General features: G+C 37.6%; 1 protein-coding gene across 1 annotated transcript; it reads right to left on the reverse strand.

The window, feature by feature from the left end:
* Nucleotides 1–14,704: 14,704 nt before the first annotated feature.
* Nucleotides 14,705–38,949, reverse strand: stk17al (serine/threonine kinase 17a like). Its single transcript, XM_007256277.3, has 7 exons — nucleotides 38,568–38,949; nucleotides 30,012–30,224; nucleotides 22,873–23,017; nucleotides 20,772–20,898; nucleotides 19,625–19,673; nucleotides 18,864–19,043; nucleotides 14,705–16,424 (listed from the first exon to the last, which is right to left on the reverse strand). The coding sequence occupies exons 1-7, from the start codon at nucleotides 38,678–38,680 to the stop codon at nucleotides 16,184–16,186; spliced, it is 1,068 nt and encodes a 355-aa protein (XP_007256339.2). The 5' UTR covers nucleotides 38,681–38,949; the 3' UTR covers nucleotides 14,705–16,183.
* Between the last annotated feature and the right edge of the window lie 33,140 nt (nucleotides 38,950–72,089).

The raw sequence follows: 72,089 nt of genomic DNA on the forward strand, positions 1-72,089 counted from the left end.
AGCTGTTTATTAACTATGTAAATATACATTATGTTATAAAATGCAATTTTATATACACGACCTTCCACTTATTTTCCGTTCTAGTGTAATTCATTCATTTCCTAAGTAGAAAACATCTTAAATAGAGAATTAGCCTCCTACCTTAAGGGAAAACCTGGCATTAGCCTGGCCAGAGCTAACTGTTAACTGTAAAATATTTATTTTAATTACTGAATATTAAATTAATAAATTTTATATATAATTTAAAAAATACAATAATATTTTAAAAGCCGTTGCGCTCAAAAAAAAAATCCAGTGTGATTTTAAGAATTTTTTCATCTTGGGCCAGACCAAATACTGATACTGATAAATGATATGAAATTCTAGTCTCCTATTTTAAGGAAAACCTAGAATTAGCCTGGCCCGAGCTGATGTTATACTGTAAAATGAATTAGCAACATAGCATACACAGCCATAATGCAGCAAAAATTTAATATAAGCTGATGGTCCAGTACGATTTTGAAGGATATTTAATCTTGGGCCATGCCAAATACACATGATATAATGAGTTTTAGTCTTCTACTTTAAGAAGAACCTGAAATACTTTATACTTTAAAACGAACTGGCAACATGGCATACAAGCTATAATGCACAAAAAATAATGAATATAAAGCCAGTGATTCCAGTGCGATTTTGTGAATACTAGAACTCTTCATCTCATGTTTATTTGTTCTGGTCCAAAATGAAAAAGTCCTTCAAAATCATACTGGAACGTCAGCTTAATATTCAATTTTTGGTGCATTATGGCTCGTATGTCATGTTGCTAATTCATTTTACAGTATAAAATCAGCTCGGGCCAGGCTAATTCTAGGTTTTCCTTAACATAGGAGACTTCAATTTCATATCATGTGTATTTGGTCAGGCCCAAGATGAAAAAATTATTTGAAATCACATTGGAACATTAGCTTTTTATTCATTTTTTGTGCAGTATGGCTCACAAAGGTTTTTAAAATATAATTTTATTAAATATTTTTTTCATTATATATTAAATTGTTAATTATATATTCAATAATTAAAATAAATATTATACAGTATACAATTAGCTCTGGCCAGGCTAATGCCAGGTTTTCTCTTAAAGTATGAGGCTAATTCTCTAGTTAAGATATTTTCTACTTAGTAAATGAATGAATTACACTAGAACAGCACGTTAAAGTAAAACTGGAGAAAGTAAGTGATGGAAGGTAGTGTACATACAACCAAACGAATCAGGAGCTGCGAATATCAAACCAACTTCAGCCTTGTATGAATAATACTGTAATATTTATACTAAATAAAACATTTATATGTACTGTGTTGCAGTTTTACGCTCTGGAAATAAATAAGAAATTGTGTTATAACTTCACAACATACCCACTCAGTTACATCTTTCATTAGGGTAGGCCAGAAGTATCCAGCAATCACCCTGTCTCTCGTGCCTCGTACACCGTTGTGGTTGCCGGTGCCGGAGTTATGGCACTCCATCAAAACAGACCTTTTTTCCTCCTCAGTACAAACAACTAGTCTCATATACGTTTTATTTGGTCCAGTGTAAAACAATCGGTTGTCTGCCGAAAAAAAAACACGTTTCATATTTAATTACTTATTGATATAATAAAATACTCCGAGCTAAATTAGCTAGCATAGTTAACCTAGCTATACTAACTAGTTCACATAACGGGACACTTCGCTTCCTCAGCTAACGCAAACCTTTCTAAAATATGATATGATTTTAACTTACCTTTTGCTATGAAGTTTTCAGACACACGCCGCATTTCCTTGCGCATTTTTTTGTTGCATGGTGGAGTAAATGTTCCACTTAAAATGTACTCTTTCAGAGCTCTGTAAAAACGTAAGTCCTTCATTTTGAAACCGCGTTTTACAAGCTGTTTGCGACAGTGTGAGCGAAACCACAACTTGGCATTGCCTACCTGATCTGTGCCCCTGCTCAGTTTGCAATGCGCATGCGTGCGCATGCGCGGAACAAATCGGGCAGGGGGTACAGATCGGGTAGTGACAAGCAGTAGAACCAAAACTTTTGCAGCTCAAAAACCAATCCTGCTTTAGAGCGAGGATAGGACCGCCTACCTAACTATCATACAAATGCAGAAATACAGAAATAAATAAATTAATAAATGTGGCAATAAATCAATAAATAAATGTAGAAATGTTGAAATAAATGAATGAATAAATAAATGAAAAAATAAATAAATGCACATATAAATGAATAAATAAAAATAAATATAAAAAATTAGAAATGTATTTATTTATTTATTTATTTACCTATACAATTATTCATGCGTGTATTTATTTTTTATATATTTATTTATTTATTCATTTCTATGTGTATTTATATATGTATTTATTTATTTCAACATTTATTTATTTATTCATTTATTTATTTCAACATTTATTTATTTCTACATTTATATGTGCATTTATTTATTTATTTATACGTATGTCATTTTTGGTCCTCCATACTGTAATACTTAAATATATAAATACATCTACATTAATTATAAGGAAAATGTGTTGATTATTAAGATTAAAATAATATAAAGACAATTAAAATAAAGATAATTTAATAATTCATTGATGTCTCCTCCTCAGTAAATTTATATCTTACTCCCTGAGAGCATTACACACCCACCAGTATAGTTTTTCTTATTTATATTTTCTGAGTAGGCTCTAAAAGCAAGTTATACCTTCTCTACACATATTTAATTGTACGCTTGTTTCTATAGATACAACTATCAACTAATAGAATCAAAGTACAGTAATAGTTTAATGTTAAATATGTTTATTGCAGTCATATTTACAAATATAATGCTGTTATGTTTTTTCTTTTGTATGACATGACCATTTTAAATTCAGCATCACATTCTTGAAATAAGTACTTGGAAAATTGGGCACCAGCAGAAGCGAAAGTAGGGGCAGCGACATTAAAACATATTAATTTACTGACAATAATAAAATGTATCTATGATTTTCCTATTTCCTTTTTTTGCCAATATAAAACATGAATAATTTAATTGCTCTGAAAAGCTCCACTATTTTACTTAATGTTGTTAAATTCTCCTGTTGTGTCTAACAGGATAACTGTGTGTGTGTAATTTAATTTTAAACTTTTTCAAGTAAAACATTTTTGTCTCTAGTATACTAATATACTGCATACACAAACAGCTTCTAGTGTGATTTTACAAATTAGAGAAATGTTGACTAAAGCTTATTTGGTAGTAGTGAGTGTGTTTATATAAAAATGTGCTAGCTAAGTTAATAACATACACTTTTAACGAAGTAGCAGAGTGTGCAGGAACGTATTACTGAACTCTGGAATAAACAATACAAATAAAGATTTTTTTATATTAACTCACAGACACAGCACCATTTTATTTAACTAAAAAGCTAGCTAAAACAAACATTACACAGTGACTTGTAGAGACACACAACCACTAAGTTAACCTAGCTGACTAGCTAGCTAATGTACAACATCTAAACAAAAGTTCTGTGGAAGCATTTAGGTTAGCTAGTAAAGACCAATTCGCTAGCTAACTACCAAATTGGTTAACTAGCAAGCCTAAATGCTTTTACAGTATGTATGTTTGTAAAAGCATTTAAGCTAACGCTAGCAAACTGGCTGGTTTCTATCCTAGCTAGCTAACTGTTTATAGCTTAGCTAACGTAAATACCGAAACAGTACTTCTGTTCTGGCCTTGTACACTAGTTAACAATTTGAATTTCAAGTAAAAACATACTTTTTGGTTGTCTGTTAGTGACTGTTATAGCTGCATTATCATTTACATTAACATGAAATGTGTTTAATGCTACATTCTGAGATAATTTAGCTTCAGATAATATCACCTTGATATGCTGCTAAGTTAGCTAGCTTAGCTAACTGAAGAGGCAACACAGATAGGGTTATAAATCATATTTGACGGCCAAAATTTATTAAGTCAAAATAAATTATATTTCAAAAAAGGTACGTAATACTTAGTTAGGTTTGCTACCTACCTACAAACTTCAAAGGTTTCAGGATAGCTGACAGTTGAGGAACGTTGTAATGTTTGAGGAATCCGCGCGCCAAGTGCTACGAGAAACCGCACGGGTTGAACTGGGCTGATGCGCAGGGGCACCAAGGTAAATATCATCTAGATTCATTTACACTCTAAACGTGATCACACGTTTGGGGTGTGCGCGACGGTTGGTTTTGGGGTCTAGGGATGCTGATCGTGTGTGTGCGTGTAGCAGTACTATAACAGGCTCTGTGTGTGTGTGTGTGTGTGTGTGTGTGTGTGTACTATAACAGGCTCTGTGTGTGTGTGGGTGTGTGTGTGTGTGTGTGTGTACTATAACAGGCTGTGTGTGTGTGTGTGTGTGTGTGTGCGCGTGTAGCAGTACTATAACAGGCTCTGTGTGTGTGTGTGTGTGTGTGTGTGTACTATAACAGGCTCTGTGTGTGTGTGTTTGTGTGTGTGTACTATAACAGGCAGTGTGTGTGGGTGTGTGTGTGTGTACTATAACAGGCTCTGTGTGTGTGTGTGTACTATAACAGGCTGTGTGTGTGTGTGTGTTTGTGTGTGTGTGTGTGTGTGTGTGTGCGTGTAGCAGTACTATAACAGGCTCTGTGTGTGTGTGTGTGTGTGTGTGTGTGTACTATAACAGGCTCTGTGTGTGTGTGTGTGTGTGTACTATAACAGGCTCTGTGTGTGTGTGTGTTTGTGTGTGTGTGTGTACTATAACAGGCTCTGTGTGTGTGTGTGTGTTTGTGTGTGTGTGTGTACTATAACAGGCTCTGTGTGTGTGTGTGTGTACTATAACAAGCTGTGTGTGTGTGTGTGTGTGTGTGTGTGTGTGTGTGTGTGTGTGTGTGTGTGTTTGTGTGCGTGCATGTGTGCGTGCGTGTGTGTGTGTGTGAGGAGCAGCATAACCGCGGGAGTAAGTATTCTTACTGACAGGAGTTATCTATAACTGTAAATAAAAAGAAAATATACAAGTCAGCTTTGGTAGAAAAGTGCTAACAGTAGGGAACAGTCAGTTTTCCACTTTGTTAGTGCAGTGCTGGTACAGGGTCGTCTGCCGTATTTGAGCCAGGACACACCTGTGTTCAGAGAATCAACAGGTTAGGTGCGACAGTCGTTCACCAGCACCAAAACGACTGCTCAGTGACACTGATGTAGAACACTCAGAAAGTGACACTGGGCCAGCTGTGGGCCAGAAGTATTTTTCTGCTTGCGACTCTAAACCAGCAGTGCCGACTTAGAAACGACTCCGGGCCAAAGTCGCTGGCTATCTGGGGCGCTCGGCACAACAACTCCCGCTGTACAACAGCGCTTATAAATAAATTAAACACAAAAATGAGGGTATTCTATCAGTAATTTCAGTTCGTTTTAGTTAGTTTTATAAACACAAAATACAGTTCGAGATAGTTATGTTTTTCCTTTTAATTACCGTTTTTATTAGATTCAGTTAACACAAATGTTTTTCACTTTCAATTTTCGCTATTTCGTTCGCTTTAGTGAACAATAATAATTGGTTACTTAGCAACATTGTGATTATCACACCAGAGCTTTATATAAAATAAAAATAGGAGCCTGATTTCGGGTCGGTCCTCAGGTCAGGTGGGATTCGGGCAGAGAATCTAAGCTCTAAAATAGAAAGCAGCAGCACCACAAAAACCGGAGCAGCTAAAAAGAGCTTAACGTCCTTAATTCGGAACTTGGGTTGTCCACGGCAATCACTGAATTGATTAGAGCACGCAAATCGTCACAATTGTGCCTCACTTCACCACGCCAAACCACAGGCACAGCGGCCAGAAGCTCAAGTTCACCGGACAGAGGAGGGGTTAACCAGGGCAAAGCGAAATAAAAAAAATGGAAATGGTAAGGGCGTTATAGTTACAGTCATAGTAATTAGTTAGATTACTCGTTACTGAAAAAAAGTAACGGCGTTAGTAACGCCGTTAGTTTTAACGCCGTTACTCCCAACACTGGTTATATGTGTGTTAGCAAGTTAAATGTGTGTGTGTTAGTTAGCTAGGTTAAATGTGTGTTAATTAGCAAGCTAAGTTAGCTAGGGGAAATGTGTGTGTGTTAGCTAGGTTAATTGTGTTAGCTAGTTTAAATGTGTGTGTTAGTTAACTAGGTTAAATGTGTGTGTGTGTGTTAGTAAGCTAGGTTAAATGTGTGTGTTAGTTAACTAGGTTAAATGTGTGTGTGTTAGTTAGCTAGGTTAAATGTGTGTTATTATTATTATTATTATTATTATTATTATTATTATTATTATTATTATTAATAATAATGTATTTCCCTTTATAATACTGTGACATGATCTGCAGTAACTCCTAAAGAAGAACACAGTAACTCCTCAGTAATTAGTAATTAGTTAACATGTTTCTCACTTTATAATACTGTGACATGATCTGCAGTAACTTCTCAGTAATTAGTAATTAGTTACCATGTTTCTCACTTTATAATACTGTGACATGATCTACAGTAACTCCTAAAGAAGAACACAGTAACTCCTCAGTCATTAGTAATTAGCATGTTTCTCACTTTATAATACTGTGGTATGATTTGCAGTAACTCCTAAAGAAGAACACAGTAACTCCTCAGTCGTTAGTAATGGGTTACCATATGCTGCTGTTAACTCCCGAAAAAAGAAGACAGGGACCCCTTATTAATTATCTATGAAGAACACAGGGATGCCTAGTCCGTTATCTAACACAAATATTTATTCATTTAAACATGATTTCCCCCAGAATAAGGATGTAGGACACAGCCTAGAGTAAAGCTGTATGTGAGCCATCACTTCTACTGAGCACATCTCCAGGAGGACTGAAGAAGAGCACAGGTTTAGAATAAACACCTGTAACACACTGACAGAACATTACAAAAAATGGGGGTTAAGCAGACTACTGCACATTTCAGTGTGTCTGAAATGTGTGTCTGAAACATTTGGAAGATATTGAGCATACTAAGGTAAGTAAGGTTAATATATGATAAGTGGTGTCACTGACTTTAATATCACCACTGATAGAATAACCTGCAGCAGCAGGTCCGGCGCTGTGGAATTACCGTAATTACCCTAATAATGGGCACTAAAACTCTGTTAGACTGCAAGGTTAAAGATGAACGTTTATAAGGTTGGTGCTGAAAATTAAAGCAGTGACCATTAAAACAAAATTGAGTACAGTCAGTCTTAGAGTCTTCTGGAGAACATAAATAATGTCTACTATGTAATAATATTACGTTATTAAGTTTTTGTTTTCTTTCAAAAATGGGGTTTAAGCAGATTACGACACACTGTAGTATTTTACTATATGTTGCTAATATTTGGAAGATAATGATGATAATAAGGTAATTAAGGTTACTACTACTACAAATGGTGTCACTCAAATATGCCTTTAATATCACCACTGATAGAATAATTGTTTGTGTAGACTGATTTAGATCTATAGTTCCCCAGGTGGCATGTAATGGTTTTCAGTAGTTAATGTTGACTTGAGCAGTAATTAATGAATAGTTATTATAAAGGAGACATAATTAGTAAGTAGTTCTCTGGGAGATATGTAAGTCTCAGTATATTGTGGCGTTAATAGTGAACTACTATAATCATTAGTTCAGTACTATCTACTGAGTAATTATTTAGTACTCCCTGGTAGTTAATAGAAAATATTTAGGTGTTAATGCAGCACTATTAATTAGTTACTGCTTAGTTACTGCTTAGTTACCTATTAACTATGGAACAGTATTATAAAGTGTTACCAATAATCTTACTCTCAGCAGAGTAATGCTTCTTTCAGGAACAAAACAGTCTCATTTATGATTATTATTACAAACAAACATTCATATATCACTATATGTCCAAAAGTTCACCTCTTTACTAAGGTGCGTTATTGCATTATTGGTCTTCCTTTCTTGGGGAGGTCCTGATGAGGACCAGTTTCATCATAACATTTTTGATGATCTTTGCAACTGCACTTGAGGATACTTTAAAATTCCTTGAAATTTCTGGACTGATTGACCTTAATTTCTTGATTTCTTGAAAAAATGTTTCTTTACTTAGTTGAGTAGTTCTTGCCATAATATGGATTAGAACATTAATCAAATGGGTTATTCACTGTATAAACACATTAAGAGAACAAGAAATTCAATGAATTAACTAAATTAAATTAAATTAAACTAATTAAATTATTTAAAGTTCAGCACAGCTGTTAACTGAAAGCAATTTTAGGTAATTCTACCTCATAAAGCTGACTAAGAAAAAGCTGTCATCTAAGCAAGAGGTGCCTAATATAAATATAAACATAAATATAAAACATATTCTAGTTTGTTTAACATTTTTTGTGTACTACATATTTCCATACGTTATGTTCTTCATAGTTTGGATGACTTTAGTGCTCATCTACAATGCAAAACATTTTTAAATAATGATAAAAACACTTAATTAAAGGTGTGTCCAAATGTTGGACTGGTACTGTATATACAGTAAGTTTATATTTAATCAATTGCCAGGCCATGATTTTAAAGTTTAAAGCTATTTTACAGAGAAGTACACTGGAGTCATAACATGAAAGTAATCCCTTTCATAGGAATCACTGCTCAAACCGGTCCAAGAAGCAGCTCTTTGTGTAAATTATGCGTGACTTGAAACAAAGAAACACAACACACATTTTTCTGAAGCAGAGAAGCCTGTCTCTCAGCACTCAGTACTCATCATCTTAATCCGCGTGATTTGTCTTTCTCTCCTGTCTTAATGAGTCTGTAATAAGGAGCAGAGCCGTAAAGGAATGTCCCGGTTACGCAAGCTGTCGGATCTGAGCCCAAAGAAAAGTGACAGAACAGCTCAAAGGTCAGGAAGGAGACACTGGGAAAAGTGAGGAGTCAAGCTGAGAGAGTGAACCACAGCAAAGAGGATAAACACTCGAAAGTATGAGAGAGGGGGCGAGAGGGAGGATAGTGAGGCTTTCCATGGCTAATTGCTTGCTCTTATGTTGTGTAGATAGTCTCTGAAAACATTCAATCTGTATAGCAAATAATACTACAGAGAGACTGAGCCTTCTACATTAGCCATTAGCTAATTTGCTAATATTGAGCTATATGCTTTATTCACCTACGTCAACATTGTTTACTAAAACGAGGCTGTGGGGTAGCATTAGAAGTAGTATTGGACCGCTGGGTATTAGCAATGCCGCTTCACTGCTGCGTTCCCAAATACAAATACTTCTTTAAAAAGAAAGAAATTAATATATATAATATAAACAGCAAACCTTCCAAAGTTTCTACAAAGATCCTGTACTTCACCATGAATGGATTCACAAAATCAGCAGAGATCTTCATTTCAATTTAAGATTAAGTTATATGTGCTAGCTATGTTACTGTGCTAGCTATGTTACTGTGCTAGCTAGCTAGCGCTAGCCATATTAATATAACCCAGCCAGCAAATCTAACCAGATAAATGTTAGCAGAGAGACAGCAAGCTAGCTAAACCTGGTTCTCCGGCTTGATTAACTTGAATAACTGGTTACTTTTTCGGTTAAACGTCAAAACAGGTGGGGGGCAACATTATTCAAGCCATAGCTCTTTAGAGTAGCCTGTTTAGCTAGCTAGCTAGTTCATATCCAACCATGGGGAGCCTGGTCTTACAAGAGTGTACACTTGCATGCTTAGCTGGACTTTATTTGGCATTTAACTGTCGTGTTAACATTCATTTTATGAACAAAAGTAAGTAACTGGTTGGAATGTGAAAGTTGAAGAAGGATGCTGTGTCCATGTTATTTGATAGGACAGTTCAGTGTAGCCTGTAAGGAGGACTGTAGTTAGACGAAATACTTAAAATATTGTAGCGCCCGACTGGAAATGTTGGAAGAATAACCGAGAAAGACGTTGCTTTATTGCTGAACTTTGAATTGTTGCTGTTGGCCGCAACCACAGCAAAATAACAAAAAGCTAGTGCCAACAAGCTAACTTAGCACTCAGGCTGAACACACTCTCAGCGAGCTATCAGCTGCTGAGAGCAGTATATAACTATAGTATATATTACTATTTTAATACACTTGATTTTAGGAGAAACTATAGATCCCCTAAGGTGACAGCATGTAAAAACAAATAATAATAAGTGGGAACGAGATAGTTAAGTTGTAGCCACGACTTATTAAGGCATGGAAATGAGATCTTAAGATGGAGGTACAACTTATTAAGGTGTGGGAACAAGAGAAAAGCTTGCTTTTCTGTGAATTTATGTCCATGAAGAAATTGAATATTACATCGAAGCTTCTTTAATCCAAGGATAATCTTTATCTTTATTTTTATTTTGGAATGAATTGTGATGATATTTTGGTGAAGCTGTGAAGCTCACAGGCTCAGACGCATGATTACCTTCCATAGGCAGTCCTATTGTGCACAACCCCTGAGAGCTGCTTGCTTGTTAGCTATTAAGCAAAAGGACCCTGTGGCCATGCCGTAATAGCTATGATTTAATTTACTAATAATGTCTTAATAAGTCGTGCCTACGCCTTAATTATCTCGTTCCTTCGTCTTAATTATCTCGTTTTCACGCTTTAATAAGTCATGGCCACACTTTTTTTTTTACATGATGTCACCTTTGGGGTTCCGTAAGAAACAATGTATAAGCAGGACTTTATAAAACAATAAATGATGTTAGCATCATGCTAACTACAATTTACTAAATACCTCAAAGCTGGTAAATAACACTGTGGATGAGTTTTAGCTGAATTTAAGACTATGACTAGTCCATATAACAGGAAAATGTAGACTTATGGAAGCCATGATAGGGTCAAGATTAAGTCCAAATGAGAATCAGAATCAAGGGTGAGTTCAAATGAGTGAAAATAAAAGAGAATCTTTATTTTACCACTGAACACTGAACTGAGTTCTAAATACATGCAGAGCAAATTATGGGAAACTGGATACATTTGGTCACATATTTTGCACTTTCACTTCAAAATTAAAGCTCTTTTACTTAGCTTATTCCACCCTCTACAAAAGCCTCCATGCTGTTGTCTTTAGGTTATGTAACGCTAGGTATGAAGTTCAGGCCGCTGATCTCCAGGGATTCTTCTCTCTTTAGAGATGTTTTGAATCCCGAATCCTTTTTTCCTGGAATCTTCTATGTTATTGTGGTCGTTGGAGGTGGTGGGTGTGCTTTACTGTATCATATGAAACTGTCCGGGTCACAAAATCCAGTCTGTAAACACACACACACACATATATGTACAGAGGATGTGCAAAAAGAAGGATGTAAACAACATGAAACACTCGTTTGCTGTTTTATCAGGTAGACCCACCACAGTGGTGCACTTTGTAGGCTTAGTTGACTCCAGGCCATCTGTTCCTGCAAAAGACCCTTTCTTACCACATTTTGGGTGGTCGACCATGTTTAGCACATCAGTGACGTGAACATATGAGTGTGTCGGGCCAAAATGGCATGTTTACACACACTCACCAGCCACCTTATTAAGATATGTACTTTGTGGGGTTACAGTAAGTGGACGTAGCTTTACTTTTTCCATGCACAGTTTGTGTCATTAGTCATTTTTCAGCTCTTTATCAGTGGTCAGTTTCTGACCACAGGGCCACTGTTGTCTGGATGTTTTGGTCGGCAGATTTCTCTCAGATCAAGGGATGCCTTTAAGCTGTGTAAAATCTTAGCGTGGGTGGGTGCGTATCAGTACCGCACAATACATACAGGTCTAAAAAAAACGAGACCATCTAAAAATGATGAGTTTCTTTGATTTGACCAAATTGAAAACCTCTGGAATATAATCAAGAGGAAGATACATGATCACACGCCATCAAACCAAGCTGAACTGCTTGAATTTTTGCACCAGCAGTGGCATAAAGTTATCCAAAAGCAGTGTGCAAGGCTGGTGGAAGAGAACATGCCAATATGCATGAAAACTGGGATTAAAAACCAGGTTTATTCCACCAAATATTGATGTCTGAACTCTTAAAACTTTCTTTTAAAAAAATTCAAATTTTCTGCAAGTAAATGATTTAAATGACTATTTTTATTTGGAATTTGGGAGAAATGTTTATAGAATAAAAATGTTCTTATATACATTTTCGGCATTTAACTGACGCTCTTATCCAGAGTGACTTACAAGGTGGGCCAATGTTGCCCAAGCACTCTTATTGGTGTAGCACAACATAGTCACCCAGAGCAGGAATTGAACCCCAGTCTCCCACATGATGTGGTAGCTCACTGGCAGGTGGTGGTGTTATCCACTTAACCACACCAGCCACGTACATTTGTGTAAATTGTGAGGTGTAATCTTTTAGGCAAAACTGAATACTGGCTGGTGTTCTCTTGGTGTGGGGATTTTACATTCCTCCAACCGCATGTTACTGGAAAAACGTCATTGAAGGCCAATTCTAGCCAGAGGACACCGTTAACAATCATTACCACTCAAGGTGCTGTCCACTTTGGGTGGTAATGATTGTTACCAGGGGCATTTGGCTAGAATTGTCCGTGTAACAGACAAGTTGCAGAAGTCACATTCACATTCAGTAGTGGTTAAATTGGACATTCTTCTATGGTACTGTTTTAAGATCATATTGAAGCATCTTTAAGCAAGTTTATGATCAATATGGAGAGCAGAAATACTAAAAGAACATGACTGAGAACCAGTACATACACATGTAATATAGGAATGTTGGTACGCTATATCGTCGCTGTCCAATGAAAAACAAGTATCTGCATTTTTGTCAATTTTTAGTTTACTAAATAATTTGATCAGACAAATTGTCCCTTACACTGTGCCAACATTTCTTGATGAACAGACCAATAGAAATACTTTAAAATGAGCTGAAATAAACTCTTATTACATTGACTTCCATTGGAAGTTCAGAAGGTTTCTCTCTGTAAAGTTGTTGTTTTGGACATACTTGTTTTTCATTGGACAGCGATGATATTAACAAAAGTATTGGGACACCAGTTCAGTCATCCTTAAAACACATTTAATGACGCTGGTGCAGCAGAACCAACCAACATACTTTCTCTAGTATGGATGGAAAACCTTGCATTCTATATTAATAGGGGAGGAACGATAGACAACAGAAAGAAGAAACAGAGGAGGTGAATGGAAAGCAGAAGAGAGCGAGCGAGAGCGTCAGAATTTTAACATTCCAGGCTGAAAACAGCAGGACGTTCCTTTTATACCCCAGGGAATCGGAAACTCCTGAGACCTGCGTGTTTGTGTGTGTGTCCGTGCTGGAAAAGGGCCAAACTTTGCAGGAAAGGCACATTAAAGCAAGAATTATTGGCCGGCTTTTCCATTGTTTTACTTCAGTTTATTTGTGCGTGTAAAAGTGAAGAGGCCTACTGAGAGAAAGCTAGAGAGCGAGAGTGTGTGTGTATGAGTTTGCTGTGAGTATTCATCCCTAATTTGAGTGGGAGTGAGTGTGTATATATATAGAAGTATGCAGAACATTGCTCTCAGGGGCTGGAATTTCCTGTGTTGTGCTTATTCTCAGTAATCAGATTGCAAAAAGCCACTTATAAACGTATACAAAGCCACTTTAAGTAGTTTATACCAACAATAAAACATGATAGAATGGGCTTTTGGGTAAATCCAGACCAAGTGTGGCTGTAATATAACTTAGCCTAAGAGAGAAGTTGTAAAAGGACAATAGAATTTGGTGTATGGGTGGCACGGCAGCTGCAGGGGCCTTGGGCCGTGGGTTCAATACCCACTCTGGAGTACAAAGGCTCCTCATACTGTGCCCAGTTTCCTCCCACATATTTAAAAGACATGTGGTAGGTGAATTGGCAATGCTACTGTAAACTGCCCCCTAGGTGTAAGTAACTGGTTGTGAGTGTGTGATGGACTGGCAACCCTGTCTAGGGCGTACTCCTGCCTTGTGGCCAATGATTGCGGTTCCTGGCTGATGATCCACCTGACCAAGAAGACTAATAGGAGAAGATTGGTGAATGGATGGAATTTGGTGCATGTTAACTAAAAAAATACTTAAATTACTTTTATTTTTTACATTTTTAAAAAGGGACACGTGTGTGGACACCCTTTACTAGCAATCAGTTACTTTGCATCAGGAAAGGGTGCAACTTACTACAAACATGCAAAATATACATTTATCACTTGTCTACAAAGTTTTAATAGTTCAGAAAAGTTTGGTGGAATAACCCTGGTTTTTATGCATCTAGGCATGTTCTCCTCCACCAGTCCTACACAATGCTTTTGGATAACTTAATGCCACTCCTGGTACAAAAAGTTCAAGCAGTTCAGCTTGTTTTGATGGCTTGTGAACATCCATCTTCCTCTTGATTTTTGGTAAAATCAAATAAAATAATTTTTAAGTGGTCTCATTTTTTTCCCAGAGCTGTATTTCAAGATTTTACAGTATTACCATAAAATAAAACATTTTTTTTTTATAAAAAGTACATTTATTATTATTATTCAATACTTTGCCAGCAATGCCAATAATATTCATACAAAATGGTCCAATGGGACACAAGTGCAAATTTGCCTTAAGCACAGAGAAAACAAGTATAAAATTCTAAATTATTATAATTATTATTATTATTACAACAATGTTTATATATTTTCTTCAAATACAATGGAAAATAGAAAAATACTTTTTACAACACATTTTTTTAAAACCCCCCAAAAATTTACACACATCTCTTTTTTTTTTATATACACTCTTTCACCAAAAGAAAAAAAATTGAATGTTCGCTCCCATAGATCCCAGCTCCCAGAGCACGGTCTGAACTTGCAGTTGTTGACAAGTGGACAAGTCGTTTCAAATGCAGTAAGAATCACATATTAAAATTTACAACAGCCCCACTGCATCATAATCAACCTCATCTATATGACCAGCTACAAAATACTTCTTCTAAGAAATATCCTGTGAGCTGGCCACTTTTATCTTCATACATTATGTACATCAATAACTCTGAGGAGCCCGAGATCGTTACATACAAAAGATAAAGGAGGAGTCCTATACATAAAAACTTGTGCAACTAAAGCAAAACATCTTGAGAAAAAGTCAAAAGAACTGGAACAGAAACCAAAGTGGTGTTTGTGGCAACTGGTGGAGAACAGTGATGGAAACTGATAACAGATAACAGTGGTGGATGGAATGTGTGTGCGTGTGTATACGGCTAAATATATATATGGTGATCGTTGCTAACTCTACTGAACTGTGCTTGTTTTTAACCATGTTGACAAGTCTTTGGCACATTGTCACTTTTGTAGCACTTGGTTAATTAGGGGTTAAACATTTTTCACGCTTATTTTTTTATTTATTAATTAATATAAAAGTGCTTGAACATTGTATTGCGATTCTGTCCTTCTCAACACTTCTGTACTATTCTCAACACTTTGAACAGTTTAAAGCATCCTAGAAGAAGATAAAGAAAAAGGAGAGGGATGAGGAATACACAGTCAACCAAGTCAGTTAGCCAATCAGAACAGAGTTCCTTAAAAAAAAAAAGATGTCCATTGTTCTTGTTCATTGAGTTCATTGACATTCCCCAATGTCCAACATGTTCAAAGTTCCTCAGAGCTAGGAGAGTTTAGAAGCCAGACTTCACAGAGCTTCTCCTGAGCTTCTGTCCAGCATACCAAAGGTCATTTCCAACAGAAGCTCTTCTTTAGACTTGCTGATGAACAGACAGATGGATGGATGGACTGATGGATGCAGACAGTGTAAGAGTAATGCATGTAGACTGAGGAGAAGAAGCCACAGAATGAAGCTCTGCTTGCTTAATTATTAATGAAATTGACTTAAGCCCATATGGAGCATGCTTTATATTTAAAAAAAAATATTAACTTAAACCCTTTATTAAGGTCTTAAGGGCTTATTAAGAGCTTGCTTATGGCACATGCACTCTTTTTCCACCGCACACCCACCACACAAGTGCATAGATCTCTAGGAAAAGTCGACACGCCTCCTCATACAGTACCCAAACACACACTCACAGCTTGCTAGCTTCACCAGCAACACGCACTCACTCGCGGACGCACACAAGCATACAGGCGGGGCGTTTTGTTTTTTTAAACACCTGAGTGGACCACTGTCAAACACAAGCCAACTCAAGCCAACAGTGTGTGACAGTAAAGAACCTCATTGGCTGAAGGACGAACCTTCTCAGCCCTCCGTCGATTTGTTAGTTATGTTTCTAGCTCTCAACAGATCAGTTCCTGCTGGATTTCAGGCCGCGTTGGAAACGGCTCGGAGAAGCTGAAAGCATCCCGGCCCGTCTTCAGTTCCCCTTGACCAGGGCATGTGGGATACACGGGAATGATGCACATGTCTGGGGAAGGGGCGGGACTTTCTGGCTCGGATTCAGATTGGCTGGCCTCCTGCTCGTCAGCCTGTTCGTTTAACCAGGGGTGTTGTAAGCACTGTTCGGCGGTCGCTCGATCTCTGTAGAAAGAGGAGAAAGAGAAGACTGGTAAGAAACTGGTAAGAAGCTGGTCAATTAAAACCAAAATGAAATTATTAACATTTCAATTTGATTCAGTATATATAAATTGAGATATACACAATCATATTGTCAACAGGTTAATAGAGCCGTTTCAGTGTCTGCAGTCTGGAACAGTTTCAACGTGAACATTTAAAATGTGGTATGTCAGCAATGACCACATCTTTAAACAAGGCCTCATAAGATCTATTTTCACATTCTGGTCCTTTTTTCTGCTGTTTACAGCAAGTGACAAGCCACCAAAGTCACTCAGAATTACTTTACTGCCACATTTTTCCACTCTCTAGTCACGATTGGTTGAAAACAAATGACAAAAGCATTATACAAATGTTCTGTTTTGTTCTTTTTTATATATATATATGTATATTACACTATGCATCTCTAAAAGGGAAACTTTTAACGGGGGAAAAACCTTTAGAAATACTCCAAAATTACTTTTTTTATTGTTTAATTCATTAATTCACTTGGAGCGATGCAAGGCATTTATGGGTTCAGCAATAATATTTGGCACAAAAGACTTATGTAGCTTATGGTGTTTGTGCCATCACCCCAGTTGCTGAGTATTAAACGGGACTCGAAACAAGTGCTTCATGTGCCAAAACCCCGGATGCTGAGTGTAATATTGAGGGGATATGGGTATTGAGCCGTGTTGCGTGTAAAAACCCCCTGGCTGGAAAGTCAAATATGGGAAATATGGGACTGACAAAACCCATCAACGGTGTGAGCAAATATTAAACAAAAATGAGAAGTTCAATCTATACCATTATCAAACAATCAATGCAGTAGTTTGATCAATGCAGTAACTGATTGGCAAATCATGAAGGCGATTGACCAAAATGGATCACAGTCAATTAATAATGTGCTATTTAATAAAAAGTAGGTCAAAACCAAGTTAGTGAAGGTTGTCAAATTATGCACATAAAATACTGGTTCAACCCCCAAAGTTGGCTGCATCATGCAATAGCTTTAGGTGATTCGTTTAGACAGTAGTTTTCATACTGCAGACTTCAGTGACATCAGTATGCATAAGTAAAGGCCAGTACTTCTTTAACGACAAGGAAATGATATACTGTCAATTTCCAATTACAATTATAAAACAGTAATCACTTCATAAATGTGGTTTAAAATATCAGGACATGGCCGCAGGGGCCACAGGGTGCTGGCTTTTTCCAGCGGTTCCACAAAAGCCTCAAATCTCTATGCTCCATCTCTCTTTCCGTTTCCCCAGGTTTTTCCTTCTTTCTAAGATTACTCGCACGCACCGGAATGTTTCCACATAGCTGTAACCTCTCTCGTTTTTCTCTCTCATCCCTCATACCGCTGATGATCTGTGGCCGTAAAGTTAGTGCTGGATCGGAGGCAAGCGCAGCAGCCGAAATGGTGACCGAGCTGGGCTGCCATCGGTCACACCGGCTGAGCCAAAAACGGTCACCGCTGTGCATCATCGGCGTCAGCAGGGAGCCAGAGTAATGTGGGAAAGCAGCGGGACGGAGGGGTCAGCTCACTGTACATTTGAAACCAAGAGGCCATTGCATTTTAATGAGATTAAGAGCCGAGATTAGAGCGCCGTGTTTATTTTTTCATTGAGAGAAGCAAAGCCAAGTCTTACAGCTTCATCAGTCAGGTTATGTAAGCTCACTTCAATGCAACTGGGCCGTAAAAAGACTTATTTTTTTCTTGGTTTAAATCTAGATAGATTTATAGTATGAGGATGAAGAAATTTATAAATCTGCCATTTCGCAGAAACCTTAGGCTTCTTTGGAAAGTAACCATTTGGCTGTATCAGAAGATGATCCTGCCATGGAGAAGGAAATGGAAAAACACCCAACGACTACTACACTCTCATGACAAATTAGATGGGAACATTTCTCCCAAATTCCAAATAAAAATATTTTCATTTAGAGCATTTATTTGCAGAAAACGAGAAATGGCTGATATGACAAAAAAGATGCAGAACTTTCAGACCTCAAATAATGCAAAGAAAATGTTTTAAGAGTTCAGAATTCAATATTTGGTGGAATAACCCTGGTTTTTAATCACAGTTTTCATGCAACTTGGTATGTTCTCCTCCACCAGTCTTACACACTGATTTTGGTTAACTTTATGCCACTTCTGGTGCAAAAATTCAAGCAGTTCATCCATCTTCCTCATGATTATATTCCATAAGTTTTCAATTTGGCAAAATCAAAGAAACTCTTTTTTTTTGTAATGAAATCTTCGATCCATCTGGCATTCACCATCAGGCCTCATACAAACTCCAACTCATATTCCTTGCCAAGAGTGAGTGTTACCCATAACACGTCATGATCCATTCACATAATGCTATCCCATGACTTTTGGCATGTTAGTCTGTTTGAATGTGCCACTATTTCTTGACTTACGCAGGGTTTTTGTGCAGCAGTGACTTGATGAAATCTACAGCGAGGGACGAGATTCCATGGAAGACGTCTTGGGAGTAGTCAACGTTGACCTGGGAGATGTTGAGATAGGTCTCTTGATTGTCATTGCCCAAAAAAGGAGACTCCCCAGTCAACATCACGTACATCAGCACTCCAATACTCCTGCACAGAGACAAAATAAGACATGAGTGTGTTAGATTTTATTTTAATACAATACAAAAAAAATACAATTATGCCTACACTGTTAGAAGTGAATTAAAAACATAAAAAAAAAAAACTTATTCTGTGAGAGTATCAAAATTCTATAGACAAACATGAATCTTCATAGAAAGAGGAACTTCTGAAGCACCTTTATTTTTAATAAAATCTTATTTATTTATATATATATATATATATATATATATATATATATATATATATATATATATATATATATATATATATATATATATATTAAAAATATGGCTGTATATAGAGGGGTTTTAGTGAAAGACAGTTTGTACATGGCATTTCACTTAGTCATACAGCTTGGCAGGCTGGACTGATCCACCCAGTGTTGTAATCATGTTACCCTACTGACAATAATTGAGGGTAATCATTTTATCTAGTAATGCTTATAGGAAGGCCGTGCCGTACTTTTAATGAATCTCATAAAACAGTAAACGAGCACAGGTTTCATGCAGTTCACTCATGCATACTCACGCATGCATGCACACACCCCTGCTTTCTGAACTCTTACTCACCACATATCTGTAGCCGTGCTGATTTTCTCATAGTCCAGAATCTCAGGTGCTGTGGGTAAAGGAGAGACTGTCAATCACAGTAACTCTAACAGTAGTAATACAGATAAGACAACAATGATAACGAAATACTAGCAGTAAACCAGGGCCACCCAATTTAGATCCTGGGGAGTTCAGATTTAATACACCTGGGTCTAATATTTAGATGCTACTGAATGCCTTGTTTAGAGTTTACAGAGTTAGAGTTTGAGGAGAATAATTGGATATTCCTGGAATAAACAGTGACAGAAGATGAGGAACAAACAAGAGTTTTGAATGTTAGATAATAACTTATCCATGTATATGCAATAGACAGTTCCACACAGAACATTTTTATTAAAATTAATAAGTACAATTAAACTAAATATAACTACAGCATAATCTTTTACATAATACTATACCTTAACCAGAACATAATTCCAACCTTATCCTAATCATTTATTTAGTGCTAGGCTTTGTTTCAACAGACAATGTACAAATAATGGCTTATCTTTTATCTTTTAAAATAATCTATAAAATGTTTAAATAGCCTAAATAAAGCCACTATTTTATAAGACACTTAATCCATTCACCAGGTTTACCATACAAAAAGTACATATTCAACTAAATCATAACATTATACATAATACTATTATTATACCTTAACCAGAACATAATTCCAACTTTAACCCAATCATTTCTTTAGTACTAAGCTTTGGTTTTAGTTTATCCAACTAACCAGCTTCACCAGACGGAGTACAAATAATAGTTATCTTAATAATAATATTAAAAAATAATATTATCTTTTAAAATAATCTATAAGAGCTGTTCTACAGTAAATACAGTCCTAGAGATAAGCTAGATACTACAATTTACAATTAATTACTTAATTTTATGACACTAGTTATATACACTTAACCCTTCTAATAAACTTTTGATTACTAAGAATTGTCATGTTAATGAGCTCAAATAAACACAGTGGTCAAGTTAAGGCCCAGCAAGCATCCCATATCTTGAACATGTTCAGACATGTACTGTGGTAAAGTAATTATCGTAACTGGTCTGGAGCCACCTAAATAAAAGTGAAACTAGATGGAAAGTTTTATACTTTTTACAGTGTACAGTGACTCACCCACATACTCTGGAGTGCCCACAATCTCTCGCACTTCTGACGTGCTGTTTACATGCCGCGACAGGCCGAAATCGACAATCCTGATATCCCCCAGCGGCTGGGTGCAGGTCAGCAGAATGTTCTGAGGCTGCATCACACAAAAAAAACAGAACAGTAATGGTTAAATAGACATATTTCCACATGAATTAGTTTAATAATTTTGCATTAGAATGTGAATCTGGAATGTGGTCTTTTTTCAATGAGTTAAAAATGTGATTTTGCTCTGAAAATCCGGAAGGGATTAGTTTCTCAGGGGGTCCTGGGGTAATTTTCTCTTTTAGGGGGTCCTCTGTGATTTTATTCCCGTCCGGAACGACCATGTATGAGTTTTTCTCAGACGTCCTCTGAGAAAATTACAGGCTGAATTACCTACTGTTTTTTTGCTGAACTCCGTGGTCCTCCAGTAATTTTAGTTTTGTCTCCTCGCCTTTTATAAAATAGCTATTTGTCCACTGCCACACACCGTAATTGCATTTTAGGGGCGCGTTTCCATGGAGATCCACAAAAAAAACCCAACAGTGAGTGGAAATGGAGGAGCTACTGAATGCGATGTTATGTGACCGAGAAAGACAAAAAAAAAATTAACTGGTCTTCCTGTTTTTTCAATTGCAGTCCTGATTCAAGAGTTTTATCACTGAGTAGAAGTATGAAATATTTTTCCACAGACGTCCCCCTGAGAAACTAATCCCGTCCTGGGCTAAGACATCAATAATATTAAAAGGTTACTTCAGCACAGTGACATCTGTATAAAGACAGATACTTAGTTTGTATAGATAGTTTGTGTGGGTTACATTCCTCATGTTGCAGCACGCCCAGTTCACTGCTCTGTGCATTTTTATTTGGATAACTAAAGCATTCATCTGCAAATTACGAAACATCAAGTACATGACAGACGGATTGGTATGGTTTCCAATTAGAGATGTTCTTTGGAAGAGCCATTCTTTGTGCTAAACCTCTAACCCAGTCATGCAGACTGATGGCCTTTAATTGTCTACCCAGAGAACCTGAGGGTAAGCAAATGTGTTTTATTAACATTACTGTAGATTTATCATTATCTGTCTCTCTGATGATAAATGATGGCGTGAGATTTATCAGGTATTGTTCATAGAAAGGCCACGACACTCCTCGAGGCGTTCTGCGCTAAATGAGCCACGAAATAAACGGCTATGTAGTTCATACACACTCTTTCCTTGACCTCACTTTCCTCTCATTCACAGACATGCAATGGCTTTTTAAATTAACCACATGCTGACAAGAACGTAGCTGGGGAAAGTCAATTAAAAGGGGTCTTTCCAGGAGTCTAGTGAATAAACATTCCTGGGTCGCTGTAATTTGTACTTAAATCTTATCTATTTACCAGTGATCTGCGGCCTGGCTGCTTGGGCCGTCCAACTACAGACAGCTGATGCATGACTTGGATATGGTACGACTTTTCCTTTGGTATTTTTTCATCATCCGAATAAATCTCTTTATCCTGCTCTTCTTTTTCAGACACTTTATCTCTAGTTTGGTATGCTGTCTGCAGGTCTGTCTTTCTTTCTTTCTCTCATCTGATACGGCTAATCTATAGACGGGAGGCTACAATCGCTACATTTATCAACTTTAAAATCCTCTCTGCATAAAGCTGTAATAAGTCAAGCTTTAAAATGAGCTTAAGCTTGAGACAGTACAGTTCCCAGTCTAGCCAAAACAACACTGTGTGGTCAGCTAATTGATCCATTGTTGATTTAGAAGAAGATTAGAAGATTTCAATTGAGTTTAACTGAGCAACCCTGACAGCAGTGACAGACGTGCACCATGATTCGTTATGCAACACAGTTCCTTACGCACACACACTAAATAACTGCCTGAAAGACAACACTGAAGGTTTATTGGACCAAGAAAACTAACAGCAGGTGCCCCATCTGGAGCCGCAGCAGCTTCTGTTGGTTACGTAACCCATTCTTTCAGGAACACACAAAAGCACCACACAGTGAGATCTTGTGCAGTAGAGGTCAGAAGGGCTTTTCTTGCCTTTTTTTTGTTTTAAACACACACACACGTGCAGTGCTAGAATGCCCACCTTCAAGTCCAAATGGACAACATTTTTCTTGTGAAGGAAGGCCACGCCCGTTAGAATCTGCCGAGCCAATCGGATCACGTCTTTCTCTGTGAAGGCCTCGTCGCTGTCGCCAACGCACTGGTCGAAGATCTCACCTCCGGCGGCACTGAAAAGAGATAAATAAATAAATAAATAAATTCATTCATTCATTAGAAACAAACACACTTTTTTAAACACTGCTATATCAAACACCTACCAATACTAAATTAACACTAAAAACCCTTAGGTCATAACTACATGACTATTAAATTTAATATCTGTTTTATAGGCCCTAAAATAGAACCCTGGGGGACTTCTAGTTGTCCAGTGGACTAAGGCACTGCCACTATGATGAGGAGATCGCTAATGGGAAGGAATTTACCAACTGTTCCATTAAAACAAACCAAAAGTACCAAACCTCCCAGACAAAGAGTGTGAAGAACATTACAGAACTGAGACTGCCTACAATCAAATCAAAAACAACACACTCCCACACACACACACAATCTCAAACTTACATAACATTTCCTCAGCCTGACCCAGCGTTAATGCAGGAAGACCAAAAGACACAACTGCGACCCCACGCCAAAAGCTACACAACTCCTACCCATAAATCAATACCCCCCCACCCAAAAAAACAGCCCAGGCTGTAATTACCCCAGATTTATGGGCTCTAATGTGAGGGCAGGACCTGCTGGTCACTGGCCTACAGTGATAACCACAGAAGGTTTCTAGAACTGTTACAGCCATAAAAATGAGACTTATCAGCCTTCTTAATCTCAATGAAGCCAAATGTAATAAAACTACTTCACTTGTCCAGGTTTTATTGTTCAATTTGCTGTGCTGATTACATCTTACAGCAAGTCGTGTCCTTAAGTTACTGCAGTGAGCTTGGAGACATCGAACATAATAATAATTCAACATTTACAATGAATGTAAATGCATGTAAGTACACTGTAAATAAAGTAGTAGGACCGGCAGTTGTTGTAATAATACAAAAAAAAAAAAAAAGACATTTATAAAGACTTGGGCACATGTACTAGTGCTCTATCAAAAAAGTGAATTGAGTAGAAGCTGAATTGTTGTTTTATTTAGGTTCCACACCATTTAATGCAACAAATCTAAAAATATATGGAATGGATAAGCAATTATCATGCAATTACATCCTTTGTACAGTGCTTAATTAGGCTATTTTAAAATTAGAATAACAAAAAAAAAATTAATATCATTAATATCAATAAATGAAACAAATAAAATAAAAGAACTGTTTTAAACAAAGCTCTTCTTACGAACAAAAAAATAATAATGGGCAAAAATAAAGTCAGAACAAATAGATGTCCAAATATTATATGATCAGTCGATAAATAATTATAGTGACAGGAATATTGATTATTCATAGCAAATGCTGTCTTCTCTACAATAAAGGACTTTATTATAAGGAATTTTTTTTTATAGGACTTGATAGGATTGATAGGATATCAATAGAATGAGAATAGTGGGAAAACTAACTAAAGAGTGGCCTCACCAAGCCAGCTCACTCCAGACACACCTCCAACCTTATCAACTGCACCTTCTTAACAAGATGCCCAATTAGCACATTAGAGGAGACTTCAGAAGGTGAGGAATGGGGGAGTTCAGGTCTGAGTCTTGCATAACCGTGGCGTGGGTTATCAGGCCTATGGGGATTTGCTGTTGGATGTGTTTTTGGGAGATGAAAGGAAGGGCAATGAGAGCCATGTGCAGGGGATTTCAGACCTGCGTGTATGTGAACGCATGTACATGTACAGTGAACCCGTTACATAATTCCGGCTCCAGCTGTGTAAATAATTGGGGTACTCAGGACGGCTTATCAGCGTGGCCATCACTTTTCATTTGAACCGGGAGCTTGTGTTCCTGTGTGGGGACTACAGGAGGGGGGTGTACTTTCTTTAAAGGCTTCATGAAATCCATTAGAAAGACCTGAAAGACCTGAAATCATTTACAAACAAGTCAAACTACACGTACCACCTTTTATTGATTATCAGAAGACAACTACTTTAAAGTATTTTTTAAACTGTTTTACTATAATAGATATATGTTGCAGAACAATTTACATTGTTGTTGTTCAGCCCTCATATAAGGTTCATATTCATGAAGTTTGAAGAGTTCAGAAAACAACATTTGGTGGTGTAACCCTGGTTTTAATCACAGTTTTCATGCATCTTGGCATGTTCTCCTCCACCAGTCTTACACACTGCTTAGCTTAGTTTGATGGCTTGTGATCATCCATCTCCAAGATTTTCAATTTGGTAAAATCAAAGAAACTAATCATTAAGTTGCATACATGCCCATAAACACAAATATGTAAAATCACTGTAACTCCTGGGCCCTCTTGGCTTATTGCTTTATTTACAGAGTGCGTGTTTGTGTGAGCTAGACAGGAAATTTGAAACATCCATAATGTGGTTTTCTGGACCAGGTTTGAATTACGGCTTCCACTGACAGCGTGGTTAAATAAAGAAAACCTGATTTGCATTGCCTCATTTTCATGCTTACTTCATTACCTCATTATATCTCTGAGATACACACATACTTGTGTGACAATGCATTTCCTGCAATGTGTCTATAGCTCATGTACACATCATAAAATGATGCTGAAATGAACTATGTTTAAATAAATGCTCTTCAGAACAGAGCACGGTTCTTCTCACACATAAGAACTTGACCTTTCTACTGTAAAAGAAGAATCCTGAAACATTTCCCCTACTTGAAACGGCTGCACTGCAGCGAAACACTGCAATTACAGACAATTAAAGGGTTCCACAAGTGACCGGGACACTTCAAAAGATCCTCGGCTGGGAATATTACTACTCCAGCAAGAGAACAGCCTCCCACACTGCTTAGGGTGGAAATACAAGAGCTTTCTACACATTCCTCAAAAGCTGGGCCAGATGTCAACCAGAGGTCTTTAGCCTGAGCAGGTTTGTGCATCTGTAACAGGTGAAAAATGGTCTAAAATCTGTAGAACACATCATTTATCTGCTGGCAGGAGAGTTGTAAAAAATAAAAAAGAGGGATGAAAGAGAAAGATAGAAGCAAGTGACTAAGACAAAGGTGTGGTAGTGAAAACGAAGTTACATAAGAAGTGTCAGAGATCAGCTAATGCCAGGCTATGATTCAAGAGTTCAAAGAAAGAAAAAGGGACATTTGGATTGAGAAGGAAGAGGGAGTGATGGGGACATTTTTGTTCTTAATTAGAGAGGAATGAATAACAGATTAGTCATCTGAGAAAGAGAAATGCAAGAGCAGGTGAGAAATCCTGTCAGTCCAGAAACGAAACACATTTTAACAGTTGCTGTTAGACTGGGTTGTTTATAGAATAAGCATTGGAATGGCTATGCCTTCCAAAGGACCTTACTATGTGATAAAACAGATATTATTTGGAACAGGTTTAATAGGCAATAGGACGATACTGATCCTGAAACCAGGGTTACAATTAAAATTTTTTGCAACATAATCGCAGTTCTGTAAGCAAGGCGTTATATACTTTTTGGTGCTCAAATGTTAGAAAAACTATGTAAAATATTATATCTAAAAGTCAACTTTTTAGACCACAATAAATATAATTTAAGACCCCAAAATGTTTTTGTTAAAAAAATCATTTGTTGTATTGGAAATTAAAACTCAACATAGTTAACATTACTGCTATCTAGCTTGCTACTAACCGGTAATGTAGCCAACTCGTTGCTAACGTTACTATGTTAGCTAGTTCTCTGATAACCTTAGTTCTCTCCCCGGTAACGTAGCTAAATCGATGCCAACGTTACTATGTTAGCTAGCTAAGGTAAATGTATAACGTAACGCCATGTAATTATGTAAGCATGTTAGTTAGCTCACCGCTAATGTTACCATGTTAGCTAGCTTTCCACTAACCTTAGTTCTCTCCCCAGTATTTTAGCTAGAGAACTTGCTGCTAATGTTAGTATGTTAGCTAGCTCATCGCTAACATTAGCTAGCTCTCTAGCTCTTAGGACAATTTAAAGACCTTAGTTAGCAATATTTTAATTTAGGACTTTAAGGACCTGTAGGAACCCTGCAGGTTAAACAACTTAAAAACTATAAAATAACCTAAAATAAACCTATAATTTTTTAATATATCTACATTTTCTTACATCCCTTCCAACCAAACAGGCTTTAAAGCAACAATGCTTGAAATATATTTTGAGGCTCCACTGACAGTAATATAAAGGAAAAAAGTGTATTTTTTGCTACTCCAGGCTTTTCAGGTAATATTTGACTTTTAATACTGGTTATTTATCCCTCAGCTTGCCCTTTAGTGTTCTTTAATGTTCGCACAAATTCCTCTTCCTGACAGTAGGAGGCGCCCACGAGCGTGAAACACAGACGCTGCTTTAAAGCTGTACTCTAATCAAAAAGTGAACCAGAAACAGGTAGCTAGCTCACAGCTGGCCAGGGACCAGACCACGACCTCATTCGGCTGTGGTTAGGTTTCTTGTAAAGTTTTCATGTGCACACACAAACGTATGGGCCTTCTCTCAGTGTCGTGGTGTCCTGGCTTTAAAATTTAAAGGGCAAGATAAGACGTGTGCTAGTTTCTTTTGCACTCAGCAGCACTGAGGATGTGGTTGTGGCTGCATTCCTGTGTATGTGTGTGTCTGTGGTGCTGCTGCTGTTGTGCTGCTTTTAGAAGCCTTGCGTGAAAAGCCACAGGAAATGGAAAATTATTTTTCTGCATCTCTATTTCTCTGACTGCTCCTTCTTTCTCGCTCTCCCTATACTGCCTAACGCTCTGGTTCATCTGGTTTTACCATGAAACAGGCCCACACACATACACACCTTACATGGCAGGTGAAAAGTGAAAGTGTGTGTAGGACAATGATTTAATTGCCTAATTAAACCAAAAGGTACATAATGTTCATGTTAGTTCATTAGAATGCAACACTGGAGGAAATGTCTAGATTAATTAAACTAAAAACACAGTGAAAGAAGTAAGAGCTGGGCTACATTAAAAGAAGGTAAAAATATTAAGTTACTTTCCTGTATGTACAATATGTGAATATATGATCATTGCGATTTTTCTTCTTTCTAAATTGTATAATTTCTTCAAGTAATTTTTTAATCTATTATTTGTCTTTGCAACAATTTATGCAACATAAGCTATTTAAATTTAAGAGGCAGACCGACAAAGAGAGTGCGAGTGAGAATAGAATAGAGTGATAGTCTCTGAAGTAGTTGATGTGTGTTGAAATGTGATTAACTCAAACCCACCAAGGGTTAAATGCTCAATTTTAATCCAATTTTTGCTTTAAGACACAATTAAGAAACACACTTAACACAAGCATTTCTGGACAAGCTCAGAAATACAAAAGAAGGAAAGAGAAACTGAAGGAGAAAGAGAGACAATGAGAAAGTAAGACAAACAGAAGAAAAGAGAGACAGAACAGAGACAGATGAAAAGAGAACTAGAAAAGGAGTGACAGAGACCTAAGAAAAAAATAGAACTAGAGAGAAAAGACTAAAAAATGAAAATAAGGAATAAAATAAAATAAATAAAAAAATATGTGCAATAGGAGGGAGAGAGAAAAAGGGAACAAGGGAGAATGAATCAGAGAGAGAAGCAGAGAGAGGGGAAAAAATAATAAAATACGAGAATTACAAAAAGACAAAACAAGGGAAAAATGAAACAGAGAAAGAGGTGTGAGAACTTGACAAGACGAGCGTATTGAGTTCAGAATAAAAGTCAATTTACAGTCAGAGCACCACTAAGAAAGTGACACCTTCCTAATAAGGTAATGAGAGAAGACAGTCATTGTGTGTCTCTGCGTGTGTGTGTGTGTCTAACTGACACACAGCTGATCTTCAACAGAAGTCACTTCAGGAAGTGAGTTTTTTTTTCCCCTCATTTCAACCCATTGAGAGTCAGACAGATGCAATCTGCCATTTCTCAAAATTTTCATCACTCGTCAGCCAGCATCCTGTGTGTACACGCATACAGACACGCCACAAAAGGTGACAGAAAAAGTGCAGGGCTTGCTTGCTTGCTTGCGAAAAAAAAAAAAAAACCATTGCAGCCTGACTGACTTTATAAGAGGGGAAAATCTGGAAAAACCTCAAAAAAAGAAAAAAGAAGGGAAAAAACCTGAATCCAGCAGAAAGCGAGATAATGAGATGGAGTGGGTGTTTTGGTGAACTTTTTCCACAGGTTTCAGGGTTAATGGTCTCTCATTTCCGCCTCATTAAAGGCCGTTATCAGCTCCTCATACTGATATCCCTAAAGGAGTTCCACATTACAGCATGTTCTGAACTGTACAGCACTGCTGCGCAAAGTCCTAATATCTTCCATATCTTCTACACTTCTCAAATATGTGTACAGATACAACACAGCTACACCACTATGCTCCAAATGTGCTTTTCCTCCTGAGAGAAGTAGGGTCGGCTCATTTTTTTTTTTCCTTTGGAATGCTACTGTATTAAGGTTTCAATCCAGAGATTCTCCAGAGAGGAGCTTGCGGAGAGGACGGACGGATGAAGGGATTGAGACTATTTTGGGCTGGATACTGGACAAGCTTTGAGGGGAAAAGCAGAAAAACGATGGATTCTCATGGAAGAGAGGTTATTTCGAGTTTATGCTTTCTCTGATTTCTTCTTGGAAACTCAAGAACAGCAGAGAAGTTCACTTCAGGGCATAAGAGCAGAAAACAACTAACTCAAAAGTGGTTTGATATGAGTAAGGGTATGTAAAATACAGACAAAAGTATTGAGACATCCATCCACTCACTGTTTTTTCCATACTAAAGTTACTAAGCTTCTGAATTATTTTTTTGGTATTTTTTGAGTTCCAAAGTGTTCTATTGCAGAATAATGTGTAGGCTTGTGTTCAGGTTTTACAGGAAAAACATACATTTAATGCCAAGATTGCTACTAAAATAAGGATGTTGGATAATCACCAATCGCCTAAATGTATAATTTACAAAACTCATCCCAGAGGTACTGATGATGATTGAGCACCATCCTTTCAGAGAATACAGTACCACTGCTCCCCAGCTCAATGCTGGGGATTTTTACCCCCTCTAGCAATGTCTGGAATTAGGCATGGTCAATATGTCCTTAGTGTGTCTTACCATTCCAACACCAGGATGATCTCGTTGCTGGTCTCGTACACCTCGTGCAGCCCCACTACGTATTGGTTGGCCTTAGCTGACTCCAGCACTGCAATCTCATTCATGATGTCCTCGCGGCAGCTCTTTCCCTTCCGCCGTTTCCTCAAGAACTTGGCGGCGTACTCCTTCCCTGTAGCTTTCTCCACGCACTTCTTCACCACTGCAAATTTTCCTCTGGAGGGAGACAGAAAAAAGGCTTTAATTCAGAATCTGTATAAATAATAACTAAAACACAATTATTTAAACTTCTAGAACAGTCACAGGTAATTGTAATCGTATGTGGACGATTTTTTTGTGAAAAAAACTCAAAGAAACTGAGGTTGTTGTTTTTTTTTTACATATACTTTTGATTTGTAGTTTGTTTGTGGTGAGAATGTGATCAAATCAAACAACACTGTGGCTAAAATACTTAATTTTGATCCAATTTGTGCTTTAAGTCACTTTAAAAATGACATACTTTACACATGCATTTCTGGACAAGCTGAGAATGGGAGTAAACTGAAGAATAATAGAGGAATTTACACAAATATTTCTCACACTTATGTAGCAATAAACCTGTATGTTCATGTAAGCAATTACACTGGCAAAACATTAGCTTGCAAATAAGTTTGTGTCAGGGTTTTGAATTGTTTGGTGTACTAAAAACTATTGCGGCTGAAATTAATTTGTGGTGAGAATAAGATCAAATCAAATCCAGAGAAGGGTATCCAAAACCATAAATTGTTCCGACCAGAACAAAGCACAATAAAATAGCAGTGAAAACACCATAAACTAAAAAAATTCACTACAATTGCAAAGCGAAAAGCTGACTCTATAGAAGCAGTCACTCAAGTATAATTCTAGACTACATTTAACCCCTGCTGCGTAGCGCTCCAGTTGAAAAACATTAGGCTGTTCTCAACTCAGGCTATTATTAGTTTTGGATTCGATTACGTATAACTGTCTGTGTCCAGAAAAACACCTGTGTTCTCCATAAAGTACTGTCAGCATTTAACTTAAAATCAGCACCAGTACATGGTTGGCCTCTAAAGCCTACAAAAACAGGCCGGCAGTGTGCTATTGCACGCGGAAAGCGAACAGTCAGCTGCTTCTGCAGAAGACGTTTCCCCACACAGAGATGATAAACGACTCGCCTGCTGACCACAATGACTCCAACCAAACTCATAATTTTGAGCTTTGAGTGGGCTGTCATTTACAGCACGCTCATAATTACTGAAATGACGAGGGATAATCTGCTGATGACGTCAATCCTAACCGATCGTTCACAGAATTTCTCAGCAACAAATAGGTTACCTCAGAAAGAGGAACTGAACGCTGACAGTTTACACCCACAGACTGATTGTAGTGATTAGATATTAGATTCCCTACCTGTTTTCATCTAGTAGGGCTTTTGTGACTAATCGATTTCTCTTGATTGTGTTAGATGTTCTTGATTAACCGGCAATGATAAGTTGTCAATTTGGTGTTAACCAATGGTTCCTTTTACCTTTACATTTTCATACTTTTTTTTTTATTAGCTAAGCCTTTTTTAAATACATTCCAGATAATGTTTTCTCAAAAAAAAACATTAAGATTCCTCGTCAAGTTCATTTTTATTGTTTTGCCCTAAAGAAAAATTCTTATTTTTTGTATAAGGCAGCATTATCAAACAATATTCTTGCTCTGAAGCACCCCTACAGACCAAAAGTGTAATTTGTACTTATTTGTACCACATCTAAGGACAAGTTTTACACATGCATTTCTGGACAAGCTGATACCAAACCAACATCTCAAAGTAGAAAATAAATAATACAGGATTTTACACAAATATGTCTCTTAACACTGTTCTTGCAAGCATTATCTTCACCTGATTTATGCTTCTAACCTCAATTACCACAGAATCTATGCTGTAGCCTGCACAAATGTTTGTTTTTTGAGCCTGTGCATTGTAAGCATTTATACACCTATTTAATTGTAGTCTAGCAACTATGTGTTTATGCAATCGTGTCTACAACCCAAGGCAGATAAAACTGAGTGGACAAAGTTTGAGCCATTAGTCAGTCGTTTCATAAAAGTTCTGCAACAAAATTGAGCAGAAACATCAGAGGAGGTGATCTGTACGGTTACTGAAACAATTGAGGCAGAATATAGAGGTTTAATTACAACATAAACTTAATTCAGAAACAAATTGGTCAATAAACAATCATAATAATAATAATAATAATAATAATAATAATAATAATAATAATAATAATAATGTTTATTCAGATCCCTTTATTCAAACCCCTAGCCTCTTCACATACTTTTCTCCTCATTTTCTGCCAGGCCTGCCTGACACTCAAAATAACAGAGTGACAGTTGAAGAGTCTAGAGGATTTCCTGCCTACACACCCACGCACATGCTCATTCCCCTCAAATGAGGTCCTGTCCACACACTTGCTTGACACCTCAGTGACCAGCCAACAGCAGCAAGACCTTGCTTCTGCATATACGTGCAGACAGACAGACAAAGACAGACAAGCCAATTTACACAGTCTCTTGTTCGACAGCAGAAAAGAACAAATTGCTCATAGTCCCGCCTTCCCTGCCCACTCTTTAGGAATCCCCACAATAAGACATGGCTGCAGTGTGTCAGAGTGTGTGTGTGTGTGTGTGTGTGTGTGTGTGTGTGTCTGTGGGGGGTACAAGAGACCACCCACTATACTACTAGGACTACAAATAACTGCCTCAACTTTCTCAGTGAGTGGGTCTACTGTGTGGTTGACCCACATTAAAAACGTAACAGGAGGTCCCAGCATCATTAATACAGGCTGGAGTGAGACTCTTTTTAAACAAATAGACACTACTGTGAGGGTGGCGGTTCGTTTATTATCATCAGCATTGTCACAAGATTGGTTGAAAACTGAAAATGAGCCATTTAACCAACCAATCAGCCAACAGATTAGAACAACATTACCGTAATAAACTGTCATTTGTCAGTAGTTATATGCAGCAATACAATCACAATTAGGACATCCCAATCGTGCTAGTTTTTAAATTTAGGGCATGTGGTTCTCTCACCAGAAGAACATGTGCAAAACATGCCAAAACCAAGGCTTCCAACGATTGTTTTAAACAGTCTTTGATATTACGCAAAATAGTTCCACACTGCAGACTCTAAACTTCAGACTCTAAACTTCAGACTCTAAACTTCAGACTCTAAACTTCTATTAATCTTCTGAGAACTCGCCTCAGTTTTGCAATATAAGCAATGATGTCCTAGGTATCTTGGCATTTTCTCCTCCACCAGTCTTACACGCTGCTTTTGGATAACTTTATGCCACTCCTGGTGCAAAAATTCAAGCAGTTCAGTTTGGTTTGACGGCTTGTGATCATCCATCTTCCTCTTGATTATATCCCGGAGGTTTTCAATTTGGTAAAATCAATCAAAGAAACTCATAATTTTTAAGTAGTTTTGAGCTGTATATAGCTCAGGACTATATTATCTGGGCATCCCAAATCATCATGCTAGTAATTTGTCCATCTTGCTACAAAATTTGAAAGTAAGTACTCTAAAACCCTGAAGTGTATGTGAGGACGAGCATTCAAACTGAAATAAAGATTTGAGCCAGAAAACTACAACTACAAATCTCCCCGAAAAACCACTAACTGTTTTTGGTTCTGGTTGGCAAATGACCGATGTTCTGTGGGAACAGTCGTTTGGTACGTGACCAGTCATTAGGTGTCCAGCATTCACCAGCAGCCCAGTGCAATGCCTCGGTGCCTGAGGCGCTTGGCAAAAGCAAGGAATTTCAACCCTGCCAGTTCTTCAGGCTTCGTTAGCTCGGCACGTGGAACTTAGGAACTTAGCGTGATCCCAAACAAAAAACTAAACATACACACAGATTCACCACGCATTCCTTCCAGCCAGCATCTAATTCACCCACATACTGTGCACAGCCATGTTTTTATTTGAAGGTCAGCTGAAACCAGTTGAAGATTGAAGATTGAGGTCAAGTTCAGATGACCCCGGTAGGGTTCCGGAGCCACTATAAGAGTGAGAAGAATGCAAGAATAAGAGGAGTCAAACAAAGAATGTAGAGTTGCTTGCTGTTGGGGACATTATTTCTCAAGATCGATGGTTGAAGGTGAAAGGGCATGACATTTGTGATCATAACTTACTAAAGCCATAACTCTGTGTTGAAACAGTTGAAGACCGTGAAGAACATGACACCGTTTGGTGTTCAACAGTGGTACAGACATGAATGGTTGCTGGGTGGGGGGTTGAAGGGTGTTCTAGAAAGTTACCCAAGGGCTAAAAGCAATTTAACTCTTCTACTTTTTGCAAAATGTGCAAAATACAGAAACATATACACACACCTTAGGCTGAAGGGGTTAACATTTTAGAGGCCTTATAAAGCTTTAAAAGGAAGGCTTCTTCATTCACAGTATAGGCAGGAAACAGACAAGCGATGTGGTTACAAGACCCACATTCAGTAGTGGTGGTGCATCCTTTATGAAACTAGACCAGCACTAGCATTTTTTCTCTCTTTGTCTCAGGCTCTTAGACATGCATATGCTGAAACTGGACCCTGGGATATCTTTTCGTGTCTTGGGTTGCTAAAGGGTATTTCCAAATCCACATTTCTTTATGAAGACATCCTTAAAAAAAGCCATTCCTTCAAACTTTCAATAGCCAACTTTTAAAGTTGGGTAATTTTCACAATCGTCCAACATTATCTCTGAGTTTTAATGAGCTTTAACTTTCCTCTGCAGCTCTGCATTAGCTGACCAGCTGCACACACTGTAAGAAGAATTTGGGACAGCATAAAAACTCATTCAAGGATCCTCAGGGGAAGTTCCTAAAATGACACCACCAGAAAAAAAGAAAAAGTCCCACAAGCTGAAATCAGGCCACCCCACTTATGTAACACTAGAAAGTGGGACACCTACAAGGGCATATATGAAATGTTATCATGGTGTTAAACACGGAAAGGAATGCTCTCACGACATCTGTGGTCTCTCCTCACAATGTTCTGACTGATTCACAGTCTGACTGATTTGGGAACTCCTAGAAGTGCTGAGCAATATGACCTCAAAATCAGTATCACGATAAACTGAACATTTTACCTCGGTAACAATTCTTTAAAAGGTAAAAGTATAAACCATTCGATTTGTTCACACAGTGGGAAAAAGAAAGAGACATTCTTTATTGTTAAACAATTTGGTCCAAACTCCAATCGTCTAGTTAAATCCCATTAAAGGTAATTAATTTGGTGAGAAATGCTTTACTTTAGAGAATCTTGCAATGCTACAACTGCATAGTACCTTGACGAACATTAATAGTAATCTAATAAATGAAAAACGTACTTTAACAAAAATAGCCTGAAAGCAGAGACCCTGACCCTGTTTATACCTGGTCACTTCATCTGAATCTGAATTGTATCATGAAGAATATAAAAAAATATGTTTTGTTCTAAAATACTACCCTGGTTGCCATCACCACCACTGAAAAAAAACTTATTTCCTTCTCTACAACGCACCACTTCACAACCAATCTGAACGACTCTGTTTACATGTCAACGGCTTAACTATGCCGAAGTTTTTAAAAATCTGAGGAATTCCTCTTTAAGGAGCTCAACATTGTTTCTGGAGATCGTCTCAGTCAACAGAGTTTGAGTTCCAGCTGTAATCTAACTCACCTGACACAATAAATCATAGAACTTATGAATACAGGAACATTAAAAGGGAAGTCTGTCCAATGGATTGCTTAACCAAACATTCCCCATATCATATGTCACAAAAAATGGAAGCTGGGGTAGCCACAAATTAGCATGATGTTAGTTGTGAAATTCTAATTGGTAGCCATTTGCTTTAATACACTTTTGTGGTCTAAACTAAGCTATTGATTGAAGTTCATACTAAGGTAGATTTCTTCATCCAGTTTCACAGTCCTCCAAACATCATTATCTGTGTGGTAGTTATGTAACTGAGAGAAAGCAAAACTAGGCCTTTAGATACTTTGCGGCAGTTAGTGTGAGATTTCCACTTCTAAAGGGACCCGACACTACATTGTGTGAAGTTAAACTGATAAACAATCTGTCTGTGTGGCACAGCATGATGTCTGTGTGTGTAGTGAAGCTTTACGAAATGTTTGAGAGCAGGAATGCATAACTTTCTGACTGACAGATCGAAGGTGCGCGTGAGCCGAGGCGCAATCTCGCAGCATATCTGCACTCTTCCAATTGAAAGCGGCAATCTGTCCAGAAAATCAGACGGTGTGGGTTATATAAAGAACAGCAGGCCTTGTGACCCATGCATGTGGTGTCATGAATGAGTTTTATTCAGAGAAAAGGAACATTCCAAGCTAGTTAGGTGGCCAGACTTGGATGGGAATAGACATCTCTCTCAGACTAGCAGACGTTCATCTGAGACGTGTCTGCTGAGTGTTAAATGTTAGCTTTAAAGTTGAATATTTATTGTCGATCGGATTCAACCCTTTAACAGGTTGATGCAAACCTGCAATATAGATTAGAATCTGAAAAGTGAAACATGTGAGACCACTAACCCCCACGTTACTCTGCTGTACTCTATGGCCTACATATTATACTTAGGACATACTAAGGATGCACTGAGTACCCAACAATTTAATTTTTATGGCCAAAAATTGGTTGATGGTTGAAAGAGAGAAAAGATTAAACATTTATATCAAACAATATTGTCCCTTGTTTTGTGCATCTTGTACAGTCCTATCTGGACAGAATTAGTTTCTCAGGGGGACCTCTGTGAAAAATATTTCACACTTCTACTCAGTGATAAAACTCTTGCACCCGGACATGCAAATGATCACATTTTTCCTTTCAAAGAGGTACAAAAGGTTAAAAACGTCACTAAAAGTAACAGTTACAATGTATTAATTCAAATTCAGCACATACTAAAACAAATCCCTATTAAAAAAAAAAGAAAACAGCAGTGAGTGTTCATTATCGGTAATACGAATATTTAAAATTCCTAGTTAACTTAACAGACTTAACACTAAAATCTTCACGTGCTGCCAGAACACTGCTAACATCCCCTGCTTATTTACCCTAATCGTGAAACGTTGTTCTCTGTTCCTACCCGTATTCCTATAGCTCGCCCACTACGCGATAAGATTGGCTAAAAGTTAATACCAACCGCGTAACTATTGGCTAACAACCTGTTCTCACAATCAATCCGCCAATCCGGTGCAGGAGGCGGGACATACTGCAGTACGCGAATGCGGGCGGGGAAAAAAAATAACAAAAAACATTGCTAACAGTCAAATTATCCCTCCGGTCACCTAGATTAGCGGCCACACGTGCAGAAACTGCAGCCCGCCGCCAACAGAAATGTGGATTAATCCAGCTGGCAGTAATTCTCGCTCCAATTAGAGAGGTTTATTCTTTTGTTATGAATTTTTTGCAGGCTAAGGGCTGTTCCCACGTTTGTTAACCTAGCTAACAGTAGCCAATTTAACGTTAACTGCTAGTTAAAACTGCTAACGTTAACCAAAACAAATGGAACAATATGAACCTGTAAAAAAAAACTGAGGTAAAAAAAACTGCAATACAGTTTAACAGGCATTTAAATAGCTATATAAGCTGTTTTTATCAGGGATTTAACTACATTAGCTAATTTGGCGTCTTGGCTTGTATTCATATTTATTGCACAGGTTTGCGAAACATTATTTTTGCACAATGCTAGCTGTAGGTTAGCCAGCTTAATCTTTGTACTTGTGGTAAATGCTAGCCTAGCTTGCGTTACACTGTACTGCTAACTTGTTACTAGCTACAAAACTAGCTAACGTTAACTAACCTAACCTAGCTAACTCTTGCCTAACTAGCCTAGCGTTAACTGGCTAATAGATGTGCGTTATATTGGGTATTGCATCGTATGCAATAATATTGTCATAAAAAGAACTCCATATCGTGATATCACAATATTCTTGAAAGCAGTGCTTTTTGGATTGTTTTGCTTCCTATTAAATTTTGTTCGCAGTTTATATGCATGTGCTAAATATTCAACAAAAAAAAAAACATTTTGTGGTAAATCATATATTAGAAAAATATATTTAGAATTTTTGTTTCTAATGAATGTATGTAACTCCTATTTTTATAATATTTCTATTTTTAATATTCATTTTGTTGCAGAAATATACTCTTGAAATAAATATAAAAAATAACGTTAATCAATACTGTGATATCGCGGTTTTCTTTTAATCAGTGCATTTTGTATCTGTTTAGCTTCTTATTAAATTTTGTTTGCTAGGTATTTGTTTGCATATTATATGCATTTTTTTTGTTAAACTATGATTTAATACAGTTATCATATATTAGGAAACAGACAGATAAACATGCAAGTTATACTTTTTTTCTAGTGAATGTATAAAACTTAAATCTATTTTTTTATATATATAGAAACATATTCCTGAAATGAATACATTCATATTGCCATGAATATTCTGAAATATCGTGAAATAAAAGTTAGGGTCATATTGCTCACCCCTACTGGCTAATGACAATAAAACATCAGCCTCACCTGCCAAGTTCTCTGCCAACCAGGTCGTAATAGTTAGTGAACGGCTCCATCCTCGTCCTCGTCTGCGGTTCTGTCACCATTCCGTTCTTGTTCACAACAGCGGAGTCCGGCATTGTAGTCCTGAACGGAGCTGCTTTAACCCTGAAGAATTAAAGTTTTGCTCGTTTAGTCCACCGGCTGAAGCCACAAGTGGCTGCTGGAGTTAAAGCGTGTAATTTGTGTGGAGTTGCTCAGCTCAGCTGGAGCCTGTTAAAGTGAAAAACTGTAGAGAGCAGCAGTGTCATTAGAGGGAATCTGCAGAAGGTTTATAGTCCATGAATGAAGGCAGAGCAGAGACAGAGCGGCAGCGTGCGGCTGTGGACAGGCATCAGCATGAGAGTGAGGACATGTACGCTAAACAATAAGAAACTTTACACCGACACGCCCCCTCTGCAGAGACCCGGCACTGGTTGGCCAATTAGAAGTAATCAAAGGGGCGGAGCCACGCCTGACTGACTTGATTAACATGCTGTTTTAGTGATTAAGTAAGAAATAATTTAGAAATGCACTATATAAAGATATATATGTTTATCCTGCTCAATCAACTCATAGTTGCTATATATGCAGTACCACTCATAAGTCTGGAAACACTTCCTTTCTTATTAGGAAACACTTTCTTTCTTTTTAGATTTTTTTTACATTATTATTTTAATATTTAAGACATTAAATCTGTCTGAATGTGTCTGTCTGAATCTGAATGTCTTCAAGCTTTAATGTCACCTGGAATAGATTTCTCTGCAGCTTGAAGGAGTTCCTGGAGGTGCTGAACAATAGTTGCTGCTTTTCTTTTCCTTTATGCTTTAAAGCTCCAGCTCACCCCAAACCACCCTCTGAGTTGGGTTTAGATCAGGGGAGTGTGGAGACCAAACACTTTTTTAGTACATAATTACACGTGTCCATTAACTGTTTTATGTCTTTTATGTCTTTAATATTAATCTGCAATGTAAAAAAGAAATCAAGAAAAACACTGAATAAGCGGTGTGTTGACTGTCCATTCAGTTTCTCAGTCAGTTATTTTTCTATTTAGGTATAAGTTTAAGTAAAATGAAAATTGTTGTTTTTTCTGTAAACTTCTGACAACATTTCTCCCAATTTTCAAATAAAAATATTGTCATTGAAGCATTTGTTTTGCAGAATATGAACAATGGCAGAAATAACAAAAAAGATGCAGAGCTTTCAGACCTCAAATAAGAAATAAGTTCATATATTATTAATTCAATAAGAAAACAAGTTCATATTTAGAAAAATGTAAGAGTTCAGAAATCAATATTTGGTGGAATAACCCTGTTTTTTAATCACAGTTTTCATGCATCTTGGCTTGTACTCCTCCATCAATCTTACACACTGCTTTTGGATAACTTTATGCCACTCCTGGTGCAAATAGTTAAGCAGTTCAGATGTTTTCATTTCCAGTGTGTATTTTCTCAATATAGTAATAAACAGTTATATGGCTTATGTTTGTATGTTATCTAGCTGCACTCTTACCTTATTTTATCTACCTGTCTGTCTGTCTGTCTAGGCTTTAGGAAGGTGCCAACAGATTTGTGTTTATCTGTTCTAGAGAATTATATTGTATTGTCAATACTTCTCTACAGGGAATAGGCAAGCTTTGTGTGTGCATTTGCATGTCTTTTTTCAGTTCTGCATTGGGTGCATCTCAGAGTATCTAAACACCACAGACATTTTTACATACAGTGATAGTTTCCCAGACTAAGGGATTAAGTGCTGGGCTGCACAGCATTTTGAATTGGAGGATTTTCCATATTTCCCATTGAAAGGAAAATACAGTCTACAACTAGGCTTAATCCCTGTCAGGGAAACTGCACCATAGTGTATTTACAAAATGTATGTGTGTGTGCACGTGTGTGTGTGTGTGTGTCTATGCACACTTGATAAACTTGTCACTACCCTGGCAGCAGAACAGAGCCAAACCCTTCCCTGTCAGGCACCTAGTTCCAGTCATACCATGCGTGCAAGCACACATTCACACCCACACACAGACACACACACACCTATTACATAAGTTAGATACTATAACAGTCTGAAACAGAGCCACACCACCTGAGGCACATTAGAATAGATATTCTAGGCCAAGACCAGCGTAGAACTAAATAGGACCTGTTATATCCTAAAATATCATATTTCCCAGTCCTTCCCAGACAGAAAAGAAAAAATGCTCTTTTCTTTTTGATCAGAAAAGTATGTTGTTGGAGTGCTGAAGTTCAGATAAGGTCAATAGAAAATGAGGGAATACAGTTAAGCTGGATGGGAACTTTTGTGTGTGTATGTGTGTGACAGAATGACACACAGAATGAGGAAGAGCTGCTGTGAAAGAGGAAGGCATGGGTGGAATCCTAAGACTCATTAGGTAATTTGCGTTTACTGCCCTGTGGAGTCAGTCATACCGGCCACCATGAGAAATGTGTCACCTCATCCTTAGACACTCAGGACTGTCTGTCTGTGTGTGTGTGGTCAGTTTTAGTGGCCAGCTGACAGACACATACGGTGTAGCAGTAGCAGTAGTCAGAAGGGGTCAGGACCTGTCTCTGCAAGCAAGAAAGAGAGACAGTAATTTAGGCCTTTATATTCCTTATCTAACATCCATTTAAGACACTATGATAACCACTGGTCAGTCTGGTCAGGTGTATTTAAAACTGAGGTTCGGAGAATTCCAGTAAGTAATGTATTTTAAAAAATCTCTAAAATGTATCAAGTTACAATTAGGAGTGACTAAAATGTACCTATCCCTGCTCTAGCCAGAAACGTATTCTTTTGTTAAAACAGTTTGAGAAGTTATATGTTGGGGAAAAACTAAAGCACACAAAAGTTTTTTGTCAAAATAATGATGTGGGTTAGTTTGTAATTATGTGAAATGTTGCACTGTTAGGAAAGTTTAGAGTGAATTAGTGATTAGCACATTCACTCTCTAGCACTAGGGTCCTGGGTTCAAGTCCCTATCTAGTTGGAGTCTCCTTGTTCTCCTCATGTGTGTGTGGGTTTCCTCCGGGCACTCTCACAGTCCAAACACATATAGATCAGAGAAATTGGATACTCTAAATTGCCCTGATGTGTGTATATGTGTGTGAGTGTGTGTATGACTGTATGACCAGATTTGGATTGGCATTTTGTCCTGGGTCTATGCCATAGTGCCACCAGATGGACGGTCATTTCCGGTTGAGAGTACGCTGTGTGCAATTGGCTGCTGTTTCTCACTGATAAAATAATGTAATAATGTAAAAAATGATCTCAAAGGGTGCTTTATAAGAATGACTTGATGAATTCATTCATTCATTCATTCATTCATTTATATATAACAGCTATTATTAATATCATATTTTATGTCATTTTCCTTTGTCATCTGCTTTATTGTCTCTTGAAAACATAGTCAGTTGTCAGTGCAGTTTTTCCCAAAACTGAAGCAACCACAGGTCTAGTGGCTCTGCTGGCTGTTTGCAGTATGATATGTAGCTTTATCCATTTGCATATGTTTCAATGAAAAACAGCTGCTCTATTGTGAGGAGTTGGGATTATCGTTAGAAGGTGAAGCTTAAACAAATAAACATGGTTGTCTTGCTTTGATTATTTAAAATTTGACAACATAGCCAAACATTTTGGCTTCATTTTAACATAATGTGAGGGAATGGAACCACAGACTCCATGTTTTCTATAAGCATTGTTTTAGTGTGTATTTGTTTAAAAAGGTTTGCAAAATGCAGCTAAGGATTTTAAGCAGAGTTAAATGTAAATTGTTCTTTTTTTATTGCTACTGTGCTCCCCCTACAGGTGCGGAGTGTAGTTTCCCTCATGGACAGCAGTACACATGCATTTGTTGACAAGCTGAACTATACAGAGCTAACCCAGGACAACATCAGAAGTAGAACATTTGGCCTGACAAGGTACAAAATTATTTATAGGATTTAAACAGTTTTCTGGATAAATCTTCTGCAGCTCTACCAAAGTTACATAGTGCAGTAGCAGCGTTCAGGCCTGGTGTGGCAATGAGCATTTTTTCTATTACAGTCAGTGGAGCATCAATATGATTCTAAATAATTATTTTTTCTATAAAAAGTTATATAGATAAATCAGTATTTTATATCTGATCAGATGTCCTATATTGTTATCCTTGCTGTTAACATAGACATGGTAATAAGTTGTGGCAAACACTAGTGTTCAATGAGAGACAACACCTTTTCTTTGTTTAACATTAGAAAAACATTTGTGACCCAGTATAAAGCCACATTTCAAAAGGTTCTGTGGAGAACCAGAGTCACACACCTATTTAACTAGATGTCCTTAAATGGGTTTAGTACCTTTTAAGCATGCAAATTGTTTTTTTGATTTTTAGTGTTTATATTTAGAAGCATTCCAGTTGCTACAAAAGAGTATGGGTGGATCATGGACAGGTAGGTCACTTGACACTTGTTTTGGTACTGCAGGAACAGAATGTCTGGAATTACATCAGTGGGCCCTTTTCACAAACTGTTGGTAGGAAAAACCTACATAAGCAACATTCATCAGTGTTTGTGAGTTGCTTAATTTACAAGGGACATAATGGTGTCCATCTTTAGAAGAGCTGTGAACAGTTTTGCCTGAATTGAAAAGGTCATGAATTTGATATTGTCTTTTTGGGGACCTTTTGAGACCCAGTACTGCCAAACAAATACCCAATAAAAAGTTTTAGTAAGTTTTTGTAATGTTAGTAATATCAGTAGTTGGGTTACAATAAATACAATAAAATAAATAAGTAAATTAATCTTCTTCCTGTTGTTTTTTCCACCAAAGAGTTTGTATTGTGGAAACTGACTACAGCCTTTTAGCCCCATGCTTTACAAACACTTCACTCCAAATCAATTTAGCAAAGTTGCTGATGAGAAAGTTCCAGAAACAGATTGTACAAATAAACACAGAGTTAAGAAAAGAAAATGCCTCTTCTATTTCTGTATTCTGCGAGTGTGTTGGCGCACATACATAATTGTGTAAGTGTGTGTGTAATTGAGTTTGTTTCTGAGAGACTCGTGTACCAGATGGTCCTCATTTAAAACCAAAAGCATGTGATCAATGTACGAGCAAATAACAAATTGCAACGTTGACACATGCTAGGAGAAGAGGGAATTTCTGTATCAGTGTGTGCTCTAGGCAAGTTTATGTAACTTTGTTTACATGACCTCAGGCCTTGGATCATGGCAAACGTCCATGTGACCATCAATAGTTCTCAGATTGGGCACTTTTGCAATGTGCAGTACAAGCCACTTCCAGTACAAGCAGTATGTCCACCCTGGGAAATGTCATGTTATGTATCGTCAGTATATAGAAATTGCACACTGCAACTACCTCATAATTATTGTAAGCAGTGGTACTCAGCCTGTGCATTAATTATTTGCCATTAGAGGAAGCTGAAGTTTGTCAATTTGACATGAGTTATATGTCTTTGTCATGGATGTGACTTTATTAAAAATCCAGAGTGGTGCAACTGTCTAAGCGTTAGTCATATTGCCGGCAATGGCACTTTGGCAAATCTATGATCAGGATACTATGAAACCGGAACTGGACTTCCTCTGACTTCAACACTCTATGGTTATTAACACACCGTGAACCTGCATGACGGACTGTGAGTTGATGTAACAGTATTGCTAGTTCTCTGTTCTTCTCCATGTTCAGTCAGCTGTCCAGTGACGTTGCATTAGCCACAGTTTGTACAGATGTGGTGGCGCTTCACATGACTCTGAGGATGCACCTGCTAGGCTTCACCAACCTTGCATGGTGTATGATAGGGATAGATCTAGCTAATGAGTGGAGTTGGATGAACTATGGACATTTGTGGAATTTAAGTCATTTTTAGAGAAATCCCTACAAAAAGAAAAATAGGTCTCAAAAATGGGCCAATATGTATCATTCTCATTTGTATATTTCCATGGTTAACTAGTTAAACTAGCCATACTCCATTGCTCTGCTATACTGCTTACACTTTTTCTCTGTAATGTTTTAAATGTACATTTTTATCCATATTATGTGGAATAGTCTAATTTGTTTTAATATACAGGGGTTGGACAATGAAACTGAAACACCTGGTTCTAGACCACAATAATTTATTGTCTTGGCGGACAGTTCTGGTGGATACAGGAGAGTTGAGGTGCACATTGAATTCTGCCGTGGTTTTATGTTTTTTGGATACAATCCGGGTTAGCACCCGAACATCCGTTTCAGACAGCTTCCTCTTACAGCGTCCACAGTTAATCCTGTTGGATGTGTTTCGTCCTTCTTGGTGGTACACTGACATTACCCTGGATACCGTGGCTCTTGATACATCACAAAGACTTGCTGTCTTGGTCACAGATGCGCTAGCAAGATGTGCACCAACAATTTGTCCTCTTTTGAACTCTGGTATGCCACCCATAATGTTGTGTGCATGTAATATTTTGAGCAAAACTGTGCTCTTACCCTGCTAATTGAACCTTCACACTCTGCTCTTACTGGTGCAATAATGTGCAATTAATGAAAATTGGCCACCAGGCTGCTCCAATTTAGCCATGAAACCTCACACACTAAAATGACAGGTGTTTCAGTTTCATTGTCCAACCCCTGTATATAATACCAGAGGCTCATGACCCAGCCACTGCATTCATTTTCCCACATGGATTGGCCACCACAGAATCCAGACCCATTGAAAATCTTTGTGCAGTGATCCAAATCGCCCATCATCAACATGTAAGATCTTAGAGAACAATTAATGCAACTCTTGACAGAAATATTAGATCCTGTGACCTTTTTTGGCCAGGCTGTGTACAGTATATTATATTCTTACAGTCTAATGTCTCTTAATAATAAATAAAATCTCTCAGAACCCAGTCTGTGTACTCATTCCAAGTGGTAAAAAATATTAAGCATTAATGCTACTCACTTCCATTAGCATAGCTAACTGCTAACCTAAGACTTTAACGGGGCACTAACCCCCCTGCTGTTTACTGACTCTACCCTCAGCTTACTTGGTGATGTATGGGTTTAGAGGCAGGGCAGGAGGGAGAGCTGATTGGCTAACCTCCAGCAGGGGCAGTGGCTGATTAGACTGTAAATGTAGTCAGTTTTGGAAAAATAGGTACAAAATCCCTCAAAGAGTCCCAAGTTTTACATTCAAAGGCAGCTGAATTCAAATTAGCTGCCTAATAATGCAAAAAGCATGGTGATTAGCTATACATGTAAAATAAGTATATAAATAAATTACTTAACTACTACCAGAGACTCTGCTAACTGCTAACCTATGAATGATACAATACAATGAGGTAGCTCGCAAACACATAGTGTATAGTATAGTATAGTATAGTATATATTTCCATTTTTACTATTATTCTTTTATATGTTTTTTAATTTGACTTCTCTTCGTATTTTCTCATTTGTGAAGCACTTTGAATGACCATTGTGTATGAAAGGTGCTATATAAATAAACTTGCCTTTCCTATAGTGACTGGATTGATTCACAGACCCTGTCTCTCTTCTCTCTGTATTTGTTTATGTCTTTTTCCTTCTTCCTCTCCCCACATTTACACAAAGGATCATTGTTTATGTAAATAAGCGACTAGAATTACACCCATTAAAGTAAACGGAAACTGAAATGTGGGAAGAATTATCTAATAGTTCACTAACATCCTTTTGGTCACGAAGGACATCTGTAACACCTGGCTCCATTTTAGCTCAATAAAAATATTTGTCTCAAAATCCACTTTTGCTTTATACTTTAGCAAAACGATCCATACGAACCATGTGTGGATTTGAATGCTGCAGCCCTAAGAACGCATACCGTGGTCAATAGGCAAAAAATGCATGAAAAGAGAAGCAGATTTTTTTTTGTTTGTCGTTTGCTGAAGAAGCTATAAAAAAAAATCCACAGACATATAGTGTAAATCAGTGTATCTCTGTATCAAGAACCAAACTGTAAAGTTATACAAATAAAACTAGTTATACAGTAACTATTGGCAATTCCAGTTTAGGACTGCTGTGTGTTTGGTGAAACAGTGATGTAATGATGCCCTCATTTCACACCCTCATGAGGATACTCTATTTCTTTGCTTTTAGGGGTTTTTACTTCGTGTGTGAATGAGACACAGTGAGTGAGAGTGTGAGAAAGTGTGTGTGAGAGAAAGAGAGAGAGAGAGAGAAAGGAGTCAAAAACAGTATGCCTGCAAAAAAAGTTCATTTAAACTGTGGAGGAACCCCTTCATTTTTTTTTTTAGGAACCTTGAATAAAGCTTAAAGGAGAAATCCAGTGTGAAATGGACTTGGGTTGTAGTGAAACATGATAACGAGAATGAACTTTTGTTGAATAGCTCACCTCCATTTGCCCACATCAATCTGAAATACAGAGCTTTTAGCTGAAGCTCCCAACAGGCTTTCAATGCTAGCAATAGGAGCATAGCTTTGCCCTTGCAAAGAAGTTGCTATTTTTAAGATAAGCTTTAAGATTTAAGGGGAACAGATTGCAGCAGCCAGAATTTATACACTTCAAAGTACTGTGTGTATTCAGTATATAACCACATATAAACTACCTGTGCACTTTCAAAGTTCTCAATGTCTTGTTTTAAAAGTCAGGGCCCTCTAAATTCTAAAAATTAAGAATGATGAAAAGCACACTTCCATTCTCCCAGAGCGTTCCAAGGTCCAGAAATTTTAACAGATTTTCCAAACACCTTTCAGACTGGGTGACACGGGGCATAATTTGCCCCAATAAATCGTTTTTCAACGTTATCCAGACTCAAAGTAGCTCCACACCTCCTTGCTAGAATCTGGAGAGCTCTCTTCATAGACTGTGCATAGTGTAGCAGCCGGCGCCAGGAGTAATGGCGGCACACAGAGCTGAAGCTAGCGTTAATTAAGTTAGCTAATGTAAATAGTGTTTTTTAATAAGATTCTTGTGCACTTTTTAAGTTATTAATGCCTCGTTTTAAATGTCTGGGCTCTCCGGATTCTAGCAAGGAGGTGTGGAGCTACTTTGAGCTGGATAACGGTGTAAAAAGCGATTTAACTGGATAAATTATGCCCCATGTCACCCAGTCTGAAGGGTGTTTGGACAAACTGTTAAAATTTCTGGATTTGCCTGCAAAAAAGTTCATTTAAACTGTGGAGGAACCCCTTACATTTTTTTAGGAACCTTGAATAAAGCTTAAAGGAGAAATCCAGTGTGAAATGGGGTTGTAGTGAAACATGATAACGAGAATGAACTTTTTATCGAAGAAATCACCTCCATTTGCCCACATCAATCTGAAATACAGAGCTTTTAGCTGAAGCTCCCAACAGGCTTTTAGTGCTAGCAATAGGAGCATAGCTTTGCCCTTGCAAAGAAGTTGCTATTTTTAAGATAAGCTTTAAGATTTAAGGGGAACAGATTGCAACAGCCAGAATGCATACACCACAAAAAAAAAAGAATTTATACACCTCATATAACCACATATAAACAAAGTGTGCACTTTCAAAGCTCTCACTGTCTCATGTTTAATGTCAGGGCCCTCTAAATTCTAAAAATGATAAATGATGAAATCCAGAAATTTCAATCGTTTGTCCAAACACCCTTCAGACTGCGTGACATAGAACATAATTTGCCCCGATAAATCACTTTTTCCACCGTTATCCAGACTCAAAATTAGCTCCACACCTCCTTGCTAGAATCTGGAGAGCCCCCTTCATAGACTCTGCATAGTGTAGCAGCTGGCACCAGAAGTGATGGCGGCGCTCTGAGCTGAAGCTCGCATTATAGGATGTAAACAGTGTTTTTTAATAAGCTTCTTGTGCACTTTTTAAGTTATTAATGCCTCGTTTTAAATGTCAGGGCTCTCCGGATTTTAGCAAGGAGATGTGGAGCTACTTTGAGCCTGAATAACAGTGTAAAAAGCGATTTATCAGAAGTAATTATGCCCCATGTCACCTAGTCTGAAGGGTGTTTGGACAAACTGTTAAAATTTCTGGATTTCAGAAAGCTGTGGGAGAACGGAGGCGTGCTTTTCATCAAAGATAAGCACATTTTGATCCTTTAAAGATTTTTTTAAAGCAGGGATTCCAAAGAAGGTTTTCCTCCTCTATTTCTTAAAACTTTTAACAGTCTATAGAGTGGTAGTCTTCCTAAGTCACTTGGTCTTTCTCTTTTTTATAGTCTCTTTGTCTTATTCTGCCTCTCTTTGTGTTTTTTTCCCTCTTTGCCTCTCTCACTCTCTCCCGTAGACAGGTTGTACGGTTGGCAGGCCGTGGTGTATGTGTGTGTGTGTGTGTGTGTGTGCGGGATGGTGAAAGGTTGTTTTGAGGGTGACGTCCAAACTGGGCAAACACAAGTCTGTGCGTGAGAATTTGTGTATGTGGCGTGAAGGCTTGGCATAGCTGCATTGAGAAAGGCATGTTAGTTATTCACAATCACAGGCTCGTTTTCCTCTTAATCCGTTTAGCTGGCAAAGCTGGAGAAAGAACAGACAGAGAACAAAGCCTCAGAGGAACAAACCCAGCTCAGAAACCCAGAATGAAGTCATTAGTCTGCTCAGCACCTAATCACAGTGTTTGATTCAGTTTAAAACGTAAAGATACTGGATGAAACCAAGCTTCAAAACAGTAAATCTATCAGAATTAAATAAATAAATGCAGATTGAAAATAACAAATAGACGCATTGATCACTGAACGCGAAGCCCTTACAGATGGTAACACAGAATAAAGCTGTAGCCTGTTTAGTAAAGCTGTTTGTTTACGCATATCTAATTTAAAGAATTTCGAAATTTGTAAAGACAGGATGCAAATAAAAAGGATATCTTACCAAAATACCTAAATACTCTTAAATAATTATATTTCTCATTGTTTAGTAACTTAAAATTATGTAAACATGATGAATATCAGCTATTCATCTATTTAGACTACATTTAAGAGAATTTTATTTGCAAAAATAAGATTTTTTTTTTTGCACTGTATGTTTGGCATCGGAAATTAGCTTCTTTACTTTGGTAGAGCAGCAACTAAGCTATGGGCTAATGAAAGTGTATAGGTGCTAGCATGCTAGCATCATGCACGCTTCATGTCATGCCTAATATTGCACTGTAGCTCCATATATCACTTTCAACTTTCAACACTTGGAAAGAGAAAATGTATTGATATAGTAGCATATTGTAGCATGCTGTGTTATATACAGCTCTGTAAAAACTGCAAATAAGAGACAACTTAAAAATTATGTGTTTCTTTGCTTTTTTTTTTTTTTTACCAAATTGAAAAAATCTAGACTATAATCAAGCGGAAGATAGAGGATCACAAGCCATCAAACCAAGCTGAACTGCTTGAATTTTTTGCACCAGGAGTGCAGGCATAAAGTTATTCAAAAGCAGTGTGTAAGGCTGGTGGAGGAGAACATGTCACAATGAACGAAAGCTGTGATTCAAAAACAGGGTTATTCCACCAAATATTGATTTCTGAACTTATAAAACTTTATGAATATGTATGAAACATATACCTATAAATAGCAATATCAGAGAACCTGATTTAGAAACTGAAGTGTTCTCTTAATTTTTTTTCCAGAGCTGCATCTAAATAAACCCACTAGTTCATCACCAGGCATTTGTAAACTTTGTTACGTGATTAATTAGCGGTAAAAGCAATTTGCACATTAAAGTTGACAGCCCTAATGGATACCAATTTTTTTCAAAGACAAAAATGATGCTCCAAGCAACCTGTTTTATTATTGGAACAGACTCAAACACTTCCTTCGTCATTTTCCTTTGGGGAATTTCTGCAGTCGGCACGAAACACTTCCAAATCTGGCAACGTGCCTAGAACATAATGTCTGAAGAACACACTCGCAGAGTAAACACAGGTCATGCAAAACACACATTCTTTATGTGCACTTCTACATGTGTGTGAGGAACCTGCTGTGGTGAGATATATTCCCATGGGAGGAAGTTGACATAGAATGGTGGGAAAATGCAAATATTTTAAATGAATTTCAAGTACAAAGAAGCAGGAGATGCAGTTTAATCAGTTGCTTTTATCAGCTTTATTTAACTGTAAATATCCATGTTGCCATATACACTTTACTTTTAATAAGCAGAAATTCTGGTAGATGTACTGGAGGTGTTGGGTAATGGCAGAGGGGCTACAATAATAAACAGGTAATGGTGCGTCTACAGCTGAGTCAAAGTACATGACCAACATTCTTGAATTGAATCCAGGAGTGGGCTGCAGAACTCGTTTCGTTTCTCTCGTGAGGAAGTCCGTGTTGGTTATTAATCTGCGGATACGGTTTCCAGAGTGTTTTTACAGCCAGGACACACATTTCAGAGAAACCAAAACAGGTAATGAAGGTGGACTACCGTCCAAACGTCATCAGCTTACAATGTCTCCCTCACACACACACACAAGCACTTGGTTGTGAGGTTGACCCGGGGGCATTTGCTTTAGTAATTACATGGAGGTGAAAACTGAAGAGGGCCAGAGCAAACTCAGCTTTCAGCTGGCCTTTTCACATGGTTTAAAGGGGTAGAGGGGGGGGTCTAAAAACATCTAACAGCTCACAAACCAGATGGAAGAATTAGGCCAACATGAGGGGCCATGACTTAAATTATTATTATTTTTAAGTAGTTTTAATCTCCTTTTCAAATCTGTATTTTTTTTAAATGCTATATAACTATGCTATATAAAATTGTCATTTTATATAGCATAGTTATTCAAATATAACTATTATTATTTTTAAGTAGTTTAAATCTCCTTTTCAAATCTGTATTGTTTTTTAGCCATCGAACCAAGCTGAACTGCCTAAATTTTTGCACCAGGAGTGGCATAAAGTTATTCAAAAGCAGTGTGTAAGACTGGCGGAGGAGAACATGCCAAGATGATGCATGAAAACTGATTAAAAACTAGCATTATTTCATCAAATATTGATTTCTGAACTCTGAACTTTTCTTTGCTTTATTTGAGGTCTGAAAGCTCTGCATCTTTTTTCAGCCATTTCTCATTTTTATAATTTAAAATCTGTATTTTTTATTACAGATTTTTTTTAATGATTCTATATAACTATGCTATATGAACTTGCTCTAAGAAGTTGTGAAACAGCCTTAACTATATACTGGATTTTGTTCTGATCGAAGTTAGCTCAATGCTAATAGTAAAGGAAGCAGCCACTTCCCTGTTTAAAAATGCCTGCAAAGAAAGCGAGAATAAATATAACCACATTCAGAATGAAAAGACAGTTCCATTAAAGTTTCTGGCAACAATTAAATATGAAGAGTCTGAGGTGATGTGGTCCTTTTTTAATATATTTAATTGTTATATATTTTTAAGTTAAAGCTTAATATGAAGTTTTCTGTCACCACAAAATGATATATTGAGGCTGCAAAATAATATATTACTATTTTGATGAATTTCAAACAAAAATCTCCAGATATCTCACTAGAAAGTTAATTTGTGTTCATATGTGGCTCCAATATATTATCTTGTGGAAAACAGACAGAACGATCAGTAATAAATTGAGTGAGAATGTGTGAAATGGCTACAGGAGTTCAATTTCCAAACACTGGATTTAGGTTTCCTGTCCCATCCATTCCCTCCCAACTATGGTTAGTGAACCTGACTGAAGCTCAGTGATTACCTGTTCAGCAGAAAATAGTCAGCTTGCCCATTGTCTGTGCTTTGGTCCATACCTGGCAACCATAAGTGAGGAAATGGGACTGGGGTGAGTGGCGGTGAGCAGGATCGGAGGCCACAACCCACACAGTTTACAGTGACATACTGCACAGTCCAAATAAAAAAATATTGACTAAAGCCATTGCTTAAACTCAGCATGTTTCCTTAATATCTGATGATACATTCTAAACATGTTACGAATTATTACAGAAAATACAATCCTTAATAGTCCTTTAAGAGTTTAAAGATAATTGTTTCAGAAAGATAAATATTTCAGGTGTGTTTTTGATCCAGGTATGTTTTTGCCATGGCCTCTTGACAGTACAGATTTAAACAAACTCCATAAATAGTGCTTGACTTATACAGTAGCCATCAAAATTTGGACAGATTTTCTTTATTTCTTTATTTAATTTATTTTCTATATCGTAGATTAATATTACAGACATCAAAACAATAAATTGCATACGTCATATGGAATTATGTAGTAAACAAAAAAATGTTTGGTCTCCACAATCCCTTGACCTTAACCCAACTGAGCTGGAGCACAGCGTAATGCAACTATTGTTCAGCACCTCCAGGAACTCCTTCAAGAAGCTGAGAAAACTATTACAGGTGACTCTATCTCATGAAGACAGTGAGATTAAAATACCTATTAAAATAGTGTGCAGATCTGTCCTCAAAGCTTAATGCAGCTACTTAGAAGAATATAAAGTATGAAACATATTCTGCTTTGGTATAATGTGAAATAAAAAAATCATAAAAAGAAAGAAAACACACTGAATGAGAAGAGATGTGTCCAGACTGGTACTGACTGGTGAGTCTCATACTTATTTCCACTACAGTGAACTAAAAAAAAAACAAAAAAAAAAACGAATTGCCAGGTCTCGGATATGACATGAGGATATGATTTGTGATGTTCCTACTCAAACACACACCTCTGTCAGGAGAACATTAGGTTCTTTAGAAGTTAAGGGGAAAGTACAAACCCCTGTGTATAGTCTGGAGTCATCAGGACTGACAATGGGCATCTCTGTCATAATGAGAAATGCACTTTTGTGACATAAGATTTGAGAATTCACTCAAAGGATGTGGGAAATATGTCTATAAAAAAGTGCAGACCTGCGTAAAGATGTAAAGTGAGGTCAGACTCATCATTCTTAGTGGTGTATCAGATTTGCTGCAGTCAGTTACTGATACAAAATGTTCAGTTTCCTCTGTAGTCGTGTGGTGTAGTTTCCCCCGCACTGTGTAGGAGGACAAACAGAGAACACCGCATAGAAGAAATCAGGTAGAAACGTGGCTTAAGAAGAAAAGATGAAACACTTTTCAGAGCGAGTAGAGTAGCAAAAGACCACATCCTGCATATATCTGCACATCTGCATCTGCACCCAACCTCAGAGTGATGCATGTGTGTATGCATGTATATTGTTGCTGTTAGGCAGAAAGCTTGTATCTCCATTTTTGTTCTTTTTTCTTATATTTTTTTGTTAAATGTCAACATAATGGGAATCTGGCAGTTGTTTATTGTGTCATTGTATTAGAACAGGGTTATCCAAACTTTTTTTGTTGGGGGCCAGAAGAAGAAATATGTTTTAAGTCACGGGCCACAGACTCTGTAATAAAACAAATAATGAAATATACCACTTTAAATAATAAATTTTCCTGATTATTTCATTTACACACCATTTTACTTGACTTACTATCTTTATCTTTGACAGTGTTGTGTAAACCAAGATTTTTCAAATTGATGTTTAATTTCATGATGTCTCTTAATATTAAACTCCTTAATTACGGCAGCTTTTGGATTCTTTGGCCTGTTTTTCTGCGCTACAACTGAACTCTCTCCGCTTTTAGACTCTTTGGCCCGTTTTTCTGCGCTAGAAATGCGCACCCTCTCCGCTTTTAGACTCTTTGGCCTGTTTCTGACACCTAGCGTTCAAACTTTGACTCTCACATTATAAAAACCTGCTTAACAGCAGGCCAACTTTCATTCTATTTCTTTAATACCTCGCGGGCCGCTCCAAAAAAGGAAACGGGCCGCAAATGGCCCGCGGGCCGTAGTTTGGACACCCCTGTATTAGAATGTTACGATGAATGGAATAATTGAACTGATCCAAAATTACTGTAATAAATAAACTCTTTCTATATTGATTTCCATTCAAAGTTAAGCAGATTTTATTTTCTTTCTATTTGGCAACACAATGTTTTTTTCCTGACAGTGACAATAAGACATGTATGTATGTGTGTTTGTGTTTGTGTGTGTGTGTGTGTGTTTGTGCATTTGTGATGCGATGGTTGATACTGATACTGTACATACAGGTACGTGTTTACCTGTGTATCTGCATCAGGATTTGTTGTTTTGTTTGACCAGGTTGCCATGGAGACAGCAGCCCTTTGCACAATCATGAGGACTTTGCACGGGTCCGCTGATCTGCAGCGTGAGTTGGAGATCATGATGGTGAAATGTGCATGCATGACTGTAATCGATATCACAGTATTAATCTTGATGAATCAGTTTTAGTGCAGCTTATCACTACCCCAGTGTAGAAATACTGTGTGAAAGGCCAGGATCAGCCAATAAACCAATAATCATAAGTTTTTAAATGATACAGTTTGTGACAAAATAAAATATATGTTAAAAGCCTCTCACTTGAGCTGAGAAAAATTGCATCATCTTGCCATGCACAAACTAAGAAAAGTAAGTACAGATTTGTACTTAAAAGAGTACAAAGCTTGTTGCCGAGGCTGTATCTTATATTGAGGTACAAAAAAGTACCCATGTTTTTTGTGCAAGTAAAGATTATAAAGATTATAAACATTAACATCAACTTAATATGTGTCAAGAACTTCATGATCCAAAATTGTCTGGCTTTCAAATAAAAAATGTGCAATTAAAATATATATATTGTTTATTAGTACAGTGATACAGAATACTGAATGTACCTTTTAGCTGGTTAAATGGTACAAATCTGTACTTATTGCTGTCAGGAATTACTATGTACTTCAGAGGGAACACTGACATCTGACCCTGTAAAGACCAATATTATACCTTTGAGGGTACAATTATGACGAGTGTACCTTTGAGTACAAAAAAGTACTCATTTCATACCTCTGTTTTTTAGAGTAGCCAGAACCTTGTGAAAAGAAAGCATACTTTAGAGCATTAAAAGTATGTTTAAATTAGGTAAAGAACACTAAAAGTACGTTTTCAATTGAATATATATTTTTTTAAATACACATTAAATACATAAAATGTATTTTTAAGCAATATGCTTTCAATTAAACATTGTGTTGATTAAAACTATATGTTTTGGCATTAGGTATAATTTAGTTTTCCCAGTAGCATTAAGGTGTTTACTATATGTGCATCAATATGCAAAGTAACACATTTACAATATAGTTTAAATGTATTAAAAAATATGTTTGAAAAACACATACTTAAATGTACTTAGGTTTACAAAAAAACACTTCCTAACCTAAAGCTTTTATTTTGTATTTAAATATAGTCTAACTACAATTCAAATATACTTAAGTTGCAATAAGTTCCTTCACAACTGTAATTTTAGTATGTTTTAAGTATGTATTAATTTTAATGTTAAAAGTATGTACCACGTTAAGTTTACTTAAATTCACTTTTATTTAATAAGGGAATTCTTTTCCTGACATTAATGTACATATTGTTATCTCATGACTTTTGATATGTCAGTGTACATTAATGTAATTTTAATACAATTGGTCCCTGGTCCAATTAAACACAAGGACACAAATATGCCTTTTGTTCTTTTTTAAAACTTTTATAGCCAGATCTCTGTAAACAATGTAATACATTTTAACTCCTCTTTTTCCCTCCAAAAATCATCAACCAATCAAAAGCAAAGTGACCCTAAACTAAAGAGGGCAATTAAACACAATAACTTAAACCCTGTGCAAGGTTCCTCATTCCTATTCCATTCCCATGCTCATTCCTGCCTTCAATGTGCTCATTCCTATCTTACACACCATCTTTAAAAAAGAAAAGACATTAGAAAATTGTTTCCACTGGACTGGAAATGATATGTGTTCAGGTAAATTTATGTCGTATTGCTCTTTTGCTATCTCAATACATTCTAATAAACTATGTTTTTTACTTCATGAATTAACACAACCACTCTCACATTCCCAATCTCACTTTAATACTATTTTTTTAAACTGTTATTTAAATATTCTTGTGTTTTCTAAGCAAAAACATTTAAAAATCTGTTTCACACAGTATAAGATAGATCTTAAGATAAGATGAGTTTTTGAACTCTTTGAAATCTCATCACTAGTAATCTGAACTCAGCAAAAACTCACAGTCCCGTAATATTAAAGGCTGCGGAGGCCTCAGCCAAAAAGATCAGATGTGTGTTTCCTCCCTATTTTCCACGACTGCCTGGGAACTCCATCATTTAAACAGGAGTGGTGTGGTGTGGTGGTCTGCTCCCGGCCTGGATCGCACAGCTGAGATTTCAGAAATTAGCCGGCTGCGTCGTAAAAATATGTGATGAAATGTCAGAACAGTTAAAGTTTGCGAAGCGTGGGCCACATGCAGAAGGGCTTAAATAAACCACAGGGATTTTTTTTTATTATCATCCGATCACTGGAATTCTGGAATTAAGTGTTATTATCTGCACTGACCCATTTCAGGAGATTGCTCATGTGAACAGAGAGCTGCGTTGGGATGTGTATCAGGGAGTGTTTGGCTGCTGGCGACGCTGCAGATCATTTTTATCAGACTGCTTACAAAGGTCACACCAGGAATACAAACATTAAGCTGACATGATTCCATTTACTCATGTGATACACACCGCTCGTAAAACTCAGATCAGCTCAGCACTGCACAGACAGACCTGTGTGTGTGTGTGTGTGTGTGTGAGTGTGAGGGAGAGTAAAAAAGAGAGAAAGAGAGAGAGTTAGGAAGAGAGAGAGAAAGAGAGAGAGAGAGAGAAACAGTCCCCTGGTGGTACAGCACAGTGGATGGATTTCCGTATCTCTGTCAGGAATTTCCTGAATTTCCTGTACCGGCTCACGCTCGGACACAGCGCTCCCCGATCCGCTGTGAACTCTCCTGTGGAATTCAGTTTAAACAGAATACAGCAACTGTCCGTTATTCCAGTATGTAGAGCTGTAGATCAATGAACTGCTTTAAACAACTCTAAATCAATAATAATAATAATACAATTTTGTGATAAACTTATTCATTTTCTTTCTAACTGAAGTTCTTTAGTTTAGAACGGAAGCTACAAGGCCAACAAGTAACATATAGACACATACAGCAATGAATTAGGATCATGCAAATTATGTTGATTTTACTGTTACTTTTTTTGCGTCATGCACATATTACGTAAGTTTTCTTACCCCAATTATATAATAATGAGGCCCTGCAACAAGTGACCCTAACTTTTTTTAATGCACACTGCAGTGCGCTTTTCCAGCAGGTCTATGCTTGTCCACACACTACTGGTTTTACATAGGGTTGTGATAAAAATGGTTCCATCCATGCATCCATCTATTGTCAATACCCGCTTTATCCGTCAGGGGGAGTCTCAGGGGGGACCTGGAGCTTATCCTAGCTAGCATCAGGCAAAAGGCAGTATACACCCTGGACAGCCCACCAATCCATTGCAGGGCAGACAGACACAGACAGACAAACATACGCATTCACACACTCACACCTAGGGGGCAGTTTCAACCGATATCCAATCCGGGGACTGTTGGAGGAAACTGGAGCATTCAGAGAAAACCCACATAGACACAGGGAGAGTGCAATCTCCACAGAGAAAGACTCGGGTCACCCCAGCCAGGAATCAAACCCAGGCCATCTTGATGTGAGGTGACAATGCTACCCACTGCGCCACCGTGCCACCCAGAAAATCTGACTCAAATCTGTTTTTTTTTCTTAATGTGGCTCAGATCTGATTTTTTTCATGGCTGTGTGAACGTGCCAAATCCGATCCATGAACATGCGACATGAATGTGAACGGTCAAATCGGAATTCGTGCTTCTTTTTGCTTTTACGCATGCGCTACACGCTTCTCTCTCATACCCACACTGCATCTCTTGGTGCAGCTGTGCAGCTATAGCTACAAAAACAGCAAAAGCAAACCACCTGGCTTTTTTTCACCTACTCGAACTGAGCATGTACTTCAGACCAGCTTGCAGTTTGCTGTTTTTCCACTTAAAAGATGCTCCACATATGAGCTGCTAACAAACTCATCCATTTACCTAAATAAAGCTACGAGTCGTCTCTCAAATATGACGTTTTTTGTTGTTGGTGAAGAAGGAGACGTTTATACACGTATGAATGTGCGCATGTGAGGCGTTTAGGGACAGCTTCGTTCACGTTACACACAGATACAGATCACTTACATTTGTGAATGTGAACCGTCAAGACAGCCAAATCTAATCTGTGCAAAAAATCTGATTTAAGCAATGTGGCTTGTAATGTGAATGTAGCCAAGCACAGTTGAAATGTGAGACATGGTGGTGAAGGAGAAATAAAAGAGAGCGAGAGCTCAGCTTAAATAAGTTAACCTCACTTGGTCCAACCTCCAGAACAAATCATTCCATCCCCCGAGTGGCGTTGTCAAAAGGATATACAAATGTATAGACCACCCCAAACTGTTGCTTTTACCCCTTTTAGGGAGGGTTCAAGTCTTTATTAGGGAGGTCATATGCATGACATCAACTCCTTGACCAGTCTGAACCTTGCCACAGTTGAACTTTTATTAGCTGAGGTTGCCTGGAGCAGTCTACACACAAACATTGCCATACAGAATACATCAACATCAACTGCCTCCATCCCCAACTATCATAATTGATAAGTTTTCAGGACAAACATACATTTGTCTTTGTTTTTTGGCATGACAGTGTGTCAGATAAATAAAACTCAAAATAATAGTTTTTAAAGCTTCTTAGTTTCAGTGAGAAAAATATAAAAGTAAATGCCTGACACCAAACATTTGGATTTGTTTTTTTGACTGCATTTGGGGTAAAGGGAAAAAAAAAGAAATGTATAAATGATCACAGTCCCCGTAAACATATTTATTATAAACTTGTAAAAAGTTGACTCAAAAATTAAGGGCCTCAAAAGCTCAGCAGCAGCAGCTATAAGAGGCCGTGAGAATGTTCCACTGCTAAATCCTCAGCTGGTTTTATGTATACCATCAAACAGACAGCTCTGCTGATAGATTGCACCCAAATAAGCTAATAAAGATATGCTAAACAGCCTAAGTTTTCCCAAGAACTCGCTGTGAAAGTGGAAAAATCAAATGTGAATGGAGTCATAAAACACTCTTGCTTGTATGTGTGTGTGTGTTTGAGAGAGAGAGAGAGAGAGAGAGAGAAAGAGAAAGAGAGAGAGAAAGAGAGAGAGATGAGAGGTTTGCTATTTTAAACAGCCTTAAATGCATCTGAATACATTTTAGCACAAAATACTAGAACTCAGGTAGCAGTACAAACTTTATCTCAGTTTAAATGGTTAAGATCAAGTTAAGATGATTACATTAGTAGGTTGACTATATGTTAAACTTTCCTGGACATGTCTTCTTTATGAAATGTAGAAAAAAGTCAAAGGCCAAGATTTCTAAATTGTATAAAATGTCGTTGATTTAATTGATTTAATCGATTGACGGACTACTGACTGTTGTCAGGGTTTTAATAAGTCAGTGGTGCACCTGTCTACTGGCATTACCACTCGCAGTGGACAGCGCAGTGGAAGGTAATGATCATGAACGGTAGTGTCTGGCTCGAATTGTCCGTGCAGACAGATAATTGACTCCAGCAGCAAACCATGCTCGGTGGAACATGGCAAAAGTCATGGGACACAAGACTAGTTCCTATCCAATGGCATTTGCCATGTCAATGTCAGAGTCCACCATGCACACCATTCCAATACCCGTGTTCCCCCAGTGTCCAAAAGGTGCTAAATTTAATTAATTTTAGTTCAGATTAGTTGAGAAAGCTTTGCAAAGAAGACATGCTGCTCAAACTTCAGCTCAAAGTTTAAGAATGTTAAAACTGCTGGGAAATGCGATTGTGTGTGTGTGTCTATACAGTTTTTGTGATAATGGGAGAGTTCTCCAGTTGATTAGAATCTGTGGATTTTCTGTTTGATGCATTCTTCTCACATCTTCACCATCACTTTCACATCTTCACAGAACTGTCCTTCTGTCTCACACTCACACTGCAGCTTCAGCATGAGGAGAGAATGTGTATATGTGTGCATTCAGCATTTTTTTTTTACATTTTCCAAGGAAATGATCTTGTTCTGGCATTTAAATGCTCACCCACACAACACCACACACACACAAACACACACACACATGCACACTCATATCATCTCATATTGTCCGAGTTTTAAATGGTTAAGTGAGAGGGAGAGTGAATGAGAGAGTGGCAGATGGGAGAATATTAAAGGCTATGAAGGCCTCACCCAGAAACAGAACTGTGTGTGTGTGTGTTTGTTTGTGTGTGTGTGTTTGTTTGTGTGTGTGTGTGTTCCACTAATGATTTGTGTTTGTTAGCTGGTGTCACCACACACACCCCAGTGGCTATAACTCTGATATTACCTGACAGCTTCTTTCTTTCTCAGTGTCTCTTCTCTTTCTCTCTCATTCTCTCTCTCTCTATTTCTCTCTCTCTCTCTGTCTCTCTCTCTCTCTCTCTCTCTCTCTGGCCCTGCTAAAAACATTTATTTTATAAAATCTTTATTTATCTGTATAATATTTTTGTCATTTATTGCTAAGACACCACTGAAATAAGTTTCTCAATTTTGTCCCTCATTTTTCTCCCTATTTTTTCATTCTCACTCTAGTTTTCTCTCCTTCACTTTTATTCCATCACTCAATTACTTCAGTTACAGTCCCTCTCACTTTCTCTCACTAACACTCTCTATTATCCCTGCTAAATAAATTATTTTTAATACATTTTTATTTAGCTGTAATTTTTTGTTTATTTAGTCATATACTGATTTTATTTTCATTAAAGTGTCGTTGTCGTATTTTGTTGCATTTTTGTTGGTGTGATTAAAAAAAACAACCCTCTCTCTCTCTCTCTTTCTCTCTCTCTCTCTCTCTCTCTCTACTGGCCCTGCTAATTTATTTGATAAATTATTTTATCAAATATAAATTTTATTTATCTGTATTATATTTTTTATTATTTTTTAGTGTCATATATATATATATATATATATATATATATATATATATATATATATATTTATTTATTTATTTATTTATTTATTTTATTGTCCTTAAAGATGTATTGTGTTTAGTTTATGCAATTTTGTTGCATTTCTACTGGTGTGATTAATTTTATTTGCATTTTACTCTCTGTTATTGCTAAGACACAACTGAAATAACTTTCTCAATTTTGTCTCTTATTTTTCTCCCTATTTTTTCATTCTCACTCTTTTATTCCATCACTTTATTACTCAATCCCTCTCACTTTCCCTCACTTACACTCTCTATTGTCCCTGCTAAATAAATTATTTTTTATTACATTTTTATTTAGCTGTAATTTATTTATTTATTTATTTATTTATTTATTTATTGATTGATTTTACTGTCATTAAAGTGTCGTTGTTTATTTTGTTGCATTTTTGCTGGTGTGATTATTATTATATGCAGTATTGATAAGACATTACTGAAAAACAACTCTCTCTCTCTCTCTCTCTCTCTCTCTCTCTCAGCTGTTCTGAAGGACCAGTGTTTGTGTGTGTGTGTGTGTGTGTACATTTCCGCTGTGTCCTTTCTCATACTGCAGTTGACACAGAAACGCACCAATGTAAAGAAGAATGTCCCCCCGCACACAAAAGCTGTGAAGGCATTCTGACCGCTGCCGCAAAAACCCCGCTGACCTCACCAGTGTCCTGCTGTCTATGGAGACACTGCTCTGTCCTGCTGATGAAAGAGCAGCCCCACAGCCTGAACCCTGTTTGGAGTGACCATGAGAACTGACCTCAGATCAGATGATCCATTCCACAGAACGGTGTTTAAATGCTTCAGTCTGTCATGTGACAGAATGTGACGGTATACATAAGCATAGCGAGAGAGAGAGCGAGAGAGCGATAAAGAAAAAGAGTACCAGAGAGCATAACAGGTGGGATAGAATGGGTAGTAGGCCTGTAGCACAGCGGATGATTTTGGCAATCAGACCCTCAATTACTTTTATGGAGCACTTCAAGACTAAAATATAAGGAGACCCAATCATTCGAAATTGAGGGTATTAAATCTATAAAATTTGGTTTAGGTACATTTCTGGCCTATTGCTATCTTAGCAACGGAAAACACAGGTGCGCCACCAATCCCCAATGCATATGCACCCCTGCTTGGGGCAACGGTAGTATATTGGACCACAACCCTGACGACATGGGTTCGATCCTGCGTGACGAGCGGTGTGTTTATTTATTAATTTTTTCCTCTCTTCTTGGGTTTTCCTGCTTTGAGATCCACTGTTCTGCAATTGGGTTCAACAATCCTCTGGGCTGGAGAGCTACTAGTCTGTAGCACTCCATCCCATTACACTTCATTTTCCAAAACAGAATATTTTTGTGTGGCCCACCACGTAATGGCTTTGAAAATATCTGGCCCGCGGCCAAACTTAAATTTCTGCTGTATACTGTAAGTTATGAGGTGCTATCTTGTTATGAGTGACCAATGTCTTGTTGAGCACTGACCAATGTCTCTGAACCTGTTTCCTGATCCACAGTGTCACATAAGTGAACTGGATAAATATCATAGAAGACATTTCCACCTGCAGTGGACAGCACAGCAGTAGACTCAACGTGGCAACGGTCAGTGCAGGATTTCACAAATGTCTCATAAATCAGCGCAGCCCTGATTATATCTTTCATGGTACATGCCAAAAATTATGGGACACCATGCTATGTTCCATAATTTGTACAAAAAAAATACAAAATTGTAACCAAAAAAAAAAAACAATCTTAGCAACGGAAAACGCAGGTGCGCCACCAATCCCCACTGCACATACACCCCTGCTTGGGGCAACGGAAGTGTATTGGACCACAACCCTGATGACACAGGTTCGATCCCACGTGATGAGTGATGTGTTTATTTATTTATTTTTTTCCTTTCTTCTTGGGTTTACCTGCTTTGAGATCAACTGTTCTGCAGTTCAACAACCCTCTGGGCTGGAGAGCTACTAGTCTGTAGCACTCCATCCCATTACACTTGATTTTCCAAAACATAATTTTAGATACAATAAAATAATATTAGATACAATAAAATTAATAAATGTAATATAATAAATTAAGTGTAAGATGCCACCAGATGCCAACATATTATTACTATGCTGAGGTAATCGTTCCCCACCACAGCTTATGGAATTCACAGACGCTCTGCTCTCCTGCCGCTGGTCCCAATGCTCACCAATCACGGCCTTGTTTCATATTCTCCTGTGAGGTCAATTTAGAGGAATTCTGACCACTGACAGAAAGCTAACATACCCACCAACTAGAATCACAGATAATGATTAAATGCTGAGTAAAGGCCACTGGCATGCTGTAGCTATGCCATTGGTCATCCAATGGTTTTGAAATTCCTCTAATATGCATCACTGCAGTAACGGACGTGAGCTATTATGCAATTACGCTCAGAAAGACAGATTGCTGGCCAAACGCAGACATGGGAGGAGAGGTCAGATAGCCGGGGCTCTTTAGTGAGGAATTTGTCCAGTGATGGGGACACATGCTGCGAGGCACGTCTGTACTGCGAGGCACGAGGATGCCGTAAAGTTGACGGTGTGCGAATTTGCTGAGGACAAGCAGATGGGGGCTAACCCTCACAAAGCACGTACATCCTTTTTTCGAAGGCACAGTTTATCCACATAACTTTTTTTTGAATAGCGACTCTTTTTTCCCCCCTTTTTTTCTTTTTTTAGAACTCAGGAAATGATGAGCTTAAAAGATGTACGCAGGAATGCGCAGGCAGTGCTGTGCTGTGTGTGTATGTAGGCCAACGTGTGTCTGTGCCATGTGCTGATGTAGTTAGCGCTGTTAGTTAGTGTGCTCGAACTCGAACACTATGCTCACCAATTACATTGTAGGAAGGTACTGATTGAGGTACTGGTAATTCTCAAGCGTTAAGCAGGTGAGGTTCCTGTTGAGACGAGGTGTTTTGACTGGATCTTCTGAATGATGTGTTTCAGGCCTGTGTGAGAAACTGACATCCTGTCATATTTATCTTTTCATCACTGTGAAAATCTCCAGAGCCTGGGTAAACCAGTATAACCTTGCAGCTTCTTTTTCCACTCAATCTTTCCACCACAGTTCTTGAGGGCCAGTTGTGGTCTTCAGAAGCTGAAGTGGTGATTTCAGAATTTGACGAGGACTCAGTTGCTCTTGTAAGCATTATACTACAGTTATATTACAATTATACTACACGACTTTCACCAATCTGTGGTGGGTTTGTGCTAGTTGGCTCTAGTCTGCAGATAAAAAGTTATTATTATGCTATAGTGCACTTATAGCCACATTATTAATCAGTATGTTTAAAGCAGGGGTGTCCAAACTACGGCCCGCGGGCCATTTGCGGCCCATTTCCTTTTTTGGAGCGGCCCGCGAGGTATTTTAGAAATAAAATAAAAGTTGGCCCGCTGTCAAGCAGGTTTTTATAATGCGAGATACAAAGTTTGAACGCTAGGTGTCAGAAACGGGCATAAGTGCCGGAGAGGGTGCGCATTTCTAGCGCAAAAAACTGGCCAAAGAGTCTAAAAGCGGAGAGAGTGCGCATTTCTAGTGTAGAAAAACGGGCCAAAGAGTCTAAAAGTTGCCATAATGAAGGAGTTTAATATTAAGAGACATCATGAAATTAAACATCAATTTGAAAAATCTTAGTTTACACAACACTGTCAAAGATAGATAAAGATAGTAAGTCAAGTAAAATGGTGTGTAAATGAAAGTAATCAGGAAAATGTATTATTTAAAGTGGTATATTTCATTATTTGTTTTTTACAGAGTCTGTGGCCCGTGACTTCAAATATATTTCTCCTTCTGGCCCCCAACAAAAAAAGTTTGGACACTCCTGGTATAGACAACTTTAAAACAACACGAAAATGAAAGCCCGAGCCTCGGCACTGTCTGTATGTTAGATTATTATCAGTGGGTAATTTCTGAACGCACTGAAACTGTATGTGAAGCGCAGAGAGACAGTTCCAGAGCGCTTCACACCGTGGCTCCAGGCCATGTATGGTCAAAATCAAAAGTGCCATTGCTACTGTGGAATGTTCAGAATGCAGGCAGGTGACATTTCTTGTGAGTGCGCTCATGTTTTTGTTTCTGTTAAGTTCTCTCACACAGGCATCAGGATTAGGCCACGCATGTTTGAAATGCAGAAAACGCCCAGCGCCGCTCCAGCCTGACACTGAGCGCTCATGTGACGGCTAAGCTCCTGTAATGCTCGCTGTGAAAGCGAAATAATAATGCACTCAGACAGCACAGGTGAGTCACTGTATCACCCAATACAATCCACATACACACGCAAACAGCTTCCCAGGATTGACACAAAAGGGGAAAAAATGCGTTGGTGTCTGTGGAATGCCATAACCAGCCAGTCTAGTATTTCATCCTTAAATTAGCTCTTAATGGGAAATATTTGTTGACCCAAATGGTTTGTCACATGTGTCTCCATGGAAATCTCTAATACATTTCCTTTATTGGTCAAAAATAAGGTTTACGTCACATCATTATTAGAGGATTACGAAAGAAGAACGAACTAAAGGAAATAAACAACATACCACGGCAAAAAAGTAATCTTGATGAGATATCCATCCTTCCATAGAAGGTGCCATACATGAACTTGTGGCTTCAATGGTTTACTTCATTTTAAGTATTTGAATTAGTTCTATGATGTGTAAGTATTAAACATACTTGGGTTTAAGCAAAAGCCTTTTTACAATCCTTTTATGACCCCTGTCTCTACATATCTAGATATTTTTCAAGTCTTAAACTTCAAGTTCCAAGTCAGTAACTTCAATTTCTAGTTAAGACCCAAGTCTTAAACTTCAATTCCTTGTCAAGTCTCAAGTCTTGAACTCATACACCATAAATTTCAATTTCTAGTCAAGACCCAAGTCTTAAACTTCAATTCCTAGTCAAGACCCAAGTCTTAAACTTCAAGTACTAGTCAAGTCCTAAGTCTTAAACTTCAATACTTAGTCAAGACCCAAGTCTTAAACTTCAATACTTAGTCAAGACCCAAGTCTTAAACTTCAATTCCTAGTCAAGACCCAAGTCTTAAACTTCAATACTTAGTCAGGCCCCAAGTCTTAAACTTCAATTCCTAGTCAATCTCAAGTCTTGAACTTCAAGTTCTAGTCAAGTACCTTGTCTTAAACTCCAAAGCCTAGTCAAGTCCCAATCTTGAACTCATAAACCATAAACTTCAATTTCTAGTCGAGACCCAAGTCTTAAACTTCAATTCCTTGTCAAGTCTAAAGTCTTGAACTCATAAACCATAAACTTCAATTTCTAGTCAAGACCCAAGTCTTAAACTTCAATTCCTAGTCAAGACCCAAGTCTTAAACTTCAATTCCTAGTCAATCTCAAGTCTTAAACTTCAAGTACTAGTCAAGTCCTAAGTCTTAAACTTCAATACTTAGTCAAGACCCAAGTCTTAAACTTCAATACTTAGTCAAGACCCAAGTCTTAAACTTAAATTCCTAGTCAAGACCCAAGTCTTAAACTTCAATACTTAGTCAGGCCCCAAGTCTTAAACTTCAATTCCTAGTCAATCTCAAGTCTTGAACTTCAAGTTCTAGTCAAGTACCTTGTCTTAAACTCCAAAGCCTAGTCAAGTCCCAATCTTGAACTCATAAACCATAAACTTCAATTTCTAGTCGAGACCCAAGTCTTAAAATTACATTTCTAGTCAAGTCTCAAGTCTTGAACTTCAATTTCTACTTAAGTTCCAAGTCTTAAACTTCAAGTACTAGTCAAGTCCTAAATCTTAAACTTCAATACTTAGTCAAGACCCAAGTCTTAACCTCAATTCCTAGTCAAGACCCAAGTCTTAAACCTCAATTCCTAGTCAAGACTCAAGTCCCAAAATTAAATTTTTATGTCCTAGTCAAGTCCCAAAATTGATTGGTGTCTGTTTAATGTCATAATAAGTTTGTCTAGTATTTCATCCCTAAATTAGGTCTTAATGGGGAAAATGTGTTCACTGTTTGTCATATGTGTCTGCATGGAATTTCTAATACACTTCCTTTATGGGTCAAAAATAAGGTTTATGTCACGTCATTATTAAAGGATCCCAAGACAACGATGACAAAAGAGATAAACAACATACCATGATCAGAAAAACAGCCTTCTACATGAAGGTACACAAGTAATCTTGATGAGATACCAATCCTTCCATAGAAGATGCCATAGATGAACTTGTGGCTTCAATGGTTCCCTTCATTTAAAGTATGTGAATTAGTTATTTGATGTGTAAGTACAAAACATGTTACTTTGGTTGAAGTAAAAGTCTTTTTACAGTCTCAAGTAGTAAACTTTAAGTACTAGTCAATTTTAAGTCTTGAACTTCAATTCCTAGTCAAATCTCAAGTCTTAAAATTTAAGTTCTAGTCAACTACCTAGTCTTGAACTCCAAAGCCTAGTCAAATCCCAAGTTTTAAACTTAAAGTACTAGTCAAGTCGCAAGTCTTAAACTTCAATTCCTAATCAAATCTTAGGTCTTAAATGTCAAGTTTAAGTCAAGTCCCAAATCTTAAACTCCAAAGCCTAGTCAAGTCCCAAGTCTTGAACTTCAATTCCTGGTCAAGACTTAAGTCTCAAACTTTAACTTGTATTTAAATCTCAAGACTTAAACGTCTAGTCAAGTACCTAGTCTTAAACTCCAAAGCCTAGTCAAGTCAATCTCTACTTAAGTCCCAAGTCTTAAATTTCAAGTCCTAGTTAAGTCCCACAATTCATTGGAGTCTGTGGAATGTCATAATCAGTTGGTCCTGTATTTCATCCCTATTTTAAGGCTTAATGGGAAAAAATGTTCACTGTTTGTCATATGTGTCTGCATGAAATTTCTAATACACTTCCTTCATTGGTCAAAAATAATGTTTACATCATGTCATTGCTAAAGGATCACAAGACAACGATGACAAAAGGTGATAAAAAACATACCATGATCAGAAAAGCAGACAGCTAAATACGGGTACACAAGTAATCTTGTTGAGATACCAATCCTTCCATAGAAGATTCTATAGTAGGACTTTTGGCTTCAACAGTTAAATTACATTAAATCATATGTTGGAACCTGAAACCTTGTATTCAGCTTTTTAACACTACATAGTTTACTAGGTTTATACAAATGTAGGGAAATTAGAGTGAGGCCTGATGGGCAGATGCCAGATTGATGAGACCATTTTCTAAACTGTGTGGGCTTTAAACATTCCTGTATTGATCATGAACGGCAGTGTCTGGCTGGAAATGTCCATGCAGACAAACAAACCACTCTGAACAACAAAAAAAAAGATCTTTGATTTTACCAAATTGAAACCTCTGGAATATAATCAAGAGGAAGATGGATGATCACAAGCCATCAAACCAAGCTGAACTGCTTGAATTATTGCACCAGGAGTGACATAAAGTTATCCAAAAGCAGTGTGTAAGACTGGTGTAGAAAATGCCCAGATGCACGAAAAATTTGATTTTTTTTAGGGTTATTCCACCAAATATTGATTTTTGAACTCTTAAAACGTTATGAATATAAACTTGTTTTCTTTGCATTATTTGAAGTCTGAAAGCTTTGCATCTTGTTGTCCGTAGTTTATAGAATAAAACATCAATGTTCATTTTACTCAAACATATACATATAAATTGCAAAAGTAGAGAAACTGATTCAGAAACTGAAGTAGTCTCTTCATTTTTTCAAGAGCTGTATATGTCCCATGAAATACAGCTTTTTATTCTAGGTCACATTTCTTGGTTTCATAACTATTTAGGGACATTTATAAAAAGGAAAAACAAAGGATATACAGTATGCGCTGGCAATTTTATTGTAAACATCCAACTGTCTGGCGTACCGCAGTATTTGTGTTGCTTTAGGTTAGTATACATCATTTACTGACACACAAATTGTGTGGTTTCTTACCATAGCCCTTCCTAAAAGGTCATTCACTGGCCATAGAACCACTCCTGGGTATTCAAGGGTGGCAACCAGAAAAACACATCGATCAGTCTGGTATAGAAATACTTGAAAACACATGATTCATGTGTAGTGCTGTGTGTTTTTATAGCTCGTGGAAGTATGTACTTGAAGGACGTGAGAAACAAACACACGCAGACTGACATCCTCACCTCAAAGAAAGAAAACAGGAACAAGTCCTTAACCTAAGAAAGAAACCATAGAAAGGAAGAAAACAGGAAGGAGTCTATGACATGAGCAGACAAGGCACGTGTGCACCTTTACCTGAGTCTGCCTAACAAAGAAAGTGTATTATCCACTGTCTTACTGTAAAATCTTGCGTGTTGTTATTGTTGCCTTATTCTTGAAGATATAACTTCTTAAAACTCATTTATACAATTTTTTGATGTGCAGCATTGTCTTCTTATTTGGGATTTGCTTAAAGAACCATTAAATATTTTATTTTCTATATTACTAGCTAATAAACTAACCAGATATGTTAAGTTTAAGCACATGCATCTCTTTACAGCATTGCTTCAGCCAGTATGTTATTCTATGAATGGTTCATTATAGTGAGAAACTCTGTAGAATCTGCCATTCTGCCCACTGCCCATTCCCCAGTCTAATTTCCACACCCCAGGTTGCCTGGTATAAAACACAATAGCAGGCAGACACAGTGTGCTGCAGCCTCAATATCCTTCTATTGTACATAGGGTGTGAAACCAGAGACCAGAGGAACAAGACCAGAGTAATATGCAAATAAATACAAGCAAATATTTTGATATATGGAGACAGTTTGGAACCCAGAAGGAGTACAAGACATATGCAGAGATGGTTATTTTCTCCTGAACAAGGTAATGTTATGCACCAAGATTCAGCTAAGGTCAGCTAACCTTAGATCATTTATTGTAACCCTTAGCAGGAAGGAATTTTTAGATCATTTCAATGTTTGAGCTACTGTGGGTTCTCAGACTTTCTTAATATAGCAGCAATTTGCATGTAGTGAGAGACAGATAGCAGTGATGCCTCCAGACTGATCAGGCACGAAGATTCCTGCCACTCCTCTCAGACAGAATCCTTCCGGAATCTTCTGGAGCTGATTCAGTCTTTCTCACCTGAAGTGCAGGTGTGGCCCCCACCCGTCTGTTCGACATTCCTGTCCTCCCTCTAACTCTCTCTTTGACTCATTTTTCCTCTGTCTTTCATCCACCTTCTGCTGGAGATCAAAACATTCCACTCCTTGGTTTCATCAAGGCAATTATAAGGTAGAGCAGGAGAATGACAGGGGCTGTAAGCTCCTCTTCCTACAGAAGCCTGCCTGGGACTGAACAAAGCCCTCAAGCTATTCTGCAGGCCGTGACCTTAGCGCAGTAGCATTGCTTGAGAGAAGGAGGCCACATAAGGTGAAGTAAGGTGAAAGAAACATCCTGAGAAACTACCTAAAGGACGTTTCTTGGATGGATCTGTCTATAATGTGCATTCACTGTGTCCATATTTGTGCAAGTTCACTAAAAACATATGGAAAAGTACAGAAAGCAGCACCATGATGCTCCAAGTGGTCCAGCAGGCTAAGCACTGCACTATGATCGTGAGATTGCTGTTTGGAATCCTGTTTATGTAGCTTGCCATCAGCTGCCGGAGCCCTGAGAGAGCACAATTGGTCTGGCTCTCTCACTCTGGGTGGGTAGATGGCACTCTTTCCCCATATCACTCCAAAGGGTGATGTCCCTCAGCACAAGGCATCTGTGAGCTGATGTATCGCTGCGCTTTCCTTCGAATGAGCTGGCTAATTGACAATGCTACAACAGCAGCAGTCTTCACCCTCCTGGTATTGGGGCACCACTAGTGATGGGGGGAGTCCTAATGAATGGGTTGGGTATTTGTCATTGAAAATTGGGGCGAAAATATGATAAAAAATAGAAATAAATTATAAAAAAAAAAAAAAAAGTAAGCGGTACCACTGGAAATCATTGAGAAAGTGTGGCCAACAGTGCAACATAACCTCTGTGTCACGGATGACCCAGGCAGGGAGACGAGGAGGCGGACACAAGTGCAGGTAGGGTGAAAATAAATAATAATTTAATAAATAAATAACAAGAAAACAAGGAACAAGTAACATGAAACAAAGATACACAAATAACCAATAACCAAAACAAATAAGGGGTTAACGATAACAAAACAGGGAGACTAAAGAAACAAACGAGTAACTGAAACAAGACTAAAATAACTAAACAGAACAAGGATAACCAAATAATAAAATAAACCAAATACTAACAAACAAGGAACTAGAACAAGACAGGATTAACTAAACTGGGCAAGGGAGAAAAGAAGCAAAATAAACAAGGAGCTAGAAGTAAAACGGGATAAATACTGAACTAGGAAACGGGATATGAAAACACAGAGAAACGCTGAGAGACAAAACGACATGGGAAGGTGCAAAGTCCGACGGAGGACAAGGTGGCAGAGGAGGGCTATTTATAGTAACATAAAACACACTAGAATTGGAAACACCTGGGGAAGGGGCGGAGCTACAAATGAGAAACACATGGTGGAAATCTACTGACAGGAGACACAGAGAGGCACAGGTCACGTGGGGAAGACACACAGAGACATGAGACAGGGCTAAGACGTGACACTCTGCCACATGGATATGACATAAAGAACTTCCTCAGTGATGAACAGACACAAATA

This window comes from Astyanax mexicanus, chromosome 19 (assembly GCF_023375975.1).
Source record: "Astyanax mexicanus isolate ESR-SI-001 chromosome 19, AstMex3_surface, whole genome shotgun sequence".
NCBI lineage: Eukaryota > Metazoa > Chordata > Actinopteri > Characiformes > Acestrorhamphidae > Astyanax > Astyanax mexicanus.

Excerpts from the sequence above, each read along its gene's own strand:
- stk17al (XM_007256277.3), bottom strand. The coding sequence starts at position 38,680 with ATGCCGGACTCCGCTGTTGTGAACAAGAACGGAATGGTGACAGAACCG. Across the intron at positions 30,225-38,567 it reads GTTGGCAGAGAACTTGGCAG|AGGAAAATTTGCAGTGGTGA; the intron begins GTGAGGCTGATG and ends GTCTCCCTCCAG. Across the intron at positions 19,044-19,624 it reads AGCACGGCTACAGATATGTG|GAGTATTGGAGTGCTGATGT; the intron begins GTGAGTAAGAGT and ends GTCTCTGTGCAG.